This window comes from Equus quagga, chromosome 8 (assembly GCF_021613505.1).
Source record: "Equus quagga isolate Etosha38 chromosome 8, UCLA_HA_Equagga_1.0, whole genome shotgun sequence".
In the NCBI taxonomy this organism is placed as follows: Eukaryota; Metazoa; Chordata; class Mammalia; order Perissodactyla; family Equidae; genus Equus; species Equus quagga.
In genome coordinates this window covers 36,848,905-36,920,993 of record NC_060274.1, presented here as the reverse complement: position 1 = coordinate 36,920,993, position 72,089 = coordinate 36,848,905, and the positions used below count along the sequence as shown (strand labels likewise).

Here is a 72,089-nt window from a genome sequence, read left to right as displayed (position 1 = left end):
TTCATTTTTCCAATCTCCCCAGTAGGATTGGTCATTGCTTCTCTCACAAGAAGGAGTAAAGAAGGGAACAGAGAAGAGATAAGAGTTCTTCCCATGTTGGAGATGTTAGATTTTGGTTGTGCTTTAGTAAGTAATAAGATTTTTTTTTACAATTTTACTGAGGCATAATTGACACACAATAAACTGTCCAAATTAAAAATGTATAACTAAATAAGTTTAAACATAGCTATGTAGCCATAAAACCACCACCTCAATCAGGACAATGAACCCATCCATCACCCCTAAAAGTTTCCCGGCCTCTCTCCTCCTTACCCTGTTCCCAGGTGACCACTAATCTGCTTTCTGTCACTACAGATTAGATTGTATTTTCTAGAATTCTATATAAATGAAATTGTTCAAGAAATATTCTTTTTTATTTGGCGTCTTTTATTCGGCATAGCTCTTTTGAAATTCATCTGTTATTGCATGTACCACTAGTTCATTCCTTTTTATTACTGAGTAGTACTACATTGTAAGGATATACCATAGTTTGTTTATCTGTTTATCTCATGATGAACATTTGGGTTGTTTCCAGTTTGGGGTTATTAGAAATAAAGCTGCTATGCACGTTCATGGACAAGTCTTTGAATGGACATATGCTTTCCTTTCTCTTAGGCACGTATCTAGGAGTGGAATGGCTGGATCATGCAGTAGGTGTATGTTTAACTTTTTAAGAAACTGCCAAACTATTTTCCAAAGTGGTTGTACCATTTTACACTCCTATCAGCAGTATATGAGAGTTTCAGCTGCCCTACATCCTCACCAACACTTGCTATGGTCAGTCTTGTTAAATTTAGCCATCCAAATAGATAAGTAGAAGTATCTCATTGTGGTAATAATTTGCATTTCCCTAAGGACTGAGATGTTAATCACCTTTTCAGGTGTTTATTTGATATTGAACATCTTTTTGGTGAAATGTTTTTTCAAATCTTTTGCCCATTTTTTATTGGGTTGTTTTATTATTGAGTTTCAAGAGTTCTTTATATAATTTGGATACAAGAATTTTATCAGATAATGTGATTTGCAAATTTTTTTCCCAGTCTGTGTCTCATCTTTTATTTCTCTTAACAGTGTCTTTTGAAGAGAAGTTCTTAATTTTAATGAAGTCTAATTTATCAGATTTTTCTTTTATGGATCATGCTTTTGGTGTCGTATCTAGGACCATTTTTGGTCTTATTTTGACTAAGCAGAAAGATTTTCTTCTATGTTTTCTTCTACAAGTTTTATAGTTTCTATTTTACATTTAGGTCCATTATCTATTTTGAGTTATTTTTTGTGTGTGTTATGAGATGTAAGGGTCTAAATTCATCTTTTTATCTGTGTATATCCTATTGTCCCAGCACCATTTGTTGAAAAGACTGTCCTTTCTCCACTGAATTGCCTTTGCGACAATCAATTGACTATATATGTGTGGGTCCTGTGGTTATTGCAAAACTAAGGTAACAGGCGACATTTGCTAAGGAGGGTAAAAAAGAAGCCAATCTAGGATTTAAAAAAATAATAATAATTATGAAAATGAAAGGCATGGGAAATGTATATTGTGTGGTTTCTTTGTATGGAAAATGCATAGAATACCTCTAGAAGGAAACACAGACATAGAAACTGGCATCTGAATTCTATTTAATTTCTACCATCAACAGAAAGAAAGCTTGAGAAGAAATTAAGCTCTAAATAAACCAAGAAAGTTAAAATATCATTCCACTAAAGCAAAGGAAAATAATAAATTACCATTTTAAAGTAAAATTTTTAACAAAATTACCATTTTATAAGAATTATAAAGATTTCAAAAATTATAATATCTAATGTTGTTCATGTAATACAGAACGATGTCAAATGCTTTAAAGATTATATTAGTAAGAATTTATCCAAAGAAAATCACTTAATATGTATATACAAATTTAACTGTAAGGATGATTATCATAGTATAATTTTTAGAAGCTTGTAGACAGACCAAATAACTGGCAATAGGGAATTGGTTAAATAAATGGCATAAATTTGTTGCTATCTAGTCATTAACCATGACTCATTTATTCTCATAGAAAGCTGTCCCAGGAAAGCATATTTTGGCTTATATATAAGAAAGAATCTTCTAACAGCTAAAGTTATGCAGCAATGGAATGAGCAGCTTGGGGCATTCTAGCAAGAGCTGTCATGGGTCACACAGCTCCATAGGCAATAGGATAGGGCTGGCCAGGAGGGGAAGAACTGGGAGCAACTTGACAGATCATGAAGCTTAGGGAAGTGGTTAAGCCCCAAAAGGTTAGTTACGGTAGAGATCATCAGATAAATACCACAGGTTCAGACCAGTAGGGTATGAGCCATGTTATGTAATTTGAAATTGCCTAGTAGCCAAATTTGAAGATTTCAAATAAACAAGTGAAATTAATTTTAACAGTGTATTTTATTTAACCCAATATATCCGGAATATTATCATTTCAACTTGCAGTCAATACATATATAATCACTAATGAGATATTTTACATTCTTACCATGTCTCCAGAATATATAGCACATTCCACATGAGCCACATTTCAAGCACTCAGTGGCCACAGGTGGCCTGTGGCTACCGTGTTGGGCAGCAATGCACTAAAGTCTAAGATGTGATTGTCAGCACTTGTAACACTAGTGATCAGTGTTAGTGAGCTCATAGGCTATTTTTTTCTCTGCCTCTTTTGTGAGACTTGCTAGGCAAGGAAACCCTGGGGTACTCAGATGAAAAGCATACCTGGAAGTAGGTCCAAGGGCAGACAGCCACGGAAGTCAGCATCTGAGATAATGTCCCCTGAGTGAGCCCGAGGGGAAGGAAGTCCTGCCCTGGGGAAGAAGTTGGCCTTCACTGTCCTTCCCAACACTGAGTCCCGGAACCGTAGAGTGGGTTTCAGGCCCCTGACCTCACCGTTTCTGTCTGACAGAAATGGCAGATACTCAGTTTCAGCTTATCCCTGTTAATGTCAAGTGCATGATGGCTCACCACGCCTACCACAGACAGAAAGAGAGACAGACAGAAAGACAGACACAAATAGACAAAAGGTGCCTCAGCCGAGCAAAGCTACCAAAACACCAGACAATTGTTTCTGTAGGTAGCTTTTAGTTTGCCTAAATATAACTGATTCTGGGACTATGCATATATCAGAATACATATGCTCTTACGACCTTAGAAGTTCAATTTCTTACTTCTTGACATTTTTATTTTAATGTCAGGGATGTAAGTTGAAGTTGTTCAGCAGAGTCTTGCTGCAACCTCAGAAACACTAGTCTGATGGAAGAAAAAAAGGGTCCAGGAAAGAGCTGGGAAATTTACTCTGTGACATGTTTCCCGGGACAGAAGCCAGGAGGTTCATGCTCATGCACCCTGGCTGGTGCTCAGATCTAAGAAGGTGCAGCCCTGTTGGCGGTGGTGTGGGGAAGTGGCAGCAAAAATGCAGACACTTGCTATGTGGACAGAGGGTATCGTGACGATGAGTCGCTAATCTGTGAAGCAATTCCTAAATCTTGGCTTGCCTAACAGTCACCTGGGGATCTTGTTTAAAATGCATAATTCTCTTCTCTACCTTCAGAGATTTTAATGCAGCTGGTCCAGGGCTGGACTCCCAGAGTCTGGATGTATAGCATCCCAGAAGGTTCTAATGCAGCCGTTCCCTGGAGAAGTATTGGTATTCTAGCAACCGTTCCAGGCACAAGGATCAGGATCTGGCCCCTTGCTCACCAGAAGCGCTAGGATAGATGTCAGGGCCCCAAGAGGAGCCCGCCTGTGAGGAATTGGCATCTTAAACATGAACTGAGGCAGACACCTAGTCATACTGTGTGAGCTGGAAAGAGGAGGTAGACGAAAGGGGAGAGGATTCCAGAGCGCCAGCTACCTGGACCCAAGCTCAAAAAATGTGAGACTCCTCGCAGACTTTCCCTCTCCCCGCAGGACTGACAGCCATCTCTCCAAAGGCGTGTTGTTTTCCTATGAAATGAGCCGACACCAGACTTGGCAGTTCCATCAAGTTAGCTTATTAGTGCTTCCGCTCTAAGCTTGCCTGGAGTCCATATTACCAACGCGGAATCTCATAACCGCTACTTGGGAGATCAGCGTTAGCTGTAAAAGTAATCATCCAGAAGAAGGGTAACATGGGACTCAAAAGGCAAAAACTGGATCCTTTGGTGTGAGAGGTTGTAAACGAAGCTTTTGGAAGGCGAGTGATGCCTCACTCGGGATAAGGCACAAGAGGGCGCCAGAGCATCCTCCTCCAAAAGAAGTTTCTGTTGAACAAAACCCGTTAGGCTTCAATTAAACAAAACATTTGTCCGAAGCGACAGTCTCCACCGAAGTAACCCCAAAGACAGAAGAGAGTGGACGGGCGGCCCCTGAAAAAGTCTTCTGAGGCATGCAGTTTGGGTTGACGTCATCAGTTTTATGTTAAAAATGGATGTGATTTTCCACTGCGTCTCCTAATTCATCCTGGTTCGTTTTACTCCAGCACACAATGTTTTACCTTTCCCAGGCCCGGGTAAACAGGGTGCTCCCGAGGGCGCCCTGTTCGTCTCCCGCACCCGCTGGCTCTGCCCCGCGCTCCTGCCTTCCTGCTGCGGGGACTCTCGGCGGAGCGCCCATCGGCGCCAGTCACTACCCACCTGCTGAGGTCATATAGAAGCCCTGACTCTGGACTTGGAACCCCGTGCTGTCGGGGCTGATGACCTCGGAGAGCCCCTATTCCGCTGGCCTCGTTGTGCACAGGCAAACTGAGGCTCAGAGAGGCACTGGGACCTGTTGAGAGTCACACATCAGGTTAGTCTTGAGATCGAGGTGAAACTATTTTTTCAAACCCATGAACTGGCACTGGCGTCCCCAACAGGAAAGGGGCACGGTCCACTGATGGTCTAAAGGCTAAACAAGGATAGGAAAGCGTGTGAAACTCAGGAAATAAGGTTCAAAGTGCAAAAACCCAGCCTCGTGCGGGAGGGGGCGGGGAGGCGGCTCAGAGCAATATTCCTGCAGAATTCCCGGGTGGTGCTGCCACCCTGTGTTCAACTAGGAAATTAAACTCAAACTTCGCCAATAAAGCTAGCTTTTCCATTAAAATGTTTTGTAAAAGAGCTAGCACTTTCTTTATTTCTACCAGGATATTTTTTCCCAATGCATCTGCTTGGTATTTCCAAGCTCCGTGACCATCATTAGAGAAATACGAAGGGACAATTATAAAGAGACATGAAAACTTCACAACTGATTACTGTGAAACTTCAGTTTCTTCTGGGGCTGGTGCCGTGGCTAATGGTTAAGTTCAGCGCACTCCGCTTCGGCAACCCTGGTTCGCGGTTCGGATCTCCGACGGAAACATACACCACTCAGCCATGTTGTGGCCGGGGACCCACAGATAAAGCAGAGGAAGATTGGCACAGATGTTAGCTCAGGGCCGGTCTTCCTCATGCAAAAAGAAAGGGGAAGACTGGCAACAGATGTTAGCTCAGGGCGAGTCTTCCTCAGGAAAGAAAAGAAGAACTTCAATTTCTTCTAGACTCAGGCTTCATGAGTGTGAAAGATCTGCGGATCTGGAATATTTTATAATATGCATCTGCTATGTAATCATTAACTCACAAAACACTCTGATTTAAAATAATAGTAAACATTTGAGTATTTACTATATGCTGTATCCCTATTTTATGTGGATAAAGCATTTTATGGCTAAAGTACTTTGTGGATAATACAGTGTCTGTCCTTTATGTGGATTAATTTATTTAATCCTCACTATAACTCCCCAAAGTAGGTGCCATTATTATCCCCATTTTACGTATAAAGAAACTGAGGCATGGGGATGTTGAGTAATTTTCCCAAGGTCACACAGCAAACAGATGGTGAATTGGGAGCCCATGCCATGGAGTCCGTTCCAGAAGCCTGTGCTCTTAACCACAAGGTCTGGTTCTCGAAGTGTGGCCCCCAGACCAGCAGCACCATCATTACCTGGAAATTTGATAAAGCTGCAAGTTCTCGGGCCCCACTCCAGACGTTTTGAATCAGAAACTGGGGGGATGGGAACCAGCAGAGTTTTGACCAGCCCTGCTGTGGTTTGACAGCACTAACCTAGGCCACGCTACCTCCAATTGTTAGAGTATTTAAATAAAAGCAACTCTGGGCCTAGCCCTACCCTGGAGATGAGAATGGTACACTGTCATTTATGTTACTTCATGTCATTATGGCAAACTCAAAAGACAGTGTCCGGGACTTAAGGGAAAATATATTTTGGAACATAATGCTTATATAATTAAGACCCTGAAAAAATTCCGCTGCACTTCCCAAACTCATCAAAAACCCTGGTGACTGTCAGGGATCCTCGGCTCATCACAACTGAGTTTTGATTGGGGTAACAACCCACCGCTGGGGAGAAGAGGCCCAAGGACAGAGGGTCTGGATGGTTCTGAAGAGAAGCAAAGGACCCAGACCTGGGTGGGTCTGGCAGAAGGAATAATTCCACCTTTGCTCTAAACCAAAACACAAAATAAATATTAAAGACAAGAAATTCCCTGGGCAGGAGTTTTGTTTTGTTTTCCCCTCAGCTTTTTGACAGTCAGAGAAAGAATGTTGGGGCTTGCCCAGCAAAAGTAGGGCATCCCATCCCAGGTGTGTGGCTTGAGATTCTAACAATTTAGTTAAACTGGAACTACATTTCCCAGAATTCCCTCTCCTGCATGGTTCCGGGTTGGCATGGGCTACAGGAGAGTGCTGGTGTGGAATTTGGAAGGTGGAAGTAAAAGAGCTGCCATGTTCCTTCTACGTAGACTGGTGCAGGGCGTGAGGCTCTGTCACAGCTCCTGCTCCTGGTGGCCTTGTCTGCTGGCTCACCTTGTTGGTGTGGGCAGCCGCTGGGTCACTGCTCCTCCAGCCCCCACTGGAGCCTCTTTCAGCTTCTTTAGGATACCGACTTCCTTGAATTTGGAGACTTTTGATTCCAGTCTGTCCTTTGGTTCCAGCTTCGTGCTCGTGGCTTCCAGTTTGTCTTTGCTGTCCCCCATCTTCACTTCCAGATTACCTGCCCTACAGACTTCAGGCTGCAGGACCAGCAGTACATAGACTGTTTAACCAGCTCCCCAAATTATTTAGTGACTATAATAAGTCCCTATTTTATATCGCTCCTAGTGGTGGTGTTTCTTCTCTGATTGAGCCCTAACAGATAGACTGGAACAGAGAGAGGACACTCCATCTAAGAACAGACAATGGACAAGCCAAGAGGGATCCAGGAACTAAGCCTGAAGGAGAAAAAAAAACGTGCTGGAGACTCAAGATGTTCTGGCTGAGAAAACCAGGGGCTGTTAGGGTGAGCCACTCTTCAGGGGAAGAAAGATCAACCAAACTGTGGTGACTTTTTGTGCCATCCTCAACGCAGGGTCACACAAGCACCATCAATTTCAAGGATGGATGTTAACAAGCCTGCCTGGTCTGAGCTTAGCCCCTCCACTTACCAGCTGGGGGACCTTGAGCAAGTCACTTACTGGGTCTTTGCTTCAGTTCACTCATGCGTAAAATGGAGATGAAATTGTACCTACCTCATTGGTTGCTGGGAGGGTTACAGGAGTTAATACTGTAAATATCTGTAAAGGATTATCCTCGGCACATAGTACTAAGTTTCTTCTGTTTACTTGTAGGAAACATTCGTATTTACAGGTAACTCAGGTCTTACCTATGTCTCTGGAGTGTACCTCTCCCCTACCACCCCCACCATCTGCCCTAGGAATTCCCCTTGCCCGTCTTGCAAGCACTCTCCTTCTCATCTCCCTCACTTAAAACCCCACTGTCAGCTCTTATAGAGGGAGTCATTTGAGAAGCACACAAACCCTCCTCTGGGTCTTCTCTCCCCTGACCTCGCCTTCTAGAAACCAATTATCAGCACCTTGAATTCAAAGTTCAAATGATCCTCCTGTGAGGTCTGAGTGGGTATGATGGGGGATGTGAGGGAGGCAGCACTGGGAGCCTTTTCTTGCCCTTATCACTGTCTTATTGAGCATCTGCTGTATGCCATGCAGTCCACCAGGCACATTCCATATAATGCTTCACTCAGTCTTCCAACAACATGTTGGGTGATACCATCTTTGTTTCACAGGAGATGTAGTTGAAGCTAAGAGAGGTTAGGTAATTGCTCAAGATCACATAGCCAAAGAGTCGTGGGATTAGAATAGGAAACCAGGTCCACGTGGGATGCACAGCCCTAGCCAGCACTTTCCCCTCCAAATCCTGCCCTTCAGCTCCCTAGTCATTGTCAGAAAATCTTGAAAGGCGTGTGCACTGCTTTAGGGACAGGAGAGAAGGGGAGAAGAGATGAGGCTGAGTTCTGTGGGGGCTAAGGAGCAGAGAAGCAGAGAAGTGTGAGAAGCGTCCAAAGGAATATGTCCGTAATTGTTTTTCTTCCATAGCTTTCTCTTCCCTCATCCCCTGTTTTCACCTTGGTCAAAAGTCACCAAGTTCAGACAGCGCAAAAACAATTGTCAAGGACAACAAGAAGGGCAGGTGGTTCATCCCAACCACCTAGAAGGTAGGCACTGTTATCTCCATTTCAGATGGGGGTGCACTGAGGCGAGGAGGTGTGCCTTGCTATTTCCAAACTGGGCGTCCCATCTGGATTACAGGTTTTAGACCTCTCTCAAACTTTCTCCACTGATGAGGAGGAACCACAGAAACCACGTGGAAAACACTTCGAGTATTTTGAATGACTATTTTCTCAATTCTCCCAGGATGCTAAGTAACTAGTCCCATGCTGGATACATAGGAAGTTAATTCATTACATACATACGTCTTAGGACGACAAGACTGGATTCTGTCAGAAAAGAGTCTATTTACTTAAGAATAGCACAATGTATATCATAACAAACTCCTGTAAACACATCACTCATCTTCAACAGCTAGCAACAATTTGTCAATTTTGTTTCATCTTTTCCTTGAGACATCATGAATGTCACCCATAAATACATGAGTATACATCTCTTCCTGGAAAGACCTTTTAAAACATCATCATTATTCCATTATTGCACCTCACAAAAAATAATAAATTCCTAACATCTAAAACAGTAAACTAATGTCAATAGGATTTGCAATAAATTAATAACATGAGATACTCAAATCATATTCAAATTTCCTTATTCTCCCAAAAATGGTTTTTTAGAGGTTTTTTATGTGGCCGGCTTAGCCACAAATAAAGGCAAAGAATCTGGTTATGACACACATGATGTCTGTCCTCCTCTTCCTCGCTTTATTCATTCAACAAATATCTATTGATTGCCTACGGTGTGCCTGGCCCTGAATAAGGGCTATTATTAAAAGCCTCAGGTCCTGTCTTTGAGAACTGATATGTCACCTGCTCGCTTCCCTGGCTTGGACCTGCACTCCCACCCCCAGTTTTCATTTTTTTTCCCTAAGAACTTTCTTTAGGAGTTAGTTCAGCCCAAACCGGAAACTCCAGTTACCAGATTGTTAAATCTCAGGGTCTTTAGACACCTTCTAGTACAATGTTTCTCCAACTATATTCTTGAGTTACGAATATAGTGAACACATTCACTATTAAGAATATAGCTATATAGAATAGAGCTAAGAGTATTCTGGCTGGGAAAACACTGCCTCAAGAAATGAAAGACAATCTATAAAACTTTCAGTTGTGTATTGTTACTAAAATATATGAGTTTTATCTTTATAACTGATAAAATAATTCTACCAAAATAAAATCATAAATGTGGAGTGATTGTTTCATTTTGACATTAGGTGCAATATTTCTTAAAATGAGGTCTGCAGCTCCTGGAGGGGAGGGGAGACGTTCTATGGACATATTTGGGGGAGACCATGTATCCTCCATTTTGAGAAACCAACGTAGGGTAATGGATCCCAAATCTGGCTTTACGTTAGAGTCTTCTGAGGATTTCTCTAAAAATACAGATGCCAGGGCTCCATTCCAGACCTCCTAAATTAGAATTTCCACAAGTGAGGCCAAGGAATCTGAATTTTAACATGCTCTTCAAGTGATTCTGATTGGCTAGTTTGAGAAACCATTGGTCAAGGAGTTCCTTTACTTTTCTCCATCAGTGAACGTTAAATCTGTTCTACAATTTCCTGACAAATACTCATGCAGTATTAGCTTGACTCCCCAGCGAGCGGCAGCTTACTTTCCTTTGAGGCGGCCCATCCTGTTGTAGACATTATTGTTGATTTCTTTCTTCTTCTTTTTTTAAAGATTGGCCCTGAGCTAACATCTGTGGCCAATCTTTTTGTTTTCCTTCTTCTTCTCCCCAAAATCCCCCAGTACACAGTTGTATATTTTAGTTGTAGGTCCTCCTAGTTCTGCTATGTGGGACGCCGCCTCAGCATGGCCTGAGGAGCAGTGCTAAGTCCACGCCCAGGATCTGAACTTGCGAAACCCTAGGCCACTGAAGTGGAGCCTGTGAATTTAACCACTCGGCCATGGGCCGGCCCCATGATTTCTTTCTTCTATTGAGCTGAAACTCCCTTTCTTTCAAGTTTTACCTAAGGGTCCAGTGATACAGAGAACATAGTTAGATCAGGACTTGTAAGTTTATTATTAAACAAGAATCTTTGTATAATAACCCTCTTAAGACAATCTGTCTTCTAAAAGGCTACTAACTCTTGGAGAAATTTTTTTACAAAAAAATCCCTGGGGCTGGCCCCGTGGCCAAGTGTTTAAGTTCGCGCACTCCAGCTTTGGTGGCCCAGGGTTTCACTGGTTTGGATCCTGGGCGCGGACATGGCACCGCTCATCAGGCCATGCTGAGGTGGCGTCCCACATGCCACAACTAGAAGGACCCACAACTAAAAATATACAACTATGTACCAGGGGACTTTGGGGAGAAAAAGGAAAAGTAAAATCTTTAAAAAAGAAAAAAAAAATCCCAGATTCAACACGCTATATTCTATTGGGACTGATTCTTACAGGCTTTATTTAATTACAATGATTCATAGACTATGGTCTGACTGGACTACTAGAAAGTATCCATTACTATCTTTAGGAAATTTTGGGAAAAATGTGCAAAAATATGTAAGGATTGTGTTCGTGCAATGAATTTGTTAAGAAAGGTAGCTTTTATGTTTTTCTCTTGGTGAGTCTTTTGATTTTATTTTCAAGTTATTGAAATTTTTCCAATATTGTTTCCCTCCCTCCTTTCTTTTCTTACATCTTTCCCGCTTTCCTTGTGCCATAAATGTGTGTTTAGTCTTCCTACCATAGAGCAAGGGAGAGGCCGGAAGAGGAGAACCAGTTTGGATTCTGTTACAACAATCCAGGAAGGAATAGCCAAAGGGTATGGGCGATGGGGGGATGGAAAGAAGAGACAGAAATGATAGTCAGGAAGGAAACATGCCAGGACCGAATCACCGAGTGGATATAAAGGCAAGGGAGCTGGAGGAAAGAAAATTACTCCAAGCTTTGGGGGAAAATGGGGGAGTGACTGGCAGAAATGCTAAGATCTAAAGGAGCGACATAAGATAATACATTTGGACATATTGGTTTGAGGAACTGGTGGAGAATGTTTAATAGGCTTTTGTAATGTAGTACTGAAACTTAGTGAAACCGAGAACAAAAAAGTTAAACAAAAAAGTTAAAGAGCAAAAACTTTGAGATAAGCTTTCCTAACTGCAGCTGTGCGTACTCAGCAGAATCAACTGTTTAAAACAAACCAGCTCTTTCTGTCCCTCAGTACATTAGTGAGCTGTCTTTCCCAGGAAGTCAAGGTCTGGACATCAAGATTCAGCCTCACGAGGCCAAATGCAGACTGAAGGTGAGAACTAACCGGAAAAGTCCAGACAGTCAAGGGAAAAGAAATTCAGTCTTCAAGGCCAAACATGGGCTGGTGGGAAGGCGCCAACCAGCACGGCCACAGGCCCCACCTGCCTTCCTAAAACCCCAGACAAAAACTCCTACCTGTTTTCCTTTGAGGAGGTGGACCTGAGTTTTAACTCCCATCTCCTTGCCTGGCTGCCTTTCAATAATAAACCCCTTTTCTCCCCATAAGCCTGGAGTTCCAGTTATTGGCCCTCCTGCGCGGTGGGTAAACGAACGTGTGCTTGTGTTCGGTAACATTAGGATCAAGGTTAGGATACAAGAAAAGCCTTAAGCCAAATAATAAACCTCAGAGATTGAAATTTAAGGCATCAATGAGAAGGTTGGAGGAGTATGTAGGGAGAGGTAATCTTTCTTACAACTTCTAGAATAACAGGGACAGCCCATGTCTAATGATCATATTCAGCAATACTTTGTTTATAGTCTTATAACACCAAAGTGTCAGGGTAAAAGACCCTTCTAGTTAAAGTTTTCCTCATTTTCTGCTATATTTTCTACACAGATTTGTCTTAGGGTTTTATAACACATTTTATTTTTCCTCAGGAACTTTCACCTCCTTTAGGTGATCTATTTTTCTACTCTAGCTGTTCTCGGGACAAACTATGTAAGTCATTCAGTCTATCCTACAGCAAGTTCTTTGTCCTTGTAATTCTTTTATTTTTTAATTGTGGTAAAATATACATTACATAAAGTTTACCACCTTAATAATCCTTTCAATGTACAGTTCAGTGTCATTAAGTTTATTCCCATTGTTGTCCTACCATTACCACCATCCACCCTCAGAACTCCTTTCATCTTGGGAAACTGAAACCTCTACCTGTTAAACAATAACTCCCCATTCGGCCCTCCCCTCAGCTGCTGGCAACCACCATTCTACTTTCTGTCTCTATGAATTTGACTAATCTATGACCTCATATAAATGGAATCACACAATATTTGTCCTTTTGTGATTGGCTTGTTTCACTTAGCATAGTGTCCTCAAGGTTCGTCCACGTTGTAGCATGTGCCAGGATTCCCCTTTTTAAAGGCTGAATAACCTTCCAGTGTATGTATACACTACATTTTGTTTATCTCTTCATCCATTGATGGACACTCAGGTTGCTTCCACCTTTGGGCTATTGCAAATAATGCTATTATGAACATGAATGTATAAATATCTCTTTGAGATGCTGCATTCAATTATTTGGAGTATATACTAGATTATATGGTAATTCTATGTTTAAGTTTTTGAGGAACTGCCATACTTTTTCCCAGTGCCTGCACCATTTTACATTCCCACCAATAGTCCATAGGAGTTCTAATTTCTTTGCATCCTCACCAACACTTATTATTTTCTGTTTTTGTTTTTTTTAATGGTAGCCATCCTAATAGGTGTGAGGTAGTATCTGATTATGGTTTTGATGGGCATTTCCCTAATAATTAGTGAAACTGAACATCTTTTCAGCAATCTGTTGGCCATTTATGTGTCTTCTTTGGAGAAATGTCTACTCAAGTCCCTTGCCTATTTTTGAAACAGGTTGTTTGTTTTTTGTTGTTGAGTTGTCCATGTAACCCTTGATGGTTGTGTTTCTCTAAGTCCTTTCTGTCCTCTCCCTCCTTCTAATTTTTTCTGTTTTGTCAGCAAAGTATGTAGCTTCTTAGAACTCTGTTCTATAGTTTCAGTAGCCGTTTGGGATTGAAAACAAACCACTAAAAAACTAAAAAAGAGTGAAAAAAGCAAAAGAAATATAGTAGCTTCCAACTGGAATCTGGTGAATTATTATATATTTCACAAGCGAATCTTGTGAAAAGGAATTATTTGACTCAGGTAAGCTGAAAAGTACAGGGATAGCTGATTAACTAATTTAAAGCTTAACATAGGGCTCCAACAGACTCCTGTGGGTCCACCTCAGCTCTGCTTCCTCTGGGTCTGTTCCATTCTGAGACGGCCTTTTTCAGTGTGCTTCTAAGATGGCTGCCAGCAGCAACTTTCTTCTTTTTCCTCCTCCTCCTTTGTCACTTCTTTCTCCCCCTCCTGCTCCTCTTCCTCAGTAAACTTGATGAACAGCCAGATGAAGAGGTATATAGGGTGAAGTCTGGAAGGCTCCTGAGGACAGGAGCTTCTGTCCCCACAGAACTGGGGTTCACCATCCTCCCAGGATGCAGATGCTTTCACTAACCTGGAAGCTCATCAAATCTTGTCGCTTAAGAGTTTTTATAGATCTGAATATCCATCCTCTCCATCTTCCCAGAGGTTGGTGGGTGTGGCTGAAATTTCCAACCTTCTAATCACTTGGTCTTCCTGGTGACCAGCTTTATCCTGAGGCTATCTTGGGGCCCAACCTTAGTCGCCTCATTAGCGTAAACTCAGGTGTTCTAGTAAGGGGCTCCTTATGAATGACAAAAGACACTCCTATCACTCAGGGAATGCCAAGGGTTTTAGGAGCTCTGTGCCAGGAACCATGGACAAAGACCAAATATATTTCTTTAACCAGGTTCCCCAGTGGCACTTTTTATCCCATTCGCTTTATTACTCTTTTTCTTGTCCCCAACTTTATACCTATATTATCTGTGTGCATGACAGTATATGTGTGTATAATTTTTTCTGAACCATGGGTGAAGGAGTTGCAGATGTGATGATACTCTATGTCTAAATACTTCAGTGTGTATTACCTAAAAATAAGAATATCAACCACAATACAATTATCAAAATACAACGATCAAAATCAAGATATTAAACTTGATATAATATAGCTAATCTACAGACCTTATTCAAATTTCATTAATTGTCCTGATAACGTCTTTTATTATTATTTTTTATTTTTATTTTTTTGAGGAAGATTAGCCCTGAGCTAACTACCGCCAATCCTCCTCTTCTTGCTGAGGACGACTGGCCCTGAGCTAACATCTATTCCCATCTTCCTCTACTTTATACATCGGATGCCTACCACAGCAGGGCTTTTTGCCAAGCAGTGCCATGTCCGCACCTGAGATCCAAACCAGCAAACCCCGGGCCACCGAGAAGCGGAATGTGCAAACTTAACCGCTGTGCCACCCATGTCCTAATAACGTCTTTTATAGGAAAAAAGTTAGGAATTGCATTCTGTTGTCAGGCTCTTTAGATATTGCTAAATTCCGCTCCATGAGGCTGTAACGTTGTGCGTTCCCACAGTAATGTATTGTAGCGGTAATTCTATTCTTATTCACATCCAGTGAGAAAGAATGGGTCCCGGTCACTTACCAATGAACTCTGTTTCTTGGAACTGAGTCTTTTATGCCTGATTGGTCTGATTTGGGTAATGTGTTCTTCCCTGAACCAAATATAATTGTCGGGGGAAATGGGCTGTGCTGACTAGCTTAGCCCAGGTCACGTACTACTCCCTTGGAGCCCATGGGTAGATTCAGGTTCGCCTGAAGCACAGGACTCAGAATGGGGAAGGGGTGATTCCTCCTCAAAGCAGGATTGGGGTACTGTTTCTACAGGCTAGAGCTGAGTGAAAACAGCAGCAGCAACAACAAATATCCAAGACATTCTCGCCTTAATGGACACCCAACATACGCATATACACCAAAATAACAAATGCCTACCGTGCTTGGCAAGAGAAAGACAGATACATCAAAACTAGAGCACAGGTAGACTCCAACCTAATTTTTCATCTTCATGCAGTAAATATTTTAACCTCTCTTCTTTTATTCATAGCACACTCTAAGAGAGAAATTTGGTCTATCTACTGCCTCTGTTTTATTTTGTTTTGTTTTTCAGTTTAATTAATTCTCACAACTCTAGGTAGGAGCCGGAAATTGCATATTTGTCCTATTTTTGAAAGTATGTACTGAAAAATAAAAGTTATGTATGTACTTGAAATAATTTCACTAAATGTTACTCAAGTAAATAAACATAATCCCAGTTTTTTTTGTTTTCTTCTGAAATTATGATCCTTCTAAAAGAACTTAGGTGCTATTTTCCTCTCAGTTTCTCAAAAACATTTTTTTAAGAACTTTCACTATTAAAATGTTTATTTTTCTGGGGCCAGCTGGGTGGTGTAGTGGTTAAGTTTGCGCGCTCTGCTTCAGTGGCCCAGGGTTCATGGGTTCAGATCCCGGGTGTGGATATGCACACTGCTCACCAAGCCATGCTGCGGCGACATCTCACACACAAATAGAGGAAGATGGGTACAGATGTCAGCTCAAGGACAATCTCCCTCAAGCAAAAAGAGGAAGATTGGCAACAGATTTTAGCTCCGGCCCAGTCTTCCTTACACACACACACAAATGTTTATTTTTCTGCCTTTTCAAATGACGGAGAGTTTTCATCTTTCACAGAAACCGGAGGGCTGTCAGTGTTGGGTGATGATTTGTTACTGTTCTACATTTCTTCTCAAGCTCGTTTTTCTTTTGATTATGAAGCTTCTAAATGATCACTTGCCATCATAACAGATCTTAGGCTAGTCATGCTCTGCTCTCGGCACTGTCCAGGGTCAGTTCCTTTAAGCCCAAGAGCATTAACGCCCCTAGATGTATCTGTACTGGAACAAACTGATGCCTTATTATAGATCCGAAGAGTATTTGGGAAAATTTTCTGAACCTAAAAAGTGCTTAGTGTGCTTTGAAGCACACACATTTTATTCCTCTAGTTATTAAACCTCAAAAAGTCCTACCATTCCTTGATGTGGGACTATACTCTTTTTTATTTTCCGCAAGTAACTTTTTAGTTTCCTCTCAACAGAGACCAGAATGCCTAAAAAAAGAATCCAGTTTAAACCAGTCTCTCTCCATTCTTAATCAACAGTTAGACAAATATGAGATAAAGAAAACCCAGACACGGCCTTCGTGCATCTTTCCCTTCATGTCGGCTTAAAGGGGGAAAAGGCAGGAAAGTGTTTTAGGGAGGCGTTGAAGGATGTGGGGAAAAGGCATGAGCCCTCGGAGATGGAGGTAGGATGCCCGGGTCCTAATCTAGCTGTGTGGTCACAGCCAAGTCACTTATACTTTCTGGGGGTTAGACTACGATAGGCAAGAAAAATTCTCCAGGATTTAATACAAAAGTCACAATTCTCCTAAAAGCAACCATAGAATCTTCCTGAGAGAACCACTATAATTTCGTAAACCCATAATTCAGATTTTGCAGAGAGAAGTCACTCGTATAAATTTTTCTAATATAACGATAAAATCGGTGCTTTCAGATGGAAACCTCTATTCCATTCGAGTGGGGAAGGGAAGAGGCACATTGCCAGTGAACACGCTGTCTTCACCCAGCACAAGGTGAACCTGAGGCCATTTATTCAAGTCTTGTGCAGACAAACTACGGAAGACAAACCTTCGGAAAAGGACGGACAGGCAGATGAATTATTTCTTTAAAAGCAACTGATCTGACTTTGAACTGGGGGGCATGGGAAGATCATTGGAGGTCTTGAGTGATGCTGGCTACTTTGCCAGAAAATTCCTTACCCCAAGGTAAACAGCAATTGTCTTGGAACCCATTTTTTGCCTACATTCTCTCAGTAAAATTGGATTAAAATGTGGAAGAGTTTTGAAATGAAACAGAAACAGAATGGGACAAAGTAACCCCTCAAACCTCTTTAAAAAAACAAGTGGTCAGAATCGATTTCTAGAATTCCAGTCAGCAATTCTGGATGTTTTCATTACAAACCAGAGGAACTGCTTTGATAAATAGCCTCCATGTCTAAAGGCTTTGCCTCCAGGTCCTTTAATTAAGAAATATTCCACAATGTATGTTTGTTATTTTATAAGGCAAACAATATCTCCCATTTTCTCAGTTACTGTCACTGAGTCTGGAGTCTGTGCTTAATTGACCCCTTGTCCCTCCCAAAATAGAAGTAAAATAATTCAACCACCGGGAAATGACTTAGGAGGGATCCTTGTTAGAGAACATTTATTCATTCATTTAAATGTTTATTAAGAGCATCTGGGCTGTCGCAAGGAACCAAAACAAAGGCTCTGTTCTCATGAAGCTGGATTCTAATGAGGAGAGGCCTGCAATAAACAAATAAATATACGACATCCGCTGAAGATGAGTGCTACAAAGAAAAATAAAGCATCATAAGGATGCAAAGAGCCAGTCGGGGCGTGTGTTCCGTTTAGGTAGGGTGAGCCAGGAAGGCCTCTCTGATAAGGTGATGTTTGAGCTGAGACCTGAATGAAGTGAGGGAGAGACACACGGGGTTATCTAGAGCAGGAGTTTGCAAACTTTTCCTGTAAGGGGCTAGACAGTAAATATTTTTGGCTTTGCAGGCCATATGATCTGTGTTGCAACTACTCGACTTTGCCCTTTGGGCAGAAAAGCAACCATAGACAACATAAATGAATGGGTGAGGCTGTTGTCCACTAACCCGTTATTTATGGACAGTGAAATTTGAATTTCATGTACTTTTCATGTATCACTAAATATTATTCTTCTTTTGATTTTTTTTCTAACCATTTTAAAATGGAAAAAACATTCTCAGCTCAGAGGCCGTACAAAAATAGGCTCTGGGTTATGTTTGCTGACCGCTGATCTCTGACCTTGATCTCAAGTAAACACATATCAGGAGAGGGAACAATTAGACCCCGAAGCAGGAGCACGCATGACTGACTTGATGACAGAAAGCAAAGGAAAGGTCCACCCAGAGGCATCGATTAGTATCACCATGGAAGAGAGCCCCCGCATTCAATCCAAATTATTTTTATGTGGATACACCAAGCTTCTAACTTTAAGCATCTTCAGGGCCAAAATTTGTTCTATATTGGACTCCCTGTAGAAGGCAGACACCACTCAGAGCTGGATGGATCTGGAGAGACTTCTTAGAGGAAGCAGGTTTTGAACTGGTTTGGCTTTGAAAAACGGACAAGCTTCCAACAGATGGGCATGGACAAGGAGGGAGAAAGAATATCCTAGTTGGAGGAATAACGTGAATAAAGGCCTGAAAGTGGGAGAGTAGCATGTTGTGGATTACAGGCCTGTGCGATCCTGTTCCAAGTGTGTGTGTGTGCGTGCAGGTGTGTGTGGGTGTGTATGTGTTGCATGTCCTTATACCCGGAAACACAAGCCTCTAAACAGTGGTTGTCAAATTCTAGCCTGCATCACAATCACCTGGAGGGCTTGTTCCACCAATTACTCCACCCCCACCCCTACGGATTCTGATTCAGTTGGTCTGGGGACAAGCCTGACAATGTTCTTTCCTAGTAAGCTCCCAGGTGATGCTGACGCTGCTGCTCCCAGGACCCCACTTGGAAAACTGCTGCCCTCCAGGGTTGTCTGCTACACAGGAGGGGTGGCATCTGGCATCTTCTGTTGCCTGACCTTCAAATGGGGTTGTACCCAAGACCAGCTATAAAGTAAAAAACCATTGTAGACTTATGCATGAATTCCCTTCCTCTCCTGCCTCTTTTCCTGCAACTATCCTAAAGGGCTTAAAATCTGTAAACATGTTCCATGTGATGCCTCCAATTCCAGATTGAAAAAAACCAAAAGTCATAGAGACATATTTTGCCGTCAACAACAAACAAAGCAATCACATGGAGTGGCATACAGCATACCAAGCATTCAGAGAATGCTAGGGTGCCACCAAAGAGACCTCCCCCAAAGGAAAGTGGAGACATTTTGGAATTGACTTACACATCACACAGTGAGTTTGTGTATCTTTTTCACAAGTTAAAGGCCAAGATGAAACAAATTCTCCAGCAACTAAGAATATCATAGTTAAACTTCCTATTTACAGATAATATTGATTCTTTTGTCTTAACCATTCTTTTAGAGTGACATCTAAACAGAACTGATCAGCATACATTTCTTTGAAATCATTTACTTTCACCAAATTTCCAATGATTAGCAAAAAACCCAGAAGGCAGGCAATTGGAAGATCAATATGCTCCAAAAGAAATATGTTTTTTAAAATGGAAAATACCAAAAATAATGTCTCCCTTGTGTTCCAAAATTAAACAGTGAAAAGTGAGGTGAAACACCCCCCCCCCACACACACACACATATACATTTGGAAATGGCACTTCAAAAATATACAAATTAATATTGAACTAAAAGCTAATTAAGAACATGGAGCGGGGGCTGGCCTGGTAGTGCAGTGGTTAAGTTTGCACGTTCCGCTTCGGCGGCCCGGAGTTCACTGGTTTGGATCCCGGGTATGGTACATGGCACCGCTTGGCACACCATGCAGTGGTAGGCGTCCCATGTATAAAGTAGAGGAAGATGGGCCCAGATGTTAGCTCAGGGCCAGTCTTCCTCAGCAAAATGAGGAGGACTGGCAGCAGATGTTAGCTCAGGGCTAATCTTCCTCCAAAAAAAAAGAACATGGAGCAAAAACTCAAAGTTTGAATGATCAGAATAACTTCTGTGTGCTGAGCTTGCTGCTGACTAGTCCCTTCTAATGGCTAAGGCCCTGTCTACAGATTCTATGGCCTCGCTGGCTAAGGTGTACATCTCACAACCGTGTCCCCATACCCCCAGCTGTGGCTTTCTGGGCTCTTGATTCAGGGGTGACCCATCTCAGACTGGGTCACTCAGCTATGAGAGCTAAGTAAGGGCTCACTGTGGACCACAGGCGAGGGGATGAAAAAGCCCAGTTGCAGAGAGAGGAGGACAGAGGAGACAGACTCACCAGAAAGAAGCAGAGAGGCCATGAGTGAGAGATGGTGTGGCTGCTAAGGGAGAAAGGGACAGACTTGTTCCAGATGGTTCTCTAGTCCCAGTACACATGCATCCTTGGAGTCAACTCCCTTTTCCTCGAGATCACTAACTCATGTGGATTTCTTTAGAGGAACCTAATGCAAACAGCAGCTGTTTCTAATTACCACCATTGTTCCTAATTGGGAAAGGGAAACTTTTGTTATTTTAAAACACTCCAGCTTATACATTGGGGAAAAAAATGGTTCTGAAGCAGGCATGGATCTAGGTTTTGTGAGGCCTGCAGCTTATACAGATTGGGTGGCCACTTAGGAAAAGAATGGGCAACTACCCATAAAAGGTAGGTACAGGGACCCTAGAAGAGGCCTGTGTCGGGTAGGGGGGACCTTAAAGCCTGAGCTTTATTAACTTCCTGGTAAATTCAGCTCTGCTCAGAAGTGAGAACATGATCCTAAGGGGCAATGTGACCTTAGACGCTTCTTTCTCCAGCAATAACCGCATTTAATTGAAATAAAAAGTGTCCCCCAGAAAATTACATTATGTATCCTCACGCTTTACTTCAAGGTTTTAAAGCTGTAGTTAGTGAACCATTCGTGGGCACGACTAGCATTTTTTAAAGGATGAAATAGAATAGGACAGAGAAGAAAACATCGAGATATGATAGTTATAAGGATGACCATTGTTCTATGAGACTTGAGTTTCAGTTTTATAAATACATATGCCAGTCATTCTCAAACTCTCTCAGGATCTCTTCATACCCTTAAAAAATATAGAGGACCCCCAAAAGCTCCTGTTTATGTGGGATATATCTACTGGTATTTACTGTATTGGAAATGAAACCCAAGAATTTAAAAATATATTTATTTATTAACTTTCGTATTAAGAACTATTGTGGTCACCCCAAGGGGACAGCAAGAACCCAGCAGCTGGCACAATGAGCAGTGTGTCTGGTGGTGACCACCACTGGGGGCCTTTCTTCTCTGGCCTTGGCTTGCTGGGTGGCGCTGTGACCTGCTGCCGAGCGTGTGTTCTGAGCCTCTGCCTGGGGCCAGGGTGTGCTCCCTGAGTGATGCTGCTGCCAGCTGGGAGCTGGCACTTTGAAGTGTGCCCCTTGGCGCTACGTTTGCTGTGTCCTACCAAGCCTGTTACAGATGTAACCAACCTAAGTTGAAAGTTTCAAGAATGGGTGTTTAGGGCCTGGAGAATGGGATGGAGGCCCTCTTTAAAGTAGCCCTGGGGCATATGACTCAGCCTTTGCCAGACGCTACCATGATGGGGGAAGTCGCCCCTCCCCGGGCCCTCTGGCCACCTGGGGAGCCCTCAAGGACTGATAGCGTGAATAGCAATGGGAGTCTGAACATTTCACAGACAGCACTGCCGCCATTACACACGATGGAGCTCACCGAGGAGCTGCTGCTTTTCGTCCCTTTACTGAGACGTCCCTAATTAAGGATGGGACCCAGGGTTAGCACAATTAGCTGGACTACAGGCAGTCACTTTAGCGCGAGTCCCTGGCCAACAATTGGCCCCATTTTTACACATCCTTGGGCCATTCGTTGTCAGTAGTCTGCCGTCTGGTCCAGCCAAGGGCAGCAACAATTCCTTATCCAAGGTCGAATCCTCATGGGTAAAGAACTCTGGGAATCTGCTGCCTCACGGATACCCAAAATATCTACCAAGGCCACACATATCTCTGCACATCCTAAAACCACAATATGAGGCCTCATCAAGACTCTCCTTATCTTCTTTGCAGTTCTAAACATTACTGATAGTAACCAAGGCACACATTTCATTTTGTGAAATATGCGATGCTGGGCTGTTGAAAACAGGCATTCGACAGGACTCCCTAACCGGCCTCAGGCTACAGGTTTCATAAAGCCCCATAAATGCTTTTCTATCACAAGTTGAAGTTCAATTAAATGAAACAGGACACATTTCAATCATCAGTCAAATCTGAGGGGTGAATTCTAATACTGAGTCTGACTCCATTTTTGTGATTTGAGTGCTGACATCTTTCAGCCTCTACTCCTGACCTTTCCCTCTTGCCCCACACCTGGGCCGGCAGTAAGAAAGCTCACGAGCTCCCTCCCTTGGTGCCAACAGAAAGTTCAGACCACGTAAGATCTGCTCCAAATGAGCCACCCTCCCTCCAGCCCGACCCCCTAACAGCCAAGAAACTCCGCACTAGTCACCTCTCCCTGCTGTCTCAAGCCATTTATGGACCTTCTTGGGAGCCTGCCCTCCTCTTCCCAGAAAGTCTCATTATGTAAGTAATAAATGTCTTCGTACCCTCTTAATGCGTATGGTGTATCAGTCTCAGCTGAGCCAAATTTTGGACATGGGCTCCATATACTTCCATGGAGTAGTCTCAACAATAACAATAATGAACCCATTACATGTGAAGTAAAAAAAAAAGCCTTAATAAAAAATAACTATTTTTAAAAACAGGAAAACATTTGCTGAGAAGAATGGCATTTGTAGCATTTTTTGAAAATCTCCTTAATGCCTAGCTTAGTAGAAGACAGTTTGATTCTCATGTCTACTTCCTTGAGTCTGTTGCAATGTGTTGTTCTGCTTAAAGTGTTTGAAGAAAATTTCTCCTCACTGTTGTCTAGTTGGAAAAAGGAAGAATACTTTAATAGCATCTTCAGATCATTGTGGCTATTTTTTTTTTTTCAGGAAGATTAGCCCTGAGCTAACATCTGCTGCCAATCCTCTTTTTGCTGAGGGAAACTGGCCCTGAGCTAACATCTGTGCCCATCTTCCTCTACTTTATATGTGGGACGCCTGCCACAGCGTGGCTTGCCAAGCGGTGCCATGTCCGCACTCGGGATCCGAACCATCGAACTCTGGGCCCCCGAAGCAAACATGCAAACTTAACCACTGTGCCACTGGGCCGGCCCCTCATTGTGGGTATTTTTGATACTGCTCCAAAACTTGACAGGTGGTAGTTTCCTAAGTTGCAATGTGGAATTTGAAACCATGCCAGTGAACCTTTCATGCTCTGCTCCGTTAAAATCCATCTTGCCCTTTGAGTGGATCTTTCACCCATGCATGGTTGTTTTTTTTTTTTTTTTAAATTTGGGTGAGTTTATTCTGAGCTTAAATCTTAGGATTATAGCCCAGGAGAGTCTTTCCACAGAGGAACAGAGCACTCCAAAGAAGTGGGGGTACACAGGGTGGTTATATACCCTCAAAGAGGGTGTTTCACATATGATTGAAATGTCCCTCCCACAATAGTCACAAGATTGCCCTGTCGGCACAGCACTTGATGGACACAGCAGGCAGTGGGTCTGCTATCTTGGTGGGCATAGCAGGAGGCAAGTCTATTGTCTCAAGCTGGGCGGTCACAGGTGAGCGCAGCAATCAGTTTCTAGCCTGAGGAAAGATACTTAATCCTTAAGGAGCCGCCAATGTTGGGAGGGAGAGGGAAGTTGCACCTTTATCTCAAGGGCCTTTGCTCTTGCCATAGGGAATCTCTAAAGCGGATACACAATGCATGCTCAACGGCCTCGGTCAGGCCGTTTTGGAAGGACAAGGTCAGGCCGAATTAGGTTTACACAAAATGGCTTCCTCATATACTCCAATATATCCTATTACTTGCCATTTTTATTTGTCATTTCCCCCTTTTGATCTCTAATCTTTTGATAGAAAGCATTGATGATCAAAATATTGTCCCTCGGTGCCAGGGTGGTTGCTGCCTGCCCTGGGTCCATCATGTCCCTCGGTGCTAGGCTTTTATTTCATTTATTTGCCTAGTCATCCACGTTGGGGGAAATAGTGGACAAGCATAGACTTATATATATATTAACAGAGGAAGCGTGTCATATGTCATGTAATTTCCAATTAATTTTAGATTGTTGCGCAAACATTGTATATGTGCTTCTCTATGACACTTCACATTTACATTGTATATGATTCTAGAACAAGTACAGTAACGATAATAACTCAGCATTTTTAAAAGGATTAGTCTGAAATGAATTCTTAGTCATAGTCCCTATTAGAAAAGGAAATTTGTCCAGGGTTATAAGACAGATCAACCATCTCAAGCCGTCGAGCAATCATCACTCTAGGTTGTATGCTACTCTTACAACACTGAGTAAAGAAAACAACAATTAGTTTGAATATTATGACTAGTACAAGAATTCCAAGAAGTAGTAGAAACAGGAATTCCAATCTGGATCGGAAAAGGGAACTGATACCGGAAGGGAGCTAACTAAACAATTCAAGACTGGGTGTCCGATCGCATAAGGCATCCACTTGCTTCTTCATGTGTTTTAGCAGAGATGACACATTGGAAGATTCATCACGTATAAAAGCACAGCATCCAGTCTGAATGATTGTATATGTACCACCTTGGGATGCAGTAAGAATATCTAAAGCCATTTTGTTTTGAAGGGCAGCCCTTCTCATTAAAGACATTTCAGTATTTAATAAGGCCATTCCTGTTGAATATCATTAAGGGCTTCTTGAGTAAATTTAGTCAGAGATTCCATATGTAATAATGCCATCTTTTAGCTCCAAAGAAGGAGCAAATATAGTTGCAAATATAGCCATACCAGTGGAACACTGAACAAGCCCATCCGGCCTTAAAGAGAGGGAGATTGGTAACAGGTTTTAACTCAGCCTGACTCCTTTCCTGCTTTTAAAGGAAACTCAGGGTGAAGTGTTTTAGCCACCCAGGCAGTAGCCAAGGCCAAAGATTTGTTCCACATAACCATTGAGTTCCATTAGGAGTCACTCGATAAATTCCTGGCCTTCAAGACCAGTCTGTTACAAATTAATCACTTTAAGTATGATAGCATTTCAAAAAAATTATAAAATAGGTATACAGTTTAAGCATAACAAATGTTTAAATGAGGAGATATAAGGTTGGGAATACAGGCCTGGTCCAGAGTCTTGGGACAGCTGTCTACAACAGATGTCATCTTCTTCTCCTCCTGGTATGGTCCTTTTCCAACTGGGCAGTATAGAGTCTTATTTGATGTCTCTTTCAATAAATAAATTCTTCAGGTTATAGTCCATGATCCTTAAGTTTTGGGAGCTCTGCTGTTAAAGCCGTTGCTCTTCTGCAAGGAAAGGCTTCAATCCAATGTGAAAACATGCAAATCATTACCAAGATGTATTTATATCCTTGAGATGGTGGCATTTGGACAAAGCCCAATTGCCATACCTCAAAGTGTCCCTTAGGAAGGGGAAAGTGGCCTTGTGACCCATGGAGTGGTTTCCCTGGATTATACTTTGGGCATATAGCACAACGAGCATAGGCTTTATGAAGCACCATGGGAGAAAGTTTCCAAAAGTATTGTTTTCCCCATAAAATCATCTTTTCAGGTGCCCAATGGGTTAACTGGTGTATATGCTGGAGCAGTGGCAATTGTGCTCCAATAGGTACTATAGGTTTCTTATTGGGCCTGAACCACATCCGCGAGGGGGTGTCAGAAATTCCCCCTTTTGACTGCCATATCTGTTTCTCTTGTTCCGTGGCAATTTCTTGAGGCTGTAGAAGGAAATCTTTTACTGGGTTAACAGAGTTAACAGAAAGTAGCAGGCATTCTTGAGGCTAGACAGTGTAATATCCTCACTTATCATTTAAGTAAGACTCATTTGTAAACCAAATTAAACAATAGAATGCAGTCGTGGTCTTCTCTCCCTTGTGATATTGGAAGCAAGGTAACAAGGTTAATGGTTGGAGCAAATTATAAATCAGTTCCTGCATCCAGGGGGCAGGCAGTCAAGAAGACTTCTAGATGTCAGAGTCAAAGCATCTTTTGTAGCTTGAAATGTCTCTGATGATGTCATCGGGCATTCAGGTATCTTTTTGAGTGGCTTACAGCTTACACAGCAACAGGTAGGAATCTCTCAAGTTTCTATCAAGTCGTTCAGCTTCAATTTGCAAGGTTTCAGGAAAAAGCATCTTCAATTCTCAATGATTCCAAATGAAAATGAGGTAAAAATTGAAAACATTAGTTTGGAGGTTTGTAACCAGATATTTCAGTAGAAGAATTCAGGATCCAGTTCAGTTCACAGGTAGAAAAAGCCTCAAAGACAATTAACAGAACTAGGATCTAATATCCACAAATGCATATTATAGTTTTTCACTGAAATATAGTTCTTCTCTCTAAAATCACCCTCATTTTTACCAAAGATAGTCAAATTAAGACTAATTGGTTTACAATATAAGTTTAGTTTTAATAAACTTGGCCCAATTATTTACATAAGTGCAGCAAGAATAGTAATTGATCATATAGGCTCTTAAATCTGCTTTGCTGGAATTTTTATGAGGAATCTCAGATTGAACCTTAAAGACTTCTCGAGGCCAGAAAAGCCAAGCCAAGGATTTGTGCCATCAGGCCTTTCCTGCAATACCTTAGATTTCGGTGAATTTCTCTCCTTTCCTGAGATTCCCCAGAATATTCCGAGGTTCCTTACACCTGCCAGATAAGCAAGCTTCCTTACCTACCAGGTAAGATTGCTGAAATTTCTCTCCGTAAAGCAAGGTACCAGGCCCATATTTCCAAGCAGCTTTATTTCCAGAAAGTCAACCTTATTCCTCAAAGGCAGTATTGTCATATCTGAGTCTATATGTTTCTCTCAAACATGACATTCCAGTCAAAGTTTTGGTAAGATAACAAATGTCCTGTTATAAGGAGAACAGATTCTTACTGAACTTATGCAAACAACTATATTGCCACGAAATAACCATACTCACTCACAAAGAGTTTCCAAATTCTGGAGGGATCAGGTAGGGAGAAAAAGATAAATGTTTCAGTTTTGCTCATAAAGGTATAATTTCACTAATTGCTATAAGACATGGTTAACATAAGAGAAAAGATTTCCTCAAATCTGAGAAAACAAAGCAACACATCAAAAACGATATTTCAAACAAAAGTCGTAAAAAAAAATTATAATCATCCTCAGTTCATTCAGTCCTGCATAACCGGTTCTTGATCTTAATCTTCTGTTAGCAGTTTTATGAGGTCATCAGTTTCTCCATTAGATTTCTGTAATTTCTTACCCAGAGTTCAGTCCTATGCAGACTGAACTAGCTGTATTTTTCATGGAACACCACTTTTACTTTCTGAAAGAACACCTAACAGACGAGTTAGATTTATTCACACTTGAGTATTTGGCAGGCATTTCCTCAAAAAGGAATGAAGTAAGCCTGCTGCTTTAAGGAAAACAACTGACAGTATTTGTTGCCAATGATAAAACTTGAGCTTTCAAGTAAAAACTGGAATTTTGGAAAACTTGTACCTACCACCATGATCTTGACAGTTTCCCAATACTTAAAGACCTTTCTGATAAGATCTATAATCATATTAACGAAGGTGATTTTTTTAGTATTACATAATGAAATGTGTCAACTTTTGTAAGATTTGCCTAACTCAATCAGTATTTTCCAAGTGATCAATGCACGATGTTAAAAAACCATGCATGGGTGAATTCTGATCTGTCCTGGTTATCAGTCATAATTCTAATTATTAGTTTAAGGTGTTGTATATCACAGGAATAATAAGTTTCTCTGTCAATTGCCAACAACAGTTCAGGTGCTTTTCTTGGACCACCATTGTACTTCGTATGCAGCCAAAGTGCTTTATACGTACTTATTTCATACACAGGGTATTAAAAAGATGTGTATGCGATGATCAAGATTTGATAAAATTGAAGACTTTTTACTGCTTTATCAAGAATGTTCTTAAATGATACTGGCTTTTAAAAAACTGCCAGTGTGTGGAGACGAAGGATGCATGAATACTTGTACAGTTTGGCACCACGACCTTGATTAGTGCTGAGGCATCCTCGGATTTCCCACCAAAGCTCCTAACCACCAGTCAACACAGTGAAAAAGGCAAATCGTGCCTGCTGTTCAGAGGCGGATGATAGGAGCATGTGAGATGAAACAGCATTTTAGACAGGAAAAAGCAGGAGACCAGGCATCTGGAGCCGAGGGTTCCAACCTGGCCCCTACACTACCCAGCACAGAGACTTACATGAAGTAGAGGATCAAGAAATGCTTTTTAGGTGATTGAAGAACTGTGCGACCTTGGGAAATCACTTAGCCTCCCAGGGGCTCAATTGGCTGTAAACTAAGGCGAACTTGATGATCCTTAAGGCTCTCAAATGATGATGATTCCATGTTGTTTTGCTTAACATAAAAACATGTCCATTCTGAGGATCCCTGGGTCTCAGGGCTCCCGTGCTCCCGAGCTCTGAGCTCCGGGCCACTGGGAATGTGGGTCCTTGGGTCCCTTGCTCCTGGGTCGTGCATGTGTCCATCCTGGACTTGGCCCCAGGTCCTTAGATGTTGGGTTCAACCAGATATCCATCCCGAGTGTACTAAGACCTTGGGCTACAGAACTCCAAAGCTCTGGGCTGTGGGCCCCAGGTCCCTGGGTTGACCAGACGTCTGTCCTAGACTAGGCCCCAAGTTCCCTGATGCTTGGGTTGAACAGATGTCTGTCTCAATTGTCCCAGGGCTCTGGGGCTCCTGGGCTCCAAAGCTCTGAGCTCTGGGTACCCGGCTAGCTGGGTCCTTGGGTTCCTGGTCCCTGGGTCAACCAGCTGCTTATCTCAGACTTATCTCAGACTTGGCCCGGGGTCCTCAGATGATGGGTGGACCAGATGTCCATCCCATGTATCCCAGGGCCTCGGGGCTCCTGGGTTCCCAGCTTAGGTCTCCAGGCCCCTGGATCCCTGGGTCCCCAGTCCACAGGTCCCTGGGTTCCCAATTCCTTGGGTCAACCAGCCGTCCATCCTAGACTTGCCCCCGGGTCCCCAGATGTCTATTCTGAGCATCCCAGGGCCTCAGGGCTCCCAAGGTACCAGGCCCCGGGCTCTAGGCCCCTGGGACCTGGGTCAACCAGCTGTGCATCCCAAACTTGGCCCGTCTCCCAATGCTCTGGTCAACCAGATGTCTGTCCCGAGTGTCCCAGGGTCTCATGGCTCCTGGGTTCCCAAGCTCCGGGCTCTAGGTCCCTGGGTCCCCGGGTCCCTGGGTTGACCAGTTGTCTCCACCTGGCCATACTCTCTCACCTCAGGATCTTTGCTCATGCAGTGGCTTCTGTCGGGACGTCTCTCCCCGTCTCTCCTCCCTGGGTAATTTCCCAGTCATCCTTCAGGTCTCAGCTTAGACAGCTCCTCCTCTTCCAGGAACATTCCCAGGCTGGGTCAGGGACCTCTTCTGGTTCCCCCAATGCCCCTTGCTTCCCATCACATCCCTGGTCACCCTCTATGTGAGCATATGTTATTTGTCCCTGTTCCCTCCAGAGGGTGACCTCCTTGAGGTCAGGGAATGGAACAGTCTAGTTCACTCTTGTCATGTTGAACTCCCAGCACTTAGCATATCACCTGCTCCACGTAAAAACCAGAGTCCTGACGATGGATAAACAAGAGATGATATAGACACACAGTGGAATATTATTCAGCCTTAAAAAGGAAAGAAACTCCGACACATGCTACAACATGGATGAACCCCGAGGACACGATGCCAAGTGAAATAAGCCAGACAGAAAAAGACAATTATCATACGACTTCACTTGTCTGAGGTACCCAGAGGGATCAGATTCACAGAGACAGAAAGGAGAATTGTGGCTGCTGAGATCTGGGGCCGGGCAGATTGGGAGGAGTTGTTTAATGGGCACAGAGTTTCAGTTCTGCAAGTTACAGAGATTGGCTGCACAACAGTGTGAATATACTTAACACCACTGAACCGTAAACTTAAAAATGGTTCAGGGGCCAGTGGTGCAGCAATTAAGTTTATGCGTTCCGCTTCAGTGGCCCATGTTTCGCTGGTTTGGATCCCTGGCATGGACCTGCACACTGCTCATCAAGCCATGCTGTGGTCACGTCCCACACATAAAATACAGGAAGATTGGCACAGATGTTAGCTCAACAATAATCTTCCCTAAGCAAAAAGAGGAAAATTGGCAACAGATGTTAGCTCAGCTCATGGCCAATTTTCCTCACCAAAAAAAAAAGAAAAAGAAAAAGTTGCAGATGCGGGACCAGTACCATGGCATAGCTGTTGGATTTGGCATCCTCTGCTTTGGCAGCCCAGGCTCACAGGTTTGGATCCTGGGCACAGACCTACACCACTTGTTGGCCATGCTGCGGCAGTGACCCACATGCAGAGTGGCTCAAGGCTAATCTTCCTCAAGCAAAAGAAAAAAGAGGAAGATTGGCAACAGATGTTAGCTCAGGGCCAATCTTCCTCACCAAAACAGAAAAGGTTCAGATGGTAAATTTGATGTTATTTGTGTTTTACCACAATTAAAAAAAACCCATTTCCTCCCAGACTCTACATGATGTAGACCTTGCTGATATCTCTTATCTCCTCTCCTCTCTCCTTTCCTTACTCTTTCTCTCCTTCAGCCACACTGACCTCCTTGCTGTTCACTGAACATGCCAAGCTCATTCCCACCTCAGGACCTTTGCACATGCTGTTCCCCCTGCCTGGAAATTTTCATGGCCAACTTCTTCTTGCCAAGTGGGACACAGCTCAGAAGTCACTTCCACAGAGAGGCTGCCCTGTCCCCTGGGTAAAGCTGCTTTTCCATCACTCTCTATTTATTTATACTCTGCATTACCTCACTGCATTTGAAATCACTTTACTTTGATATTTATTCTTGTGCTTAATATCTGTTTTCTCAACTAGATGAGGACAGTGGCAGTGCCTGTGTTGTCACTGTGGGACCCACCACCTGCCTCAGAGGAGCTGTACTATCAGCATCAGTTAAATGAAAATAAGAATGGAGAAGCGCTTCATAAAAACCAACAGAACGCAACCTGAGCCCGAGGCCACAGAGTAATTGCCCAAAGAGTACAATTTCTCCTCGGAGTGATGAAAAAGCTTTGGAACTAGATGGTGGTGATGGGTGAAAACATTGTGCATGTCAGTGACACCACTGAATTGTACACTTAAAAATGGTTAAAATGGCTAATGTTATGTCTTTATCACAATTTTAAAAGTTAATAACATAATATAAAAAAATGGATGCAGTGGGGCTGGCCCAGTGGCGTAGCAGTTGGGTTTGTGCACTCCGCTTTGGCAGCCCGGGGCTCGCTGGTTTGGATGCCGGGCATGGACCTATGCACCTCTTATCAAGCCATGCTGTGGGAGGCGTCCCACATGTAAAATAGAGGAAGATGGGCACAGATGTTAGCTCAGGTCCAGTCTTCCTCTGCAAAAAGAGGATTGGCAGTGGATGTTAGCTCAGGGCTAATCTTCTTCAAAAAACAAATCAGCATGTCTTTTGGAATAAATTAACTGAGGGTGACTAGCACAGAGAGTGAGACCAGGAGTCTTGGAGTGATGGGAACTCTGGTTCTATCATTTATTGGCTGTGTGGCTTGCCAGCCTCTCTGAGCCTGAGCTTCCTCATCTGTAAAATGAAGCTAAGTTAGATGGCTGTACTGACAATTAAAGGACAGAGTGTATGTGTTTGGGGATGAATTGTGTTCCCCACCCTCCCGTCCAAAGTCATATGTTGAGGTCCTCAACCCCAGGACCTTAGAATGTGACTGCACTTGGAGAAGGGGCCTTTAGAGGTAGTTAAGTTATAGTGAGGCCACGGGGTGGGCATGAATCCAATTTGACTTCTGGAGAAGAGGAGATTAGGGCACACAGAGAGACACCAGGAACACATGTGACAAGAGAGGGACAACCGTGGGAAGAGGAAGCAAGAGAGCGGCCATCTGCAAGTCAAGGAGCGGCCTCGGAGGAAACCCACCCAGCCTGCACCTTGATCTTGGACTCGCAGCCTCCAGGCTGTGAGAAATAAGTTCCTGTTGTTTGAGCTGCCAGTCTGTGGTAGTTTGTTATGACAGCCCGAGCACACTAACCCAGGATGTAACAGCATGGTGCGGGAAGGTGGCCGGGTTCAATACATGCTCGCTGAAAATCCAACAGCTGTGCAACACTGATGTGGAGACCGGGCTTGCCTCCCGGCTCCACTGCTGGGCAGCTGTTGGCTCTGGGAAAGTCCCTTAACATCTCTGGGCCTTGCTGGCTCACAGTAAAATGAGGATATTAATGCTGATGATGTCACAGCTTTGGGGGGTTGAGGTAATAAGGCATCTAGTGGGTACAGACCGAGACGCTGATCAATATCCTAGAGTGCGGAGGACAACCTCCCACCGCTAGATTTATCTGGCCCAGAGTGTCAGCTGTGACCGTGTGTCGAGAACCCCAATGTCTGACACAAACTAAGTGCCTTCAGAAGTGTTCACGTGAGGTGTGGGTTGGAGGCGGGGGAGGCTGTGGGTCTATCCTTTGTGAAGGATCGAGGGTGCGTCCTTTATGAAGGAATCTGGTGCACACTTCTCAGTTGCTACGTTTTGTCATTTTGTTCCCAGTAAACATTATGTGGGAGGTTTGAGGCTCAGGAGGATGGGAAAGTCCGGAGCAGAGAATGGGGGGCCAAGAGCCCGAGGGACAGTGGCTGTCACAGGTGGGGAGCTGGAAAGGGCTGGGGCCAGAGGGAGGACCCAGCCCCAGAGGACTATGGGTAAGAGTCTCCATTGGGCCTCGCTGGGTCATCTTCCCTGGAGGTCTCACCTGAGCGAGGTCAGTCTGCAGCCAGAGGAGATGGGCTGACACTGGCATTCTTGAACAAGGGTCTGAGCTGTTGAAGGAGACAGGGGTGAGTAGGAGGACTGACCAGGACAGGGGCAGCGTTGGGATGAGCTGAGCAGGGCGAGAGCATCAGGTGGGAGGCAGGGAGAGGGGAGCTGGGCGTGGAGAGGGGGCGAGGATGGCTCAGTGGGTAGGGCAGGAATGAGGTGGGCGGGGCTTTCACCAGGGGCTGCAAAACGTTTTTTGTTTGTTTGTTTTATTTTTGTTTTTATAGCAGTAACATTGGATTATAACATTATATAACTTTCCGATGTACATCATAATATATTTCGAATTCTGTGTAGATTACATCATGTTCACCACCCAAAGACTGATTACAATCCATCACCACACACTTGTGCCTAATCACCCCTTTCGTTCTCCTCCCTCCCCTTTCCCCTCTGGTAACCATCAATCCAATCTCTGTTGCTATGTTTGTTTGTCGTTGTTTTTATCTTCTACTTATGAGTGAGATCATATGGTATTTGACTTTCTCCCTCTGACTCAATTCACTCAGCATAATACCCTCAAGGTCCGTCCATGTTGTCACACATGGCTGGATTTCATCATTTCTTATAGCTGAGTAGTATTCCATTGTGTATAAATACCACATCTCCTTTATCCATTTGTCCCTTGATGGGCACCTAGGTTGCTTCCAAGTCTTGGCTGTTGTGAATAATGCTGCAATGAACATAGGGGTGCATGTATCCTTATGCGTTTGTGTTTTCAAGTTCTTTGGAGAAACACCCAGCAATGGAATAGCTGGATCATATGGTAGATCTATTCTTAATTCTCTGAGGAATCTCCACACTGTTTTCCATAGTGGTTGCACCAGTTTGCTCTCCCACCAGCAGTGTATGAGAGTTCCCTTCTCTCCACATCTTCTGCAACACTTATTGTTTCCAGTCATGTTAATTATAGCCATTCTGACAGGGGTGAGGTGATACCTCATTGCAGTTTTGATTTGCATCTCCGTGATAGCTAATGATGTCGAACATGTTTTCATATGCCTGTTGGCCATCTGTATATCTTCTTTGGAGAAATCTCTGTTCAGATCTTTGCCCATTTTTTAATCAGGTTGTTGTTTTCTTTGTTGTTGAGCTGTATGAGTTCTTTATATATTTTGGATATTAACCCCTTATCTGATATATGGTTTGCAAATATCTTCTTCCAATTGTTAGGCTGTCTTTTCATTTTGTTGATGGTTTCCTTTGCTGTGCAAAAGCTTTTTGGTTTGATGTAGTCCCACTTGTTTATTTTTTTTTTGTTGAACTTCACTGAGCCCGGAGGCTCCATGTCGTCCATGTAGCACAGGTTGGTGATGGTGACGTTAAGGGTGAATGGGCAGAGCACGGCCAGAGACTACAGTGAGGGTGGGAGAGAAGTCACACCCCAAGTCACTGCCTGGGCTAGAGTTAGGGGTCATGGGGGAGAGTCTGGACCCACATCCTCATTGCCCAGTGTATTCACATCTGATGCAAGAGCTCAGAATGTCTCCTCCCAGAATGGGAAACTTTATTTTATCATTCTGTTAATAGTAATGATAATAATAATGACAATAAAAATAGCAGGAATACTAACAGATGGTGTTTGCTAGGAGCTTACTCCTTGCTACACTCTGTGCTAAGCACTTCCCATCCAGGATCTCACGTATTCCTCACGAGACCCCCGGAGGCGAGTCCTGTTACTTACTGGCAACTGACAGAGGATGACAATGAGTTTCAGGGAGGCCACACAGCTATTTTAGGGCAGAAGCTCAGACTCTAGAGTTGGAACGACTTAGAGTTGAGTCCTGTGCATCTGCTGGCTGTGTGACCTCAGAAAATCACTGAGCTCCCAAGAACTAGCCTATGCCTCTCTTAAACGGAGAAACAGCAGTGTCTACCTGCAGGGGCTGAGGCTCATACATGTAAAGCAGGGTCACCATTATGTGACAGTCAGTGAAGGCTGCTGTCATTGCTTTGCTGTCACTGTTGTTGTTATTGTGGCTGCTGTCTCTGCTGACCCCTTCAGCCTCTGCCCCTTGGGAATTAGTCCTGGCTTTGCCCTTGACCATGTCCCTTCCATTCTGGCAGAAGGCTTTGGGAATTGATCCAGAATGCACCACTGAGTCTGGTCTCACTAACTGACCCTTCCGAGTCCCCTAAGACCAACATGGCCACAAGTTGGTCCTTGGCAACTCACCTGGGGCAGATCATAAAAATGGTCACAACTTCTTCACCTTCCCACATCGACACCCTTCAGTGTCATGCTGCAGCCCCTCCATTAAGAGGGGGAGTCTATCTCCACCCCTTGACTCGGGCTTGGCCAGGACTTGCTTTGCTCAAAGGGACAAGAGAAACGTGCTGAGAGCAGAGGCTAGAGAAGCACTTGTGCACTGAGGCTGGCCCTCTGGGTGCTCTGGGAGCACCACATGGATGAGCCAGGGCTGGTCTGCTGGATGCTGAGAGGCCACATGGAGGAGGCAACCTCACCGTCAGTCAGGGATCCTCCAGAAGCAGAGTAATCTAGCTCACCTGCAGGTGACCGCAGACACATAAGGAAGCCTAGTTCAAACCAGAGGCACTGCCGAGCTGACCTATCTACTAGTGAGCAGTAATCAATGGTTGTTGTTTTAATCCAGCAAATGTGGGGGTCGCTTGTTATGCAGCAAAACTAACTGATACAAAACCTTAACAGAAAGCAAAGGGTGGATTAAAAGGAGCCACTGCTTCAGTCTGGGACTGAGAACCTGGAGTCACAGAGCTCTCCAAACCCAGGGAGGGAGCTAGACTGGTCTGTGGTGAGGGTGTGGACCCAAAGATTCATCCTCCCATTCTGTCCCCGAGCCTTGACTTGCCTGTGTGTACTCTCTGGTCCTTTGCATCGCTAAGCATGGAGGTGGGAAGGAAGGAGACACAGAGGGAAGGCTCTATCTGTAGAGGTGGAGGAGACTGGAGCCTCTCGGGTTCTCAACGAGGGTGCAGAAGTCACAGAACCTGAGGAGGAAGCATCAGAAATGAGAATGGTGCAGCCTCATCACCTTGGAGATGCCAGAGGTGGGGCCTTGATGCCCAGCCTGAGTCACAGGACGTGGAGGTAGGAGTAGGAGGGTAACCAGGGCCCTAAGGCTTCCTTCCTCCATGAGGCCCAGGACTTTGGGAGGAGGGACCAGCTGCCTCCTCAAGGCATTGCAGGGTCACGGGGCCATGGAGGGTTTGAACACTTACCACTGGGGATGGAGGTCAAGGCTGGTCTGGGGTAAAGGCAGAGAGTGAGCAAGAGTGAGGTGGGATGTTTGAAAGGGTTAAGGAAAGGAGGGAGGGGCTGGACCGTTGGTGGAACAATAGATGTCATCAGTTCATGTCCATTCCAGACAGTGGGCAGTGCCTCCTATAACTCTTCTCTGACTTTCTGTTTCTTTCTCTGTGGGGGAGGTAGCCCTTGGTGGGGAAGGGGGACCTCCCAAGGAAAAGAAGAGTGAGGAGAGAGAAATCTAGAAGAAGGCATGAATGTGTGCTCTGGCCAGGGCTCAGAGCACCAAGAGAAGAATCCACCTGGAGTACAGGAGGAGACCCCTGTCACCACCAGATGCTCACCACAGAGACAGTCCCTGTCCAAGATGTAGAAACCAAGCTGGGTGACACCATGGGTCTGGGGGCTCGGCTCTCAGTAGAGCTGCTCTGTGTCCAGCATGAGGTTCACAGGGTCAGGATGGTGGGTGCAGACGGCATCAACTCCAGTGGCTGCTCCACCCTTTTCAGGCCTGTGAAGGACAGGTGTATGGGGACAGGACAGAGAGGTATCTCTGGTTGGACATCCTTTTATCAGCCGATTTGTACGTGGATGACTGCTTATCTGTTCTCCTAGTCCAGGCATGAGCTGCTCACAAGAGAAGGGGCATCTTCAAGCCACAAAGGACGGGAGTGGATGTTTAAAGTCAGGCGACCATCGGTTCAAACTTTAGCTCTGTCACTAGTTGGATAATCCACATAAGTTCCTGTGACTCAGTTCTGCCATCTTTGCAGTGTGAAGAATGCTGGAACCACTTCTTTGGAATGTGACAGGATTCAGAAATGACCGACGTAAAATCCCAATTCTCGGGCCAGGTTCATTCTAACAGCTCATTGATTAATTGCTTAATTAAACAATTTTTTACAGAGCAGCCACAGTCTCTAGTGAGACTAAACGGCAGCTCTGAACAGAGACTTACCAGCTCTCAGAAAGCTGATCCAACACAATATTGGGGCCTGAACCTCTGAACATGAGACACTGCATAGCAGAGACCCCCACCCACTGCCCACCTGCCTCTTGCATTACCAGCTCTCTGGGGCAGCAGGAGAAACAAGGCCTGAAGGGCCAACCTGGGGATCCAGCAGGATGCAGTGCCAGAGAGCACGATCGGGGAGAAATGGAGTGGCCCTTGCACCTTAGCAGGATGGAAGTGACCTTGAGCTAAGCTGCTTCTAGCCTGGGGCCTCCTAGATTCTTGATAAAGGTGTAGTGTCAGTTGTGTGGCCTGGTGATGCTGCTTATGATGAAAACGGCCCCTGGTTGATGACCTGCATCTTTTCTGGGAGGACCATAAATGAACATCAACACTCGGCAGGAAGCTATAGCTTTGGGCTTCCTTGGATGTGTGGTGAACCTGTTCACTGGGCAGCACTGTTACAAGAGTCCTTGGGAACGTGGAACATCTAACCCAGGGTAGCTTTGGCACCTATCCATTGAGGTTTCATTTCCTTGTACGTGGACAGTTACGTGGAAGGACAGAAGAATAGCCCTTCGACTGCTGAGAGGGTTCTGGCAAAAAAGAAAGTCCCAGTGCTACCCTGCTGGCATGCTGTTTCCTGTCAACATCCTTCTAGGGGAACTGACGTCACGTCTGGCCCATTCAGGTCTTGCAAGTCTGACTGTCTGATTGGACTCAGGATGCCCTAAAGAGGGCAGTGCCCAGGACTGGCATCAGGGTGGGGAATAGCAAGAGGTAAGCAAGGACCTAGGTACAATATTTTAAGGAGTGCTCCCTCACAGGGTTTTGCAAGTATAGGGCTAGCACCTGAGGGTGAGCACCTCCTGAAACAAATTTTGTACCCTCGGGACCTCGCTTGCCCACCCTAGTCTGGGCCAGGCCAGGCCGACCAGCCCACACCTTACTACACCTCCTAAGTCCAGACAAAGAGGAGGGCTCACCTCAGTGTGGACAGTCTGCAGCCAGTGCCGAGTGAGCCCGGGCTGCTGGTGGTGAACAAGGGCTTGAGGTGTGGAGGAGGGAGTGGGTGTCGAAAAACAGACGTAAAAGTCATCATCGCAAGTATGAACTTACTTGAACTTCCCACACCTTTTGACAAGGGCCATATCAAAAACGTTTTGCTATGGATGGAAAGCCCTGCTGTATGATATAGCATTTCCTATGCTCCTAAGAAATGAATGGATAAGGGTTTTCTGCAAGAACTGGAGTAGGTTGCGGGTGGGTTTGGGAGGGAGGCAGGTAATACAGCTATTATTAGAGTGAATGTGGACACAGACAACAGATTGTGATAATGCTTTGACATTATTGATTTTATCTACCTCATCCTAGTGGTCATTGACATTATTGATTTTATCTACCTCATCCTAGTGGTCATTGCTCAGAGCAGGGTAAAAAGCTCCAAGCTCACAGAGAAAATATTCCTCAGCCCTAAATATGTTAATGTGATCATTTATTGATGTCTAAAGTACCGACTGAACATTAGATCATCTGGTGGTTTTAAAAAGTGTCCACAAATACTTGGAATGCCTCCCTTCAAGAGACGGAACCTGTTCCCCCTGCCTCGGGTGTGGGCTGGACTTAGTGGCTGGCTTCAAGGAAATAAAGTGCCAGTGGTGGGTGTGGCTTTGGAGGCTGGGTCATAAAAAGGCCCTGCAGATTCTGTGTTGCCTGCTTCTCTCTTGGATCACTTGTTCTGGGAGAAGTCAGCTGCACATGGTAAGGAGAGGTCCACTTGGCAAGGAACTGAGGCCTGGAGCTAACAGCCATGTGAGGGAGCTTCCTGGGAAGCAGGTCCTCCAGCCCCAGACATGTCTTCAGATGACGACAGGTCCAGCTGACCTCTCAACTGTAACCCCAGGAGAGACCCTGACCAGAGCCACTCAGTGCAATTAAGCTCCGGGTTTCCTAACCCACAGAAAGTGGGAGGTTACATTTGCATAAGACTTTGCATCGCAAAATCTCATTTTTCCCTAATTCTACTATTAGAAGAGCTTGTCCTTCTGTATCTTATATAAGATGAACAAAGAGAGTAGAGGCAACTGAAACATTTAAATCTAAATTGCTGTGGGAAGATTACTGACTTGTTAGGAAGTGAGGGAGCAAGTATAATACCCACTAAGTTTCATGATTTTTCTGCCAGAACACTGAGATGGATGAACAGGAAGTCCAGTTTCTTCCTAAGTGTCTTTTTCCAGTGACAAAAGTAATTTTACTATAAAACAAATAATAATTCTAATTAAAGAAAGGTTAAAAATATGACATGCTCTCTGGCTAAAAGAAAGCAAGGCCAACTAGGCAGTTATCAGTGGAATAAATTCTGCACATGGCTCTTACAGCAGCATGGTTTATAAGAGTGAAACTAGAAATAGTCTTAAATTCTACCTAAGAGGAAATAGTTAAACCAGGGCATGCCCATTCTTTGGAGTAAAAATAGCAAGTTAGAATTATGCGCACTGATAAGGCAAGACACCCATGGTCTATAGTATGAGAAACAGTAAACTGCAAAACAATTGTTGATGAAAATTATGTTAAAAATATTTTATGTGTATTTATTAACTCATAGAAAATGTCCAGAAGCGTAAACCCCACACACCAGTTGACAATAGTTCCTTCTAAGAAGGGGAGTGAATCTGAGGGAAGGAGATGAGAGGGGACACTTTCACTCTACTCTCTCTGTATCTGTATAATTTGACTTCTTTTACAGTATATATTTCTTTTATAATTAGCAAAAGAAGAAATAATGATTGTTGTTGCCATTTGGCAGCAGGGCGACAGTATTATCTTCATCAATATTTGTACTGCATGTCAGTGCACAGCAAGAACCTGCAGGAGAGAGCCCAGAGGAGAAAGGAGGACAAAGAGACAACACCTGCAAAAAAGTCAGTGGAGTATTTTTACATAACAAACTTTCCAGTATCTCCCACTGCTCCAGCTCTTGCAGGAAACCTAAGACCCGCCCAGAGGAAGCCTGAGGACACAGAAGGCCACGCCCCACGAGTCCACCCCCAACCCAGGGCGTGTTTGTGCAGGTCGGCTACATCAAGCAGAAAATGGACTCAGGATGGGGCGTGTGCCTTTGGGGACGTGGCAGAGAGGCACAAAGTGGAACACTCGGTAAGTGTGCACGCCTGAGAGGCAGGGTGCCAGGTGGAGATTCAAAATGCACCAGGAACTTGTGTGAAATTAAGAAAGCTACTGGACTTCTCTGAGCCTCAGTTTCCTGCCCTGTAAAACGGCGACCACAGGCCTACTTCATAGAGCTGTTGGGTAAGATACGTAACAGTGCCTGCAACAACCAGTGTCCACGTTACTAACAAGGTAGGGCCAGGCTTCAAAACCAAAGGAAACAATAATGTCGATGAGACCAAAGACGAGATGCCAGCTCTGTAAGCGGCCCCAGCAGCAAGAGAATGAGAGGAGCTATGAGTACCTAGGGCTGTTCATAGCTCCACTGGAGAGGAGGAACACGGGGCTACAACAAGACCAGAACTGCCTGTCGTACAGTGACTTGTGGAGTGAGGGTGGATCCCTAAAGACCCCAAAAAACAGTTACACACAAACGGTCCCCAGGAAGTCATGGTGAGCAGAGCAAAGCAACAGACCCAGCCGATAGGAATGGGAATGGGGTGAGCAGGGGAGGGTCAGGGCCACAGAATCTCACAGAAGACACAGAACCACAATGAAGGCTCGGCTCTGTGAAGAGCTGCTGTGGTTACATCAGGAGACCAATGCTTAGAGATGACCATTGTGGGGACTGTCGGGAGCACAGGGTCATTACAGTCACACACCCAACAGCAGCGTATCTGAACAGAGAGATCCCGAGACTTCCCTCTCCAGCAATCCTTGTTTGAGGATGACAGACACCCTCATCCCCAGCCAACACTAGTGGATGTGTAATCAGAAAACCCCTAAAGAGGGCACAGGACAGGGCAGGATGAGAACACTGAGGGATGAGGGAGCGGCGCTGAGCCTGACCACACAGACTATCACCCGGGCCCTGTGTATCACAAGAGAAGAAACCAGGACTGTGATGTGGTCTTACTAGACTCCGCCATCTTGCCACATGCACAGACACCATGCCGCTCTTCTTCCTTTCTTTACAAAGGTGTTGACAAATTCGCATGTCATTAATTCATGAAGAGGGAAATTCTTCACAAAGTAAGAGGATCTTGTTCCAGTAACCAGGTTTTTCAGTCCCTTTGATCATACCCCACACTCAGGAATCAGACAAGCAACCTGTTAGAATGTGTAATATAAACAAGGTCTTATTTCATCAACAACAGGGTTTTTGGGACGAGATAAATCATGATGGCTGCTAACTCTTCTCCACAGATTTCAACAAAACACTAAACCTCCTAAGTTAACTTACCAATCTCAGGGCAAGAGAAATTTGACAATTCAAGTCTGTTGTGTTTGCATTCAAATGCACAGTATAGGGAAGAGAATGACCAGACACATTTTAATTGGAACGTCTTGCTTCCCTTTTATCTTTTGCAATAGAGGAGCAGAGTTTATGTCCTGTTCCTTTCACTATTCTAACTAATTTTTAAGGAAATATGGTATAACTGAATATCCCTAGATGCGTTTATCTGGGTACTACCCTGCAATCAAAGGAACTGTCCCTTAGGGCATAAGGAATTTATGAACATCGATTATTAAGAGGATAAATGGAAGGAAAAGTGCTCCTGGATATTTTCATTCCCAGACAAAAAAATCCAACAGATCAGACCAGGCACGTCAAGGTCACATCGCTGACTGCTGTCTGTGATGAGCTTTCCTCCAAAGCAGAGACGTTAAACCTGACAGGTTTCAAATGCTGCCCAGATGCTCCGGACCTTGAACATCGCTCTCCAAGGCTGGAACAGTCTGTCTGCTCCTGAGGGATCAGGGTCACCACTGTGCCTCTGAGACACTGGCCAGCAGGGCCTGAGTTGAGATTAGGCTCATCAACGTACGCTGAGTTTTTCTGAGGCCTCTGCACTTGAATGGGTTGCTGAAAATGGCCCCCTAGACACTTGCCTGGGATCGGGGTTGTTCTCTGCTCTCGGCAGATCCTGGGGAAACCAACGGGCAGCCTCACCAATGCCTCAACTTCCACATCTGCGAAAAACGCGTGCTGTGGGGTTGACATTTTCAGGAAGCAAGAGCCAGTGTTACCACCCCTGTAAACTCCTTAAGCTGTGCTTTCCACCGGGGCCACAAGGGGAATTTCTCCCAAGAGCCGCGGAAATGGGGCACGTTGGCTGGAGAAAGCAGAGGACAGCAGGCAAAGTGGAAAGTTCCTGGCATGTCGAGCCAGTTCCCAAAGCAGTTAGAAACGCAAGTAGCTTCCCGGGCCTGGACTACGGTGACGCTCTGGAAAGACCCACAGGCATGCAGGTGGGAAAGGGAAGCGAGCTGAAGGTGCAGGCGACGGGGACAGTAAGGAGGAAGCCGAGTCCGGACTCTATTCCGGCAAAAGCGAGCTGCACGCAGCAAGCCCACTACTGCATTTCGCAGCCGTCACACCCTCCTTTCTAGTCCGGGTCGTCCCCTCACATCCCTCCGGACTGGGTCCGCAGGAGGCGGACCAGAACCACTTGCCGCAGCCAGTCGGAGGCGGGGAGGCACACACCACCCTGTCCCTCCCCGAAGAGCAGGGCGAGCTGCATTATGGGAGTTGTAGTCCTGCACCTCCCTTCCCCCCTCCCGCAAGATGCCGCTGGGCGCGGTTAAGAGACTACAGCTCCCGGCAGGCATAGCGAGGGGCCCGACTCCCACCCCGCCCCTCCACGCGCCGAGGGCGGTCCCAGCACGCCCAGCGGAGCGCGGATCTCCCCAAACCCATACAGGGCGACCGGGGTGGTCCGCCGGGCCCAGAGCGGGTGGACTTTCCTTGTTATCGTGGTCCTGCATCTCCACAAGATGCCGCTGGGGCGAGTTGTCGCGGCGGAACTTGGACTTCTCGCAGACCAGCGAGTGCCCAGCGCCTCTTGCAGCTTGCAGGAGTGGGCACGGGGACAACCTGCCCTCCAGGACCTCGGAGCGCCTGCGCCGTCGCCTGCCCTCCCCTCCGCCACCACACCCTCCCTAACCACGCCCCACCTCCTGCAACACCCCACCGCCCTCCACCACGCCCCACAAGGCCCCACCGCCCTCCATCATGCCCCCACCACCTTCCGCCACGCCACGCCTTCTGCCAGACCACGCCCTCCCTACCAGCGCCCCACGCCCTCTCCCGCCACTCCATGCCTCGCCCACTTTCCGCACCCCGCCCCGGTAGGCATGCGCAATGGGGCAGGCCCAGCTTGTTGAGGCTGGTACCCAGGTGGGCGTGTGGCTGAGCAGCCGGCGGGTGCTGAGACTACCTGGACCCCGAAGGGAAGCTCCCTGGCCCGCCTTTGAAACCATGAATTCGCTGGCTAGAATGGAAATGCTGGGGAACTCGGAAGGTGGAAGTTGCCTTTTCAACGCCGCCTTTCTCGCCATCCCCTGTATCCCTCCGGCTGCGACGATCCCCCCTCTGGACCCCGTGGTCAGGCCCGCCCAGAGCGCCCCGTGGACCCTGCCTGACTGAACGGTCCACATCTTGGTCTGGCCTCTTGAAACTGACTCAGCCATGTTGTGAAAAAGAGAAAACATCACAGTGAGCAGCCCTCATTCGTGCATTATGCAGACAGGACGCTCACGCGCACAGGTGAGTGACTCCCTAAGCTGCTTTGAGGGACAACACCCACACCCCTTCTTTGATGCCCCACGCAGGCTGGTTCACCGTTTCCTTATCCCAGTGTGGACCTCTTGGCCTAATTAACACAGGCAACAGGACCAGAAGTTCCCGGTGGTCCTCCCAAAATCTTGGGGAAGTTTGTGTAGGAAGGTAATACACAACTCAGCCTTTCTGCCCTACAGTATGGTTTCTTTGTAACCACATTTAACATCCCTTTTTAAATATACATTTGGAACCACTTTTAATAATTTATTGCTGGTGGGGGTTACACTGATAATTCTCTTAAGTCAGTTCCCCTTTTAGTTCCTCTGATTAATTCCAAGTTCTGCATTACTACCTGCTTCTCCATTGAGTCTTGGCAGCCCCAATTCTATGCAAAGAGGATGCAAAACGGCAGAATATCTGTGCTATGGCTTTCTGGAGCATCAGTTTTACTACAAGATTTGGAAGAAATGAAGTTAAGTAATTTCCGACCTAAGTAATTAAAAATTTAAAAGTGAAACAAGACTGGGAAGTCATCCATCATTAATGTGTGTCAGTGATTTGTGCCTGAAATGTCAGACTTTCTCTGAGAAAATACTAAGGAGAACCTATTTCCCATTATCTTCAATAGCAAAAATTATAAGACATTGCAAGTCCTGGAAAAACCCTACCAATTTCCTAAATCACTATATGGCACCTAGATATAAGTTACAAATATGGTGTTAGGATGGAAAATGCTTAAGATATTGCTTCTTGGTCACCTCGCATTTAATGTGGTTGTTACCACACAGTTGCTTTGTGCACTAGCACTGGCTTCTCCTAGACCAGCAACATCAGATATTGGACAGCTTGTTGACACTCCAAAGCTTTGCAGAGTGACCAGCATGATTGATGATCTACCAATTGAATTTGGAAGCAACATGAAGCTTTTCTTGCAAACCATTTAGTTTAAAATGTTCTTTTTGAGGACTCAATGTAGAGTTTATATAAATATCAGCTGAAAAATGTATTGAGTAATAAGTGGCTGCTGTGCAGTTTAAGTATTAGAGACTCACGTGTCTTTTTCCAGAAAAACACTAACTGGGGATATATTCTGTGGGGTATACCTGTATTATGAAAAAGATGGCAAAAATTCCATTTATTTTAAACATTAAAGTTGTAGCTTTGAGCAAACTTGGGCTGAGAAGCCCGTTCAGGGTACGTCCAGAGTTCTGGGTCTCTGATGATTCTTTGCCAACATCTGTGTACAAACATGCCTGAAGGTTGTGCATTAAAGAAACAGATTTCCCTTGAGCCCAGATTCCTCTCCATGTACCGTTCTGCTTCTCTGCTCAACTCAAGCAGCCTCTCCTCACGTTCTCTCCTGAACTGATTCTGTTCCAGCTTTCTCCACTGCACTTCACTGAAGTGGCTTTTATACAGGTCACCAATGATTTCCATTTTGCTAAATACAAGGCTAAGTTTTTAAGGTTTGTTATCTCATTCACCTTTTCTGCTGCGTTTGACACAGATGATACAATTGAGCACTTCCTCCCTTTTTTTCCCCTAAGGATTGGCCCTGAGCTAACATCTGTTGCCAGACTTCCTCCTCTTCTTTTTCTTCTTCTCCCCAAAGCCCCCCAGTACAGAGTTGTGTATTCTAGTCATAAGTCCTTCTAGTTCTGCTATGTGGGACGCCGCCTCAGCGTGGCTTGATGAGCGGTGCTGGGTCTGCACCCAGGATCCAAACCGTTGAAACCCTGGGCCACTGAAGCAGAGCGTGCAAACTTAACCGCTGGCCCCCTGGCCCCTGTTTCCTCCTCCTCGAAACACTTTCCTCTGGATTTCCTAGCCCCTTCCCCCTCACTCTATCTTCCTCCTTCCGCTCCTCCTCCCCCCACCAGATTTCTAGTAATCCTCAGCCCCCTTCTCTTTGCTGTGTGCCCTCTCTGCTCAGATCCCACCCAGTCTCCCAGCTTTGAATACCATCTGCTGATCACCCCCAGGCCTGGGTCCTCTTCCCTGAGGAGAGCACCCGGGAGTCATCCTTGACTCTGCCCTTCTCACCCCCCGTGCAATCTCACAGCAAGTGCTGTTGGCCCTGCCTGTCACATGCATCCTGAGTGCAGCTTCTTGCTGTCTCCATTTCTCTGGCGGGGCCAGCCACCTTCCTCTCTTACTGGTCTACTGCCAAGGACAGCCTCCCAACTGTCTCTACTTCCTCTCTTGCCCTTCTACAGCCATTCTCTGCTCAGCATCCAGAGTGATCTCTTGAAAAGGGGAAGAACCATGATATGCTCCACCCACCTCCCCCACTTAAACTCTCTACTGCTGGGGCTGGCCCCGTGGTAGGCGGCCCAGTGTTTCGTCAGTTCGAATCCTGGACCCGGACATGGCACCGCTCATCAAACCACGCTGAGGTGGCATCCCACATGCCACAACTAGAAGGACCCACAACTAAGAATATACAGCTATGTACCGGGGGCCGTTGGGAAGAAAAAGGAAAAAAATAAAATCTTTAAAAACAAAAAATTTAAACACTCTACTGCTTCTCATTGCAAGAGCTCAGACAACCTGGCCCCTCCTACCTCTTCAGCCTGCTCCTCCCTTGCTTGTTCATACTCTTGTGTGTCAGCTTTTCTGGTGTCTAGAACTGAAAGCGATCTTAACTCACAAGTAGATATTAGATCATAGAATCTAGAGCATAAGGCATGGAAGGAAAAGTCCATGAGAGAATGAAGGGCCAGAAATTTTTTAAGCAGAAGAAACAGTGAAAATGTAACTGATCTGTATGAAGATACTCAAAAGAATGTAGTAACAAATTAAAAAAAAAAAAGAGTCAACAGACTTGCAAAGAAATAGAAATACCTTTGACCAAAACCTGAAAACAAAATGCTATACTTAGTAAATATAAAATGACAAAAATTTTACACTTTACATTTCTGGGCCATAATGTAATAAAATTAGAAATAACAGAAATAGAGAATGTAAGATGTCCAACATTTTGAAAATGTTACAACATTGTTTTAAATAAATTAATGCCTGGGTCAGGATTCATATCCAGAACACAGTTACAGTACCTATAAACACACATGCTTGCTGATACATCCAGACATGTGCAGTGGGAGTGAAGGAGAGCACTCTCTGACCCAGAAGCTCCTAGAGTGACAGGGTAATGTTCATCGGAGCCCTAGGACCGCCCTGGGGTCATTTAACATCTCATGACAAGCGGGAGCAGGTGAAGGCTGTGCTGGGAACTGTAACTGCAGACGCTGGTAATAAATGCGAGGCCTCACTCTGCAGAGCTTGAACTTGACCTCACAGTCCTTTCCAGTGCAGGCGTCTAGGCAGCCCCCACAGATGGACCTGTGCTGCTGGACAGGATCAAACTGCCCTCCGATGGCGGCAGCTTGGAAACTGGCACCAGCAGCCGCTGTGGAAAACTTGATGGCCCCAGGAGAATCTCTGATCCCCCCTTGGGAGGGCTCGGGGTCCCGCCGTTCTCCTGGTCGGGGCTCAGAGCCTGGCTGCCTTGTGTCCTCTCCCCTCAGCTGTTCTCCCTCTGACTGTGTGGAAGTCGGGGAAGCACACAGTCATGAAAAATGGCAGCTCTGTGGGCTGTGTCGGGCTGTGGAAGTGCACAAATGAAGGAGAACTTTTAAAGCAGGACACGGAACGGTTTGTGCCATCAGATGAGAGCTCTGCCGCATACATTCATAACGGGCTTGCAAGACAATGTGGAAATGGCTGAAACTTTTTATGAAGTTCATCCCTTTAGTTTGTTTAAATTTGAAAATATACATTTAGAAATGAATTTGGCACATACAAGATTTAAATCTTAGCTACCCAGAAATTCAAATATCTAGAATGAGGCACTTCCCAAAGTTCTGTGTAACTCAGATTTTACTATGGCTTGAAAACTATTAATGTATAATGCAGTTGGTGAAATAGCACACATTCACAGAGAATGTTATAGCAATAATTATAATATATGTTATATATATAATAATTCAATATATATGATAATATATATAGCAATTATAACAACATATTAATAATTATATAATAATATATATCAAAAATTGAACACCTCTGAGTCAAGCACTGCCATAAGCACTTTATATTCATTATCTCACAAGAATTCTCTCTGAGGTAGGTTCTAGTATCTTCACTTTAGAGGCTAATTAGTAAATAATACATAGAATTGAATAGAAACTGTTTAAAACGTGGAAGGCAGTCAAAAATACAACGTTGAGTGAAAAATGCAAGTTACAGGTGTATATACAGCACATTTGTCAAAAGTTTTATAAAGTTAAACAATGTTTACAGTACATACATATGTCGTATAACTGTGATGAAAGTCAAAGGAACAATATATTTTTTTAAACATCGGATGAATGATTTTCCTTGGTGAGGAGGCAAAGGGTAATATTTCAGAAGGACCATGCAGATGGCTTTAAAGGTACTAATGAAGTTTTATTTATTAAGAAGGTGATAGGTACAGGGTGTTTATTTTATTTTTCTTCATACCTTGTATATATATATATATATATATTATTTTGTATGTATAAAATAGTTCGCAATTTTTAAAACTTTAAACAGCTTTATTGAGGTAAAGCCCATATACATTACCATTTGTTCATTTAAAGTGTACAATTCAATGGATTTTCATATAGTCGTGTGTATGTGCAACCAACACCACAGTCAATGTTAGAACATTTTTATCACTTCAAAAAGGAACCTGTACCCTTTAGCTGTCACCCCTGCCCCACCATCCCCAGCCCTAAGCAGCCACTCATCCACTTTCTGTCTCTGTGGGTTTCCCTGTACTGGACATTATTACTGTATAAATAGAATCATGTAACACCTGGGCTTTTGGGATTGGCTTCATTCACTCAGCGTAATGTCTTCAAGGTCCATCCAAGTTGTAGCGTGTCAGGACTTTGTTCCTTTTTATGACCACAAACAGTTTTAAACCATTTTATCTTGAATGCTGGTGCTTGAGGAGAAATGGTTTAATTAGAAGGAAATGAGAAAGCAAGATTCCTCTGGAATCAGCTGCTTCCAGGTTCTCTGGAGGAGGATGGCAGGGTTCTCATTCCAGAATGTCCGGAATGTTTCCAAAACTGGGAATACTAAGCTGTGGGGTGAATTTTTGGTTCCCAAGTGAGTGTGTATAAAGCAGAGTGGAAGAAGAGTTAATTTACTGAGGAACAGGGACAAAGACTAATGAAAGAAAGAGCTAGAGCAGGAGAGAGGGACGGAGGGAGGGAAGAGAGCTGCGTGGGGCGGGATGAACAGCTGGGAGCAGTCAAGGCAGAATAGAAGGGCCAGCACAGCTTGGGGACAGACCAGGGGAAGGAAGAAAGGGATGCGGTAGCCTCAGGTCATGAATCTCCAAATTCTCAACTACTGGAGTCCCTGGCCCTGGGGGCCTGTTATCACCTTACAGGTGGGAGCTGGGCTGAGGGGGTCGAGGCTAATCATCATGGAAGGAAGTCCTTGTCAGGCGGCCTCAGTGTGTGTGTGGAAGTCCACAGCGTGAGGTGTGGAAATTTAGGGAGAACCTGTGTCTGGCCTTCCAACCCATTTAAGCACCAGTCACATGCATACGTGTCTCTGAGCATGTCTGTGTAACTCAAGAGATGAAACTGTAGAAGGGAAGTCAGTACCTCTGGGGGGACTACTGCTCGCCAGGTAACTTGGAATCAACGTGGCATTGAATCTGACATCCTTTGTGCAGTGGGTCTATTTGTAAGTTAGCTATTGCTGCTTAGCAACCCACCCCAAAACTTAGCTCAGCTGAGCTGGTCAGCACTTTAGGCTGGGCTTAGCTGGGCCACTCTGCTGGGCTCAGCTGGGCTCCTTCGTGCCTTTTGGTCGGCTGCTGGCTGCCTGGGGGACTCTGCCTCTGCGTGTGAGCTGGGTACTGACTGAGCCCCTTGGTTCTCCTCGCCGTGGTGTTGCATCCTCCAGCAGGCTAACATGGGCTTGTTCTCATGGAGATGGAGATGGCAGAATTCTGAAGGAAAAAGCAGACGCATTCAAGACCTTCGGGCTCAGGCCTGAAATGGGCACACTGTCATAGCCACTGCATTCTGTTGGCCAGAGCGAATAGGGCGAGCCCAGATGCAAGGTTTGGGGAGCAGATTCTGCCTCTTGATGGGAGCAGCTGCAAAACCACATCACAAAGGACATGGATGCAGGAGGGATGGAAAATCACTGCCATTTTTGCCATCAGTGTCATTGTGCTTTTTCTTGCAGATGAGGTTTGTATACCTGCTCAAGTCGAGTAACTTGTCCAAAGCCCCACAGCTACTAAGGGGCTGGGCTGGGACACGGTGTCGACTCTGCCCGACTCCGGAGCCCACGCACAGCCACCAGACCACACTCCTGCAGCTGCCCTCGTCATTCCCGGGTCCTGGGGAGGGACGCTCCTGCAGGAAGCAGGATTCCTCTGCGCTTCACGTCCATCCAGTACTCTTCAGCGCTGGGAATTAGCCCTGCCAGAGGATGCGGAAGCATTTTGGAAAGATGGGGCATAATTTAGGTAAGTGGCTGAGGGCTGAGTTTAGGAAATCAAAGCTCAACATTATATCTTTTTATTTATAATCGTAGGAGAAACTTGAAAACACATCTAATGCATTCCACGTGTTTGCAAATTCTTCTCGTCCCTTTTTGGTATTTGTAGGCTATTCATGATTTTCAACTCAGACTAAATCAAACGACCATGCCTAAACAAGCTCTTACTCTGAGAGCAAGAGCCATAAAGACAGACCTGCTGAGGAGACATTTCCTCCTGCTCCAGTTTAGCCAGACAGCTGAGCAAGGCCTGAAGCAGCCCTTTGATTTCAACAGGGCAAAGCTGGTACCTAAGACCCCAACTGAGGCTCTGCAGTGCGGGCCGGGGTGGGGGGCAAGTTCCGTAGCTCACCCTTACAGCTCATGCCTCCCCAACCTCGAGTCAGTGGTTCTTGCCCCTAACTGCGCATTAGAATCACCTGGGGGCCTTTTAAAATTCCCCAGACTCTCTTGGCAACAGACCAATTAAGTCAGAATCCCTGGAGTGGGCCCCAGGCACCAGTGTTTTTAAAGCTCTCCGGGTGAGTACAGTGTGCCGCCACTGCTGAGAACCGCTGCCTTAAGCCAGCATCTTGGTGAATGAGTTACAAGTGGTTTCTCTAATTAATGTGGAAACGTTTGTCGCTGAGCTACAGCCTTTCAGTCTCACCTGCATCACCTACTCAGCACCCTTTTCGTGGACCAACCCCTACTCCTCATTTTGTTCCTGATTCAACCCAGTCCCATAGGTCTTGAGAGTGTGCTGTGCACACGGCACTGTCCTAGGCGTCTTGGCCTTGGTGAGCATCACCGTGGGGGTAGACTTTGCTGGATAAAAATTGCATCATAAAAACTCAAAACCATGCCACTTACCAAATTGAGTCGAAACTAGAAAGACCTAGGGGGTCACGCAAGGGTGAGGACATTAATAGAAACTTTGGAAATTAAAATCCATTGAATGTTGCCATGAGTCAATGTGTTCCACTTTCAAATGAAACAGAGCAACACACTACTGTTGTTCTGAAATATCGAGTGTAGGATTTTTGTACAAATAGGCAGGATTTAAGTTTTTTATTGATGTATATCCTGCATACAGAAATATATGCAGAAATCATTCATGTAAAACTGGATGAATTATCAGAGGGCATGCACTTGTGTAACCAACATCTAGAACCAGCTTTGCTCGTGGCCCCCGACAATGGCTTTCTCCCTCCCTCCTTCCCAAAGGTAACCAACATCTTACCAGCTAACACTGTAGGTCAGTTTTCTTTTTATGGAAGTGTTTTATTACAGAAAATTAGGAACATATACATAATAAACAAAATAGCATAACAGACCCGTCACTCAGCTTCAACAGCTACTAATTGTCTGCCATTTCTCTTTCATCTCTACTTCAGCCCATTCCCCACCCCTCACTTTATGTGTTTTCAGGTTTTTTGCAGGGCAAGATGTACGTACATTGAAAGGTACAAATCTCAACCACACAGTTTTGATAAATAAATATACCCATATAAGCTTCACCCCTTTTAAGAATTGAATATTTCCATTAACCCCAGAAAATGCCCACATGTTCCTTCCCATGAAATTTTTCTCTCCCAGAGGCAACCACTGTTCCGTTTTTCACTGTAGATTCGTTTAAGCTGAAATCATACAATGTGGATGATTTTATGTCCAGCCTGCCTCCCTCAGCATCACGTTTATGAGACTCACCCACTGTGTGTGTGTCAGCATTTGCTCCTGGGCACAGCAGAGGACCGTTCTGCTGTGTGAGTGCCCCACAACTTTCCTACTGATGGGCACGTGGGCTATTTCCTCTCTGAACACTCTTGTACAAATACCTTTTTGTATTCTATTTAATTCCTTTACTAGTATCTAAGTGAACCACTTGCATAGTTTTAGCGGTTGCTCCAGGAATGTGCATCTTGAACATACTTATGTTATATTTGCATCTTTAACATATCACAATCTCCTTAGAGTTAATAGTGTACTATTTTCATCAATGTTAAAATGACAAGCCCTGCCACAGAACAGGTCCGTTGACCTCCTCCCCTTTGTGCTATTGTCGGCATAAATTTCACATCTACTCATGTTTTAATCCCACAATATAGTGTTAAACTTTTGCTTTAAATAGTCGTAGGTCTTTTAAAGAAATTAAGAGAAAAATGTTTTAATAAGTATTTGGAGGGAGATGCTTTGAGGTTCTGCAAACATATAGTAATGTTTGGCAGAGTGTTGGGAAATTGGTGAGGGCACAGCGAAACTGAAACAGCGCTCTGTTACCCCAGAACCTGCCCACCACACAGAACAGGACCGTTCTGGAAGGAGAGGTTCAGACTTTGCAGCCCTGAAGGCAGCACCAGGGACTTCCCCTCCCTCTAACTTCTCAGCCAGGGCACTCCTTCTGTTCAAGGCCAATGTGGTGACGTTCACAGCGGCTGCCCTCCACAGCAAAAGTTGACTGGGGAAGGTTCATAAGGTCCTGTCTGGGGCAATAGTGGGGAGAGAAGAGCTCTTCAGCACAGAACTCGGCTAATCTGCAGGAAATAAACTTCTCCAGGATTGACCATCCGGTTCACAGCAGAAGGTTCTAGGCCATGTGGCTGGAGTGGAAAGATGTTCACCAGGAGAATGGTTCACAAGTCATCACTGGTACTACACTAAGATTCCTAACTCAATATGTGCCATAACATCTTGAAAGCCAACAAGGAGAAAATAGGAGGCACCAGGACACGATAAGTACACTGCCCTCAGTTATGGGTCATAATTACAGAGTCACACTAATGAACAGATGTAGACTCAGTATATTCCAGAGGTGTGATGATCAGACGGACCAACCTAGGACATTGAGGCGGAGATTGCCCATTGTCATATGGGAGCTCTCGGGAACAGAGCTCAGCCAGATCATGGGTCTCCTGAATCTTAAGCTGTTAATCTTTCATGACATGATATTGCCAATGCAGAACCTGATTCAAGGCCCCTGTTATGTTAAAAGAAGGAAAAAAGAGAAAAGAGGGCCTCCTTTCTGTATGTTATTCATGTATTATTTTATGTCCAGCTTGCTTCCCTCAGCATCACATCTATGAGATTCACCCGGACGTGTGTGGCAGCATTTGCTCCTCAGCATAACTGAGGAGCGTTCTGTGTGAATGCCCCACAGCTTTCCTACTGATGACACGTGGGTTATTTCCTCTATGAACATTGTTCCCCTTTGAGGCCAGAGCAATGGGATCACAAAATGCTAACATCATTGCCAAAGGCCCAGTCCTATGTGTGAGTGAGGAGGGGTGGTTCTCAAAGACCAGAGGTTTGGGTTAAACAGGCTTGCACTTCCCAAATACCTTACTCCTTACTTGAGACTCTGTTTTCTAGAGGATCTAGGCTAAGAAAATCGATACTAGAAATGGGTATATAAAACTGAACCTTGGGAGAGTATTTTGGAATTGGGTTGATCATTTATTTGAAAACAATTGCTTGTGATAACTCAGGAGGATGTACCAGGAGCTGTGTATATACTGCACCTTACCTCACAGAGCAACTACCTCCGCCTGATTCTGTTGAGTCAGCTTTGTCAGGTTGTGTTGAGACTTTCCAATCTCACCAAGACGTACTGTGTCCCTGGAGCTTACTTTGTCCACATCATTGGATAGATGTGGTCCACACATTACATGTCAATCAGGAAGGGAAGAAGATGATATGAGCAGACACTCTGTAGCCATGGGTGGTTGGTAGTCTTCCCTCACTGACAGCTCAGTGCTGAGGCAGCATCTAATGTCTCCTTGGTCCTAAAAGTAAAAGGTCCATCTTTCCACTCCCCACTTAACTGGCATCTATTGGGGACTGCTTCTGGTCCTGTCTCTTCCAGGGTTGAGTCCCTCTTTTTCTCTTTGCCAAGAATAAGAATGTGCGTATGCTGCTTGTTGTGAGTATACATAGACCCTGACTCCCCTTTCCCACAAATAAATGGGACAAATAAGATGGCATATCAATCTTGTTGGCTAAGATGTGGCCTCTAGTGAATATTGAAATTGAAGTTTCTCTTATGGCCATTCGTCACTGAACCTTAGCATCTGAAATGACACAGATTTTTATCTACAAGTAAATTAAGTTCATAAGTTCACTTCTCAAAAGGCAGCCCAATTCATAAAACTCTACAATCTGTCTATAATGGCCCACATTAGGACCAAGAGTTCTGATTTTCAAGTAAAGAACCGAGTCTCAATCTCAGACTGATCATAATTAGCAAAATCGAATGGAATCCATTTCCCAGCCTCATCTTGATGGAGATCAACTTCTCTACCTTCTCAAAACTGCCGTCTGTAATAATAGCGAGTTAGCAAGACCCAGGGAAGCTAAGCCAGAGCATTCAAAAGACCATTTCCAGTACCCTAAGTGCCTATCAGCATCTTCTGTCCATTCCCAAGTTTCAAAAAGATCCGCGAGTCTGGAAGGCAGTATCTTCTTTCTTAGATGCAACCGGGCCTTCTTTTCACACTTGTGAGGGAAGTCATTGAATCATTTAATGTTCAAGTTATAATCCTCAAAGTTCCCTTAGTAGCCACGAACCCCCCAAATGTTTGTAATTTCTGTAATTAGTAGGTCAAGTCCAATCAGTGATGATGGATATTTTTCAGGGTTGGTGCTCAATAAATGCTTAGATACTCTCAACCTTATATTACATAGAAGTATGGAGTTATCAGTACTTATCCAGAGACGTCTTAAACCTATACACCGTGAGGAAGCTAGCACCTGTAACAGATTTGCTGTGCTTTTTTAGTATCTTATTGAAAACATCCTGCTATTTAAATAAAATAATAACAAGACTGCGAGTAAATGCTTATCTCCAAATTAAAATTAAAAAGATGAATAAATTCATGACGCAGTGGTGTAGGTAGCAGTGGTGGGGGTTTTGTTTGTTTGCTCCTTCATCCTCACTAGCCATTGGGTGTCTGCTAAACTCACTTATGTCCCACATTGGCCACTGGTTCCCAAGTAAAGAGCCCAAGGCATCTTGAATTCAGGGCGTGATGTGTTCATTCACTTTACTGCAGCTCTGTTTTGCCTGATTCCTTTTCCTGCACCACATCAATAGGGGTTATATAAAGACGTAGGCTGCAGGGTATGGAGATTCCTCTGCTAAATTGCAGATTTCAATGTGCTACTCCAACTCCTTTGTTTCAGACAATACAGTAACCCTAGAGTTCTCCCCAAATGTCCAGAGTTCCTTCAGCTCTATCCTGTGTTCCCCATGGAAAGAGAAGCCATGTCTTCTGGTTTGGGGTTTCTTCCATAGGTTTTCCCTCCACTCTGAACACATTGAGGTGGCTCCCAGGTCAGTTTTTAAGCTTTGACATTGGGAATACTTGAGGTGCTCCAGGTGTGAGAAAAATTGGGAGATAGTAACCAGCTTCTCTGTCCTGCTCTCTTGCGTTAGTACACGGGATGTGAAAAGGAAGGGTGTCCAGTTGTTGGATGTCTTCCTGCTGCTGACGGTGTTGAGCCAGCACTTAAAGAATAGTGTCGGAATTCACTGCAATCAGAAATGTCTACACCTCTGAGCTCTTTCTTTGTCTGGGCGTATAAGTGTGGCGGTATCTAGCTACTGAACACTTCTATTATTTTTGAAGGAAATTCCAATTAAATGATACCATTACCTAGATGTGAAGAGGCTCCAGAACCTTAGCAGAAAGAAAAAGAGTGAGAAGGAGAGGGAGAGAGGAGGAGAGAAGGGAAGAGAAAGAAAAGAAAGGGAAAAAAAAGCCAAATCTAAATCTGGAGATGTCACCCATGTTTTTCAAAGAGGCCACAGTTTTCTTCCTGTCACCATACTGCTTCACTGCCTGGGTCCATGAAAACTGATCAAGGTGTTCACCTTAAGTATGTCCCCTGGGCTGTTCAAAGGCAAGTAACACTACTATTGAAACTTACATCTGTTTTGATATATTCTCATTGGCACTAGTGGGATTGGACCTTAAATAGCATCATTTCCCTTCCTGGGATGTTTTTTACCCTCTCTCGGCTTGCCTTCAGCGTTAATAGCTAAAAGAAGTTGTGGGGAGAGGAGGAGCAATCATACTCTACTTACACTTAGATTGAGCAATTTACTTGGAAAAGAATGAGCCTGAAACTGATCCAAAAAAGATTTGAACTCATCTCCAGATTCCGTAGATTTTCAGGTTGTAAAGACATTTTTCCCCCCTGGCATTCTGGAAAGTGGCTAAGGAATTAGTTAGAATTGCCCTCCAGCTCTCTACTCACCAGAATGCCAACTTGAAGGCATTTACACACCCTGCCACAGTCCCTGACTTGTTTGTTTTGATTTGCTTTGGTTTGGCAAAGTGCTCAAATACAGAGTTGTCTGACTCTGATACTTCTGTATCGAGCTACAACTCAGTAAGACACCTGGGTCACAGTTCAAAAGTCCCTGACCTGATGCTGGGGTAGGATTTTGATTATGATTTCTAACAGTAAAAGAGGAAATAAGTGTCCTGATGCTGTGATGCACTCATCAGGCTGACTGGAAATATTTTCTGACTCCTCCAGGTTACCTGCCATCAGGTTCTCTCCTTTTTCATAGGTTGCATCAAAAAGGAAAACTGATCACTTTTATGGACCCCAGACTAGTTCCCAGCAAGCTCTCTGTTAGTAGGCTAGCATACACAGTAGATCGTTAACTGGGCAGATTTGTAAATCACCAATGAAGAAGATGGAAAGATAGATGAAAAGACACAGGGCGGACTGCTTTTATCTGATTTGTGGTGAGGTTCCATCTGCATATCATGGAAGGGCCCCCCCAAATTAACGGGGATGGTGCTAACTCAGCTTCTAGAAGGTTTCCCAGCCAACTCTGCAGTTAGGACAAGGCTTTCTGTTCATGCACTGTGTGCATTTACTTTCTCCCACGTTTTCTAAACAGCACATAAGGTAGAATTTAGTACTAAATTATCATTCCCCTGGGAGAATGGACTAGCACAAGCTGTGAGACCCCTGTAAAGTCAGCCCATATGATCCACTCTCCACTCTGCCCCCGACACTGAGGGGCTCCGTTGACAATGGGGTTCTGCAGTCTTCCTTCCCCAGATGGTAGATGAGAGTGTCTCCTACTGTACCGACTGGCAGTTCTCATGCTCATAGTCTGCTGTCTGAGACTGACATGCTTTTGTCAGGCCCTGCTCAACTGTCAGCAAGTCAGCCTTGGAAGCCTGGCCCCAGGCAGTAACAATGTCACCTGGGAAAAAACCTTCTCAGATGATCATGTTAGTCCACCTGGATTATGGGTACCACCAGTGATGTGCAGGTGTGATGGTTAATTTCACGTGTCAACCTGACTGGGCTAAGGGATGCCCAGATGGCTGCTAAAACTATTTCTAGGTGTGTCTGTGAGAGTGTTTCCAGAAGAGCTTAGCATTTGAATCAGTGGACTGAGTAAAGACGGCCACCCTCACCAATGTGGATGGGCAGCGTCCAATCCATGAAGCGCCTCAGTAGAACAACAAGGCAGAGGAAGGGCGAATTGAGCTGCCACATCGTCTTCTTCTGTCCTAGGACATTGGGGCTCCTGGTTCTCAGGCCTTTGCGTTTAGAGTAGAATTATGCCACAGCCTTTCCCAGGCCTCCAGCTTGCAGAGGGCAGACTATGGGACTGCTCAGCCTCTGTAATCATGTGAACCAATCTCTCATAATAAGTTTATCTTTATACATCATATTGGTTCTGTTTCTCTGGAGAACCCTGGCTAATACACCATGTAAATGCTTAACAATCAGTTAGTTCTGTGTCGGGAGAAGGGGACATCATGATTTGTAGTATATACCACTTCCTGTAAATATTCCTGCCATGGCCAGTTTCAAACTCCCCGTGTATCATTACTGCTGCAGAGTTGGAAGAGACGTGCACTGTTGACTGACGTGAGCAGGCAGACCCAGCTCCAGCCACCTGTCTAGCTTACCCATGATTCTTTTCTTCCTGCTGCATTTCTTCACCTCGGAAACTCTGTAAATTTTTGTACCTGAACTATGAATGTGGATAAATTGTAGGTTGTGGAACCCACCCCACCACACCCCGGACAGTGTGTGTGTGTGTGTGTGTGTGTGTGTGTAAGTGAACTTCCCTGTTCAAGCACCCCATCCATATCACCACGCCTGTTCTCACTCTATACTCAACGCAACCCCTGATCTACGGGTTAGTGCCAGACCCTAATCCTGGTTATCTCACCAATGCGTCACCAAAGAACCCTGAAATGTAACAGGCAAAATTAAGAATGCTAGAATATATTCAGAGACTTTTTGTATTTTAGGCCAGTTAACTTCAAATTAAGTTGATTACCTACTCCCACTTAATTGTTTCATACTAATGGAGTAAAAAATGACTTCTTGTTAGTAAACTCTCAGAAGTACTCATCTGAAAGAGGTTACAGGTTTCAATTTTGTGGCTACCATTTGTCATTAAATAGTATAGCAGGAGGGGCCCGCCTCGTGGCAGAGTGGTTAAGTTTGCGTGCTTTGCTGCAGGTGGCCCAGTGTTTCGTCGGTTCGAATCCTGGGCGTGGACATGGTACTGCTCATCAAGCCACGCTGAGGTGGCGTCCCACATGCCACAACTAGAAGGACCCACAACTAAGAATATACAACTATGCACTGGGGGGGCTTTGGAGAGAAAAAGGAAAAAAAAATCTTTAAAAAAAAATAGTGTAGCAGGTGCTCATATTTCTTTTTACTTATTTATTTTTTTGAGGAAGATTAGCCCTGAGCTAACTACTGTGATCCTCTTCTTCTTCTTCTTCTTTTTTTTTTTTTGCTGAGGAAGACTGGCCCTGAGCTAACATCCATGCCCATCTTCCTCTACTTTGTACATGGTACACCTACCACAACATGGCTTTTGTCAAGCAGTGCCACGTCCACAACTGGGATCCGAACCGGTGAACCCCAGGCCTCCGAGAATCAGAACGTGCGAACTTAACCGCTGCACCACTGGGCCGGCCCCACAGGTGCTCATATTTCTGAGCTTTGCTGTGAGGAGCCTAATTGAGGCCTCAGCTGTTCTTGTGTAATTTGTCACTGACCCTCTCTGAGTGCACCGAATAATGAGTTTCTTTTCTCTGATACTATCTAAATTAAGAGTAAATCAACAAGCACAGAATGTGTGAGGTGGCTACCTAACAGGTTTAGTGGAATTTTAAATCAACTGATAAAACAGATGGAAGGCACCAGCTGAAACAAAAGTGTTATAGAGAAAAGTGGTTCAGATCCAGATTTCCTGAGGCATCCGTGTTCCCATCCCCACCTCTGCCAATGTCAGCTGCACGCTATTGAACACGTTATTGAACATCCTTTGCCAGAGGTTGCTGGCTGATTATCATAACTACTTTTACTTTCCCTGGGTTCCTGGCTGGTCTGTATCTCCCAATCTTTCTTGCAGTTAATTGTGGCCATCTGCCCAGTTCTTGCCAATGGAACAGGAACAGAAAAGCAATAGATGCTACTTTGGTGCTGAGGATTTTAGGAAGGCCATATTATTCCTCCATTCTCCTTTTTTAATACAGGCTGGACTCAGATGACAACAAAGACTCTGAGGGATGGCGGAACAGCAACTGAAAGAAACCTGGTTCCTTGAATCGCCAGGAGAAGAGTCTGCTGCTGACTGAGGCCGTCTCTTTGATTTTACTTGAGTGCATTGTCTTTGAACTTCACCAACCTATTTGTTACATCAGCTGAGCCCACCCTAATGAATACAGCATCTCTGTAAGTGAAAGTATAACAATACTACCTGCCTTAGTTAACACCCTCTTGGTTGGGAGTAAGAAAACTCTCCTCAAGCTAGTCTAAGCTAAGTGGAGAAAGTTTCCATAATGAAGTGGTGGCCCAGAATTACAGCTGGGCCTCACGAGGCAATAGAGACAAACAGGAAAGCCATCTAAAACCTCAGAAGCCACTTTTTACATCTCTCTCTCTCACCTCTGGCCCAGTAAGCTCTGGCCATTATTTTTTCTCTGTACGTCTTCATTATTCTATCTTTCTTTCCATGTAAATGCCACTCCACAATTTCTGATTTCATATTCTCCATGCTCAAGAAAGTAACATCTCTCAGTTACAATTCCAAATCAAGGGAATAGGATCTATGTGACCATCTTGGGCCAAGTGTTCACCATTGGTCCTCTTTAGAACAGAGCAATGGGATCACAAAATATTAACATCATTGCCAAAGGCCCGCTCCCGTGTGTGAGTAAGGAGGGGCGGTTCTCAAAGACAAGAAGTTTGGGTTAAATAGACTTCTCAAAATGTGCCAAGTACACGACATCATAAATTATCATAAAAATAAAATGAAATGCTCGTAGATTCCGTAGCAAACTTTCTAACACGCTGTAAGAATTCCATGTTACTTGTTATTCTTATAATTATTATTAGACATTATTTAGTTTTCTTTTGTCATAATGAATTATCACTACTTAGCAGCCTAAACAATATTTATGATCTCAGAGTTTCCGTGGGTCAGAAGTCTGGGCACAGTGTGGCTCAGCTGGTTCCTCTGGTCCAGTCTCCCAAGAACCAAATCAAGATGTTGGCAGGACTGTGTTCCTTTCTAGCAGGAGATTCTCGGAGGCACTTCAAAGCTCGTTTAGGTTGTTGGCAGAATTCAGTTCCTTGCACCTGTAGGAAAAGGTCCCTGTTTCCTTGCTGACTGGCAGCTATGGGTTGTCTTTATCTCCCGGAGGTCGCTCTCTAGTCCCTGCAGGTATGCCCTCATGTCTCAGAACCAGCAGTGGAGTGTTGAGCCCTTCTCACTTGGACTCTGTCTGCCGTCACCTCTATAGCATCTTTCCTGCCTCCTCTTCCACCACATCTCTGGCTCCAGCCGGAGAAACTTATCTGCTTTTAAGGCTCGTGTGATTAATTTGAGCCCACTCAGATAATCTAGAATAATCTCCCTATTTTAAAGTCCATAATCTTAATTACACTGGCAAGCTCCCTTCCGACGTGAAACGTAGCATATCCTAGGTTCCAGTGATTAGGGCCTGGGCATTTTCAGGGCGTCATTCTGCCCACCACAGGCAGATGTTAAATATGACTACTCCACGCTTCTCCCACTTAGAAAACATGAGAAACATACTCGACCTAACTCTCGTTTGCTATTAATTGTTCTGAAGAAATTTTAAACAAGTCATGCTGTGAACATGATCGTAATGATTATACATGCAATTGGTGTTTTGCCTTTACGTGTACTTTCTATACATCTATTTTAAAATGTATGATTAATTCTTTGTTAATATATACCTCTGGCTGACTTACTCATTTTGCAAATACGTATTTTCCCTCTTCACAATTTCAGGTGCTGGAGACACAGTCCTGAACAGCATAATTTAGGATCCTGCACCACAAAGGAGCCTCCAGACTAGCACTGGGAGATGAGACAAGCAATAAGCGAGTAAACCCAGGAAAAATCAAGGTCATTTTAGATGGTGATAAAGCAGGGTCATGTGATCAAGAGAGCCCAGATGGCTGGGTGGGCAGACAGCCACTCTATTTTAGATTGGCTGGTCAGGGTAGGTCTCTCTAAGGAGGTGAGATTTGGGCTTTCCAGGTAGGAGGTACAGTCCAAGAACGTATCCATGGGGGTGGGGACCCATTTGAGTGCTGTGGCTACCAGCCTGGGAAAAAGTGACGGACGGGGAGAAAGGTATCAGGTGAGTCAGAGACGGGGGCCGTGGCCAGATTGTTTGCCTAACACTTTTAAAGTCTAATTGTCAGTAGAGGTACTAAAGATCATAATCCAATTTTAAAACTATAAAGCGTACAAGTGATCAGTTCAAAGGGAACTTTAACAAATTGGTCTGCTTGGGTACAATATTTTTCATCAAATGTAAAATTGTAGTGAAAGAGCAAAGAAAAAAGAAAGTTGTAATGGATAATTTCACTGAGATGTCCCCAAGTCCACCAGTCCTATAAAATCACTCTTCGCCTTCAAGTGTCGAGAGAAGACATGATCTTTCATAAAAAAATGCCCATGTCCCACCTGTAATGGGAGAACCTCAAACCCTTCCTTTTCCTCATGCCTTTTCCTGATAATCACTGGACTTTGTTTCTTCAAGTCAGTTTGTCCTAATTTACTGCTTCTGCTAAATTTTAATCTCACTTGTATCTGTCCTCTGACTGCTTTTATTTATTTCCTTCCCAGAGAGGGAAAAAGCCCATTTCCTTAATTTTCCTCAAATGCACTCCCCCAACAAGTCTGTGTAGTTGTAATATACTGGTTATTTACAGGAAAGAAACAGGAGTTATATTGCATTTACTTCAAACTTAAAAATGGTCATCCCTGATCCAAATAACATTGGCCATGCCCACATGGGGTCGACATGTTCACTGTGTCCTTGTAGCCTTGACCAATGCCTCGCTCTCTCTGACTTCCATTAGCTTCCCCTTACTTTACAGACTTGAAAGCTCTTAATTTAATAGCTGATGCTTCACAAATGGCTGATTTTGCATCAGAAATTACATTGTCTCTCCCATTAAAAGACAGCAGAACTTGTATAATCCATTGCTACTATAATATTTTATGATTTACTGTATTATCCAAATACATTTAGAATTTTGTCCGTGTTTTGCAGTTTTAAAAGTTATGCATGCTGCTTGGTTTTGTTTGGAATTACTTTACAAATCTCCCTACTAATAGTTTATGTTCCTAATATCAAATTGTGCAAGTCTCCATGAGGCTCTTGTCATAATCCAAATAAAAAACATTTAACAAATTTGAGTGCTGGCAGTTTGGTTAAACGTTTTATTGCCATTTATGAAGTTCTAACTAAACAACTTTTTTTTAAAGCTAAGACTTCATTATAATAGAAATCTGATTCAGGGAGCTTAGAAGTAATTTAGGAAAGCAACATAAAAAAAACAGGGATGAGAAATTTGTGTGTTTCTTTCCTCTATTTCGTTCCATGGTGATAAGAAGATAGACAGTTTATGGATTATGGTGGTCTCATCATTTCTAGTAAATAAATTGACCAGCCCAAGTCTTCAGAAAGTTTCATGGTTCATAAAGTTTTACATTACAAATGACAGGGGCCAGCCCGGTGGCGCAGCGGTTAAGTGTGCACGTTCTGCTTCAGTGGCCTGGGGTTAGCTGGTTCAGATCCAGGGTGCGGACATGGCACTGCTTGACAAGCCATGCTGTGGCAGGCGTCCCACATGTAAAGTAGAGGAAGATGGCACGGTTGTTAGCTCAGGACCAGTCTTCCTCAGCAAAACGAGGAGGATTGGTGGCAGATGTTAGCTCAGGGCTAATCTTCCTCAAAAAAAAAAAAAGAAAAAGAAACCAGAATAAAATAATAAATGACAAATTCTCACCATCTCCATTCTCATCCATCTTCCAGTTTACAGCAGCAGGAGCAAAAATCGACTTTAAACAGCTCAGAAAGTACTGGCTCCTTTTTGTTTGATTCCATCAGTGTCATTCTGGAATGTGTATCTTAAGTCTCTAAGCCAATTCCTTGGCCACTTGTCAAGAGTTCCAAATATTTGCTCTTTTATTATTTTTTTAAATTTTTGTAAGGAAGATTTTACCCTGAGCCAACATTTGTTGCCAATCCTCCTCTTTTTTGTTGGAGAGAGGTTAGCCCTGAGCTAATATGTGTGCTAGTCTTCCTCTCCTTTGTATGTGGGTCGCCACCACAGCATGGCTGATGGTGGGGCAGGTCCACACCCGGGATCTGAACCCGTGAACCCTGGGCTGCTGAAGCGGAGCAAGAGGAGCTTAAATCACTTGGCTGTGGGGCCGGCCCCCAAATATTTGCTCCTTTAGACACATTATTCAATGACAGGTATTTTGATGGCATTAGCTTACATTGATCACATCTGTTTCTTAGTTTTGTCTGTTGGTTTTCTTTTTCAATTTTATTGGCGAAAACATACAAATAAGGAGAAAAAAATTAACCCCAGAAGTAAGTTATGTGGAGGTGATCACCATCTTGCATTTCTTCAACATTTGTCTTCTTTTACAGATTTAATTTCTTTAAAAGTTCACTGAAAAATTAAGAGGGAGGTACAGAGGTTTCCCATATACCTCCTGCCCCCACAAATGCATAGCTTTCCCCCATTATCAACATCTCTCACCAGAGTGGTATATTTATTACAATTGATTAATGTACTTTGACATATCATAATTACCCAAATTCTATCATTTACATTAGTGTCCACTCTTGGTATTGTGCATTCTATGGGTTTGGACAAATGTGTAATGACATATTCATCATTATAGGATCAGAGTATTTTCACTGCCCTAAAAAACCTCTGTGCTTTCCTATTCATCCTTCCTCTCCACCCCCTATAGCCACTTGTTTTTATTCCTCTTTTAAGGTATGCCAATTTTTCTTCATTTATTTTGAAACTATGCTGTTGGATGAGTACAATTTTGGATTTTTATGTCTTCTGATGAAGCAAACCTGCATCTGTTATTTGGTGTCTTTATCTTTGTAATACCTTGAATTTCAACAGTTTGTCTGTGATGTACTAGGTTTTGTTTTGTTTTTCTTTATTCTGTTTGCAGCTTTCTAAAATTTCTGAATCTGTGGGTTAATGTCTTTCATCAAACGTGGACTATTTTTACTCATTATCTCTTCATATGTTTTCTCTGCTGCATTTTCTCTCTTCTTTTTTGTGACTACAATTACATATATAGTAGAATATTGATATTTTTCCACAGTTCTATTTTGTTGTTCTTTTTTCTCTCTCTTCACATCATTTTTTTGATCCATGTTTGCTTTCACTTGTCTCAACTTTGCTGTATACAATCTGCTTTTAAATGCATCCAATGGATTTTTTTTTTTTTTGAGGAAGATTAGCCCTGAGCTAACATCTGCTGCCAATCCTCCTCTTTTTGCTGGGGAAGACTGGCCCTGAGCTAACATCCATGCCCATCTTCCTCTACTTTATATGTGGGACGCCTGCCACAGCATGGCTTCCAAGTGGTACCATGTCTGCACCCGGGATCTGAACTGGTGAACCCCAGGCCCCCGAAGCAGAAGGGGCATGCGTAACCACTATGCCACCGGGCCAGCCCCCTCCCAATGGATTTTTTATTTCAAGTATTTTATCGTTATTTTTAGAATTCCCATTTGATTAGTTTTAAGTTTATGTTTACCTAGTTAAATTTTTCTCAATTCTTCAACATTTTAAAATCCTTGTATACTAATTCCACTGTCTGGCTCATACATCTATCTTTAACTATTGACTTTTTCTCTATTATGGATTACATTTTCCCAGAACTATTCATGTCTACTTTTTAAAATTATATGTTATATTTTGTATATGATATCTTGAAAATATTCTTTCTTCTACACTGTGTGTATATATATATACACATATACTGCATATGCATCTATCTGTGTGTGTATATATATACACAGACATATACTGCACAGTCATGTGTCACTCAAGGATGGGGATACATTCTGAGAAATGCATCATTAGGTGATTTCATCATTGTGGACTATCATAGAGTGCACTTACACAAACCTCGATGGTATAGCCTACTACACACTTAGGCTATTATTAGTCCACTAAGTACTAATCTTATGGGACCACCATCATATACACAGTCTGTCATCGACCAGACCATCATTATGTGGTGCATGACTGTGTAGATCTCTACACTGTGTGTGTGTGTGTGTGTGAGCCTGTATTTTTTTTTTTAAAGAAAAGCAGTTAGATTATTAGCAGATCATTTTGATCCTGTCAGGGATTTGTTTTTGGCTTTGATAGGGAAAGTCTGTATTAGTTTTCTCCTTTCTACTAAGGCACAGCCTTTACCAGTATGTTGTGGACATTATTCCTAGGATGACGCCTTTCTGGAATCTCAGCTGAATGTCCCTGTTATCCTTCAAGTTATTTTCACCCTGGTTAGTTCAAAATCCCACACATCCCCAGGTCGCTGCAGCCTCTGGAATCTCTGTTCAGCTTTCAGCCCCTCGTGTATTTTCTGCTAGACCCTGTGCATTCTCACCTGCCCGCGTGCCACTTAGGGTTTGGTCAAGAACAATGGGGGTGACCCCAAGAAAATTTCAGGTACTTTTTCTGTAAGGTCCCCTGCCCTGCAGATTGCACTTACCTTAACAGCCCTGAACTCCGCTGTTTCTTCCATGCAGTGAAACTTCAGCTGTGTGTTGGGACTCTGACTTTCTGCATATTTGGGGAATGTCCCTAGGTAGACATATAAATATGAAACTCACCTCACGTGCTCCCTTTCTTTCAAGGATTATCTCCCCATTCTGTCCGTCGCCTAATGCGTCAGAACAGTTGATTTATGACCCTGACAAAATTCTATAATTGCTTGGGATGTGAGGGTGAGTCTATGCCAACTCTGTCATAATCAGAATTGTAAGTCACACAATATATTAGTAAAATATTTGTGTGCTCTTCTGAATCCCTTCTAGGGCTTTGAGTTTCTGGAGAACATCTTCAATATCTCTCCTGGTTCCTAGTTTATGGTAAATATTTGATATCATTTGATACCAAATGAACAAATGAGCGATGAGTCTGCTAAGTAGAAAAGATTATTGACTCATCTGATATGGTTACTAGAAATCATGAATGGTCCTCTGACTGATATTTGAAATGTCTCCAACACGACAGGGTGTCGTAAATTTGAAAAGCACTCAGGGCCAGAAATCAGAGTGATATATGCTCAAATCCCATTCTACTGCTGACTGGTCTGTGATCTTGCTAAAGTTACTTAATTTCCCCAAACTCCAGTTTCAAATCTAGAAAACGAGATTTTAAACTGTCCTGTGCTGAGGCTTATATAGAAAAGTAACTGCTTACAATGTCTGCCTCTAATATGGAAGCTTGATAATAGCTCACTGTGTTTCTTTATCTTAGTGGCTACAAATAACAGTTGGGTAATAGAATCATCTGGACAGATTTTTAGAGCGTTTTTTATGGGATATACCCAGAGCACATATGGTGTGATCTGGGAATTAGTGTTTTTTTATTAAAGTCCCCATTAATTCTATCTACAGCCAAAGTGGTGAATTACTGCCAGAGAAGGCATTGCTACTTGTTAATTCGTCTCTTCTTTTTTTTTTTAGTTGCAGTAACATTGGTCTATAACATTATATAGACTTGAGGTGTCCATCATGGTATATCAACTTCTGTATAGACTGCAACGTGTTTGCCACCAAAAGTCTAGCTTCCATCCATCGCTGTGCAAATGACCCCCTTTACCATTTGGCCCTCCCCACAATATGTTTCTTGAATAATGCGATAAATGTGGTTCTTTGTGTCAAACTTCTATTAGTCCTGTATCTTCTGGCCTTGTCTAACTTTATTGTCTCTTTCCTATTATTTTGGATGTAGAATGAGCTTTCAGTTCCTTCAAATCTACTGCTTGACAGTGGGCAACAGAGGTCAAGATGAGTCACATATCTCAGGAGCGAAAAATAGATTTAGAATTAAAGTTTATCAACTTCCAATCCCTCATATTTTTAGTTTTTTCACAAAACAATAATGCCTCTTTAAAAGTGGCACTTGGGCTATTTTCTATGGGTAAAGAAGACAATTTACAGAAACAAATCATTTTATGTCTTACAGATAATATTTTTGGATATCCCAGAAGCATCAATGCTGAGCTATCATTGTCTTGATCATTTTTGTGAGAGTTTACAACAAGAATAAAAAAGATGGACAGTGAAGATTGCTCCTCCTGGACCGAATTCTTTCTCTTTGGAACTACCAATAACCCTGAGACCGAAGTGAACCTATTTACCACATTTCTAGTTGTTTATCTTATTAATCTTCTGGAAAATCTGGAAATGATTGTTTTGATTAAAGTGGATTCCTAGTTGCACACACCGATGTACTTTTTCCTCAGTCACCTCTCTTCTGTGACCTCTGCTATTCCTCAGCAGTTGGGCCCAAGATGCTGGTGGACCTCTTTGCCAAGAGCAAGTCAGTCCCCTTCTTTGGCTTGGCTCTGCGATTTTTTATCTTCCCTATCTTTTCAGATTCTGAGTGTCTACTGCTGGCAATGGTGGCCTTTGATTGGTACAAGGACATTAGAAGCCCATTGTTCTACAGTCAACATGTCCAGCAGAGCGTGCTCCCTGCTCGTGGCTGGGGTTTATCTGGTGGGAATCGCAGATGCTTTGATACACACCACATTAACATTCTGCTTGGGTTTCTCTGGGTCAAATGAGATGAGCCATTTCTTTTGTCATATCTCTCCTCCTCTATCACTCTCTTACTCAGATACACAGATCAATGAGTTAGTGATATGCACCATTATTGGCTTCACTGAACTGAGTACCATTTCAGGAGTTCTTGTCTCCTATTGTTGTATTATCCTATCCTTCTTGAAGATCCACACTGCTGAGGGGAGGCTCAAAGCGTTCTCTACCTGCGTCTCCCACTTAACTGCTGTGGCAATTTCCCAAGGAACTACACTCTTCATGTATTTCAGGGCAAGTCCTTCCTACACCCTGGATCAAGACAAGTGGCCTTGTTGTCTTACACCCTTGTGGTTCCCACATGAAACCCTCTGATTTATAGCTACAGAACAAGATGTCAAACGGCCCTGCAGAAACTGAAAACTAGATTTGGTTTAAGTAAATATGTATATAGTGTAAGCAAATATGTGTTTATATATGTATACACACAAACATACTCTTGGGTGTTTCAGATTGTTTATTATAGTGCAAAGTCATCTCAACTACCTTAATTAATAAAATAAGTATTTTACTAAGCCAGAATGGTACCAATATTTTGGAATTTCCTAAATATACTATATTTCAGTGTATATCTCCATTTTAAATAAGGTTCTCTCTATTTTTGGAAAACTTTCCAATCTCCATCTTAGTGTGCCAACTTTTCGTTTGTTTGATGTTTATTTTATGCATTAATTTCATTATTCTAAGAGCTGTTAGAGTTTAGAATGTCCTTTTTGTCCTTCTAGGTGCTTTGCATTTCATGGTGAATCCAGCAGTTTGTATACTGATTCCTGATGAAGGTATACTAATGAATGGAAATGAGCGTGACTAGTTAACTAATCTTACAGATAATTCATAATAAACTCCAAATCACCCTGAAGTAAAAAGGCAAGATACTCTCAGTTCAAGCAAAATGTGTAAATCTAGAGTGCAGAGAAGAAAAGAATCTTTGAAATTCAGTTTCAGAAATAAACAATGAATAGGGGTACAGTGGATGGTGGGGAGAGGCGAGAATTCTAGACAGAGAGGAAGAGAATGAGGGGTCCTGAGGTGGGCAGACAATGCCTTCTTAGAGAATACGAAGTCCAACACGGGAACGACAGAGAGCAAAGCAGAAGTCTCCTGGTAAAGTACCTCCTTGTGCTCAGATTCTGAGCTCAGTTGTTTCCACTGAGATGTCCTTCCCTTCTTCCCCCTGCACAGTCCTAACCCCTTTCCTTGTTGTTTATAAGTGATGCTGTTCTTAAGCCATCATTTTCTCTTTCACTCTGTTGATTGAATCATCGATCCCAAGGAGACTGTGAACATTCTTTACTCGGGGACTGAGCGTTTCATTCCTGTCATCCCAGTGCTTGCATCGTATCTGGGATACAGAATGGAAAAACAAGCAAATAATAAAAACCACACACCCCATAACATTTTGAATGTTTATCAGATATCTGTCAAAACATAATTAAATGAGGATATAATATTTGCCTTGTATATATACTTAATAGCTTTTAAGAAAGTGCATAAGATGGTTTTGGATACTAAGGTAATAAATCTATAATGATATATTAATGACATGGGGAGTAAAAAGCCTTCATCTGCGTACTTTCTTGATGTGCTCTGCTTCATCTGGCTCTGCTCCAGTTGTCTGATGTCAACCACTGGAAGTGGCTTCTTGACAAAATGTGCACATGACTGTATAGTTGAAGGACCATACAAAATTCAATGATGTTCTTAATTGTCTATTAGAATTGTACCCCTTAAGTAATTGTAAATATCCTTGGTGAAAGAATTTCAGAATGGAAGTAAACCTCAAGAGGTTCCTCTGCTTTTCAAGGTGACATTTGTGGAATACCGTGACAGAGTAAAGGAAAATGTCCTGGTGGAAAAAATCAATGGTTAATGCTTTTTTTTGGAAAAAAGTTTTAAGGGTTTCCACCTGTACCATATTTTCTTAATTTACCCATACTCTTTTGCTAATCTTTCTTAATAGCAGCAACATGGCAGAAAACATTGTTGGAAATATATTAAAGTCCAAACAAATTGGAGGGTCAGTGAATTGCCACTAAGTCAGAAGTTATAAACATGCCATCTTCCTTCCATATGACATATGACAGTAATGTTGTGTAAAGATTGGTTTGATCTGCATATGGGCCCCTTTAACCACACCTAATGAGTTCAACCTACCAAGAAGGGAATTTAAAAAAAGGGATTTTTAGGGGCTGGCCTCGTGGCCGAGTGGTTAAGTTCGCGTGCTCCGCTGCAGGCAGCCCAGTGTTTCGTTGGTTCGAATCCTGGGCGCGGACATGGCACTGCTCATCAGACCACGCTGAGGCAGCGTCCCACATGCCACAACTAGAAGAACCCACAACGAAGAATATACAACTATGTACCGAGGGGCTTTGGGAAGAAAAAGGAAATAATAAAATCTTTAAAAAAAAAATGGATTTTTAAACCTAATAAATGAGGTGTCATAAGGTCAAGAAATGTATGTCTGAAAATGGAAGAAACTAATTTGATTAATTGTAGGCTTCATCTCTCTGAATTTATGCAACTAGAAGTTGAAAAATCACTCACTGGGAATATCGCATAGTACCTTCATCACTTAAATAGGAACTTGGGGAAGATGGGTGAAGTAACCCTTTCATATTGGGATTCTACAGAAATAGGGAAAACATCAAAAGGCTTTGGTCTATTCTAGCTCATTTAATTAATTCCTCACCATTTTCTTTCACTGTCTGTATCTCTATGTCACGCTGTTCTCACACATTCATCAGGGACTGATGAAAATATTATTGTCCAAATATGGTATTAGCGATGACCATGTGAAGTGAGTTGATATAATTGGCATTTTTCTGTAGCTGGACTCCTTTCCTTCAGCCTTGCACTGAAACCCCTAAAGATAATAATAATAATATAGTGATGGTAGATTTGGGCGTATGCGTAACACAGTGAACAGACAGATACATCCTAGTGATAGGCTGCATAACTACATTTGTTAGAGTACAATAATAGTAAAGCTCAACGATGCAATAAGTGTGAGTCCTATATAGAACCAGAGGCAGCAACTTTAACCTCTCCGGAAATTTGTCTACAGAAATATGCTATGAACCATGTACCCAAAGCAAGTCTAAATCTCCATGATATTTATCAACTCGCTCTTGCTCACTAGACCTCAGACCCTCCTGCATAAAAGAGGGCGTCACAATTGATTATCCCTAAAGTCCTTTCCAGTTTCAACCTTCTCTCTCTATACATCCATGATTCTACTGCTGTGTACCCTTATCCCTACTATTGGAGATAATTTTAGAAATAACTGTTCTTCATACAAAAGAATTGCAGTGTTTTTAGGTTGATTTGACCTCAATG

At 43.8% G+C, this 72,089-nt stretch overlaps 1 long non-coding RNA gene across 1 annotated transcript; it reads left to right on the top strand.

Annotated features, from left to right (window-relative positions):
* Positions 1–43,589: 43,589 nt before the first annotated feature.
* Positions 43,590–69,263, top strand: LOC124243894 (uncharacterized). Its single transcript, XR_006889799.1, has 5 exons — positions 43,590–43,992; positions 50,248–50,533; positions 60,081–60,279; positions 61,865–61,981; positions 68,119–69,263. It is a non-coding gene; the product is annotated as an uncharacterized LOC124243894 (long non-coding RNA).
* The last annotated feature ends 2,826 nt before the right edge of the window (positions 69,264–72,089 follow it).